The following is a 71,089-nucleotide window of genomic DNA, read 5'->3' as shown; positions in this document are numbered from 1 at the left end:
GCATAGTGTGAGTAGGCCCTAAGCTGCATCCAATGCTTTTTAATGCGCTCACCTAACCCCACCCCTAACCTTCACAGTGACGTCACTACCTCCATCTGAGTGCATTGTGTCTGACATTGCATCGCTGAGTGATGCAATCTCAGCTTGCTACATAAAGGCTGCATCCAGGTACTATTGGAAGTAGTAGGTCATCTGGGTACTTCTCGCCTACTGTTTTTCAAATACTAGGATTTCTGGCATACTACTGAGCTCACGTACCATATAGTAGGGAAGTATGCATCTGGATGCAGTTTGAGATGCAGATGAGACTGACGTGCAGCCTCTGGCCCTCTAAACTTCTTGCTTTTTCATGAGTCTATTCTACTGTGATTGGTCAGATGAACCTGCTGTGTTGTGATTGGTCTATTGGATCTTCACCACCACCACTCCCCTCCCCCTCAACCCCACCCCTAACCCTACCTTCTAGTACAGTGGTTCCCAACCTGGGGTCGGCGCCCCCCTAAGGGGGCCGCCAAAGTTCACAAGGGGGGCGCGGGAGAGGATAAGTGTAGAGGTAGAAAAAGGCAAAAAATGCTCCACAATTATATAGGGCTGTACAATTAATCGAAAATCCGATTTTGATTTCAAACGATTATAAAAAAGCATTAATCGAGATAAAGGATTATTGCATCATATACCGCCACCTTTCCAGTTGTACACGTGTTGCTCTAAAAAGCGCAAAGGAGCGCGTGCTTATGTGTGTGTGCAGCACGCACACTCAGTCAGAAGCATGCGGCCGGTCAGCATTCGCTCTCATTCGCACACTGAGACGAGCAGAGGAGCGCAGACATCTAAAGTCATTAACGTGAGCGCTTTAATGGTCAAATAGGTGTCAAAACGGGGTGTTTAGTGATTTTTTTATATTAAACCTCATTTGTGTAATAAACAAACGAGTTGAGGATCAAAAGACGTGAAAGAGAAACCAAAGAGACAGCGAGAAATATTCCTGCTGCCGCCTGTTTTTATGATTATTAATCAAACAACGAGAAAATCCCTCACTAGTCTTGACTAAAGGACTGCTGTAGCTAAAGTGTTTTTCTTACAGTGAAGATGCTTAAAGCACAGTTTGTTTAATATTTTTGTTCTATTGTATTTATTTCTCATCACTCGTAGAAGAAGTGCAAAAAAGGTGGAGCTCAAGCTTAAGCTCCCCCTCGCTGGAGCTCAGCTCTCCTCAAATGACTCTGCAGCGAGCACCACTTGGAATTATTAGCCCTCCTGAATATTTGCAACCCTTTTCCTCCCAATTTCTGTTTCATGGAAAGAAGTTTTTTTTTTTTTTACTTATTTCTGAACATAATAGTTTTAATATCTCATTTCTGATTACTGATTTCTTTTATCTTTGCTTTGATGACAGTACATAATATTTTACTAGATATTTTTCAAAATACAAGCATTCAGATTAAAGTGCAATTCAAAGGCTTAATTAGGGTAATTAGGCAAGTCATTGTATAACAGTAGTTTCTTCTACAGACAATCAAAAATATTTATTGCTTAAGGGGGCTAATAATATTGACCTTAAATTGGTTTCAAAATATTTAAACCTGCTTTTATTCTAGCTAAAATAAAACAAATAAGCCTAGAAGAAAAAATATTAAAGGAAATACTGTTAAAATTCCTTGTTCTGTTAAACATAATTTGGGAAATATTAAAAAAAAAACTCTCAGGAGCGCTAATAATATTGACTTTAACTGATAATCGTTTTGAATTATCGTGATTACAATTATGACAATTATGATGATTACAATTATATATATATGGGGGGGGCTCCAATGTTTGTATATGTTCTTTGGGGGTGGGGGGGTGGGGGGGGATGGGGGGGCCCTAAGAAAAAGGTTGGGTACCACTGTTCTAGTAAATGCATATGTCAGAGAGTGCATGTCTGAGCGTCCATGTGCAAGTCTCCAGCCAGACACTATTGTCAGCAACTGTACATACTTTAGGATAATGGCATTGTTATGTATCTGAATAATCATTATTACATTTTAGGTCTTAAAAGACCTGCAATAATGTTGCGAATTACAGAGGGTTTATGGGGGAATTGGATGTATGGGGGACAGCTTTTTGAAAGAGAGAAAAAGTTCTCTCTGATCTGTATTTTAAATAATAATGTTAATAATTAAAATAATAGATTTCATTTGACCACCCCTATAACGGCTCATACCACTGTGAATGCATAATTGCACTGATCAGTCTGAGAAGAAAAGTCATTCAGCATCATATAGCCTAAAAGTAAAGTCAAATTAGACGCAGAGTTTGTATAGTTTGACCCAAAGTAAGCCGAAAAAGCTAATCAAGTCAGAATACACCGAGGGCGTGGACACTTCCTAAATGGACTTTCTCTAAGGCCCCGTTTACACTAATATGTTTTCATTTTAAAACACATTTATTAAAGTTTTGCTATGGTTACGGCTTCCGTCTACACTACCCTGAAGTTTTTGAGCTCCGAAAACAAAATGTTTTGGAAACACTGAAGAGTATTAGTGTAAATGCGGCCTAAAAGTGAGGGGGGCTTATCTCTCCATCCCCCTGGCTGCTACGCCCCTGGAATACACTAAATAGCCTATCCAACAAAACACTGAAAACTTAAACACAATTATTTATTTAGAATTCATTATAATACATTCATTTATTAATACATTTGATGTTATTTATATTAATACATACATTTGATTGACTGAGGCATGTATTACACATTAACTAACTAAACACGTTAACAATAACTAAATCTGGACTTTTATTAGAACTATGTTAAGCTGCTTTGACACAATCAACATTGTGAAAAGTAAATAGCACCCCCAATTATCAATATATAATTCGCACACTGCACGTAACTTTACATCTTGGATGGGCTTCTGCCTACATAATTAAACTCTGCTGATATATGATTGTTTTTTTCTTCCAAAAGCCTAAAACAAAGCATATTCTGTTACAATTTTGGAACTTTGAAAGGAAGTTTATTTAGTACAGGGGCATTTATTTTAGCACATTGATAAATTCTGTTGGGCATTTTTTTAGCTTTTGTGTGTCACCTTTCTTTTTTTTCTTTCTCTAAAACTCATAGGAAGCCAACTAGTTTTTAATGATCATCATAAATATACATTTCTATTTGCAGTAAAGTTTATTTAATTGCCGTAACACTAAACATGTTGATTGCACAGTATGTTTACTAAACATGTTGTTCTCTCTTTTCCACTTCTCTCTCTCTCTCTCTCTCTCTCTCTCCTGGTTTCTCTCAGACTGCAGATGGTGTCTATCACATCTATGATGAAATGGTGATAGACAGTTCATCTGTAATATATTCCACTGTGCAGCACTGTGATCCTGCAGCTCAGGATGATGCAAACACTCTGTATTCACTCATCACTCCTCACACAGCATAAATGACAATTCTCTCTAAGAGGTCACTCTTGCAAGTTTCTAGTATTTTTTATGACCCGTGTGGTCAATGTGCAAAAACTGAGAAGAATGCCAGCTACCATCCTGCTGAGGACACGTGGGTCAAGTTGTGAAACAGCTGTTATTGTGTTAAATTAATTTTGCGCCTTTCTTTGTGTAAAATACAGCATGCTCTTTCTGTCACCATTCAACCATGCATCAAGGACATCAATTTAACCTTCTATAAACTCAAAGTTAAGACAAAAACTTTGCATCGCAATCTTCATCTGAACTCAACTTGCTTTATCGTTCAATAAACAACCCTGTTTTCTACTACCTGTCTGCTGTCTCACTTTCAGTTTATCAATGTAAAATAGTTTTTTTGTTTGACTTATTTCAAGATAGGATCCAATTTTATGACAAATTAGAAATCCATTTATCTTTCGTCACCTTAGAATTTTAAGGTTCTATCTGACATTTTAGTCTAAATTTAGTTATTGACATTTTCTGACAACTTGTTTACATCATAGCATCTTTTTTTAATAACTTGTTTACGTTTTAAGACTTTTTATTTAAAAAAAAATGTTACACACATACTGTTTGCTATGGAATGTAAAAACTTTGAAGCTCAGTATTTCAAAATCATTCAGAATGCAGATAGAACCTTACAGTTCCAAGGTGACGATTTGCTACATCTCTTTTCACTGATGGCGTTATAAAGTATACTTCATCCAAAAAAATATATATATAATTACTCACCCTCAAGTGGTTCCAAACTTTTATGAGTATTGTTATTCTGTTGAACAGTAGGAAACTAGTTGGGAAATAGGAAAATGTAATACTATGGAGATCATTATTACTGGTTTCTAAAATTTTCTAAATATCTTTTGTGTTCAGCAGAAAAAAAACAGCTCAAACAGGTTTGTGTGTCAAGTGAAGTTTGAGTAAATGATGACAGCACTTTCAGATTTGGATGAACTAACCTGTTAATGCAGTGCAAGCTTGTTTATTCTGAAATACCCACTTTTTTCTGAAAAACATGACCAAAACAAAACACAAGGACAGTTTTTTATTTATTTTTTTGCAGTTTGCAATAACATCGGACTGTGGTCAAGATCTGTGTGATAAAGTGTACTGATTTTGGGGACATGTCATCGGCTGGTATTGATCAACTTTATCAAGCCAATGTCAAGTCAAGTCAATGCAGCATGTACCAGGACATTTTAGAGAACCTAATGCTTTTGCTGACAAGCTTTTTTTTTTTTTTTTTTTTAGAAATGGGTAGTTCCTCTTGCAGCAGACGTCTTACCCACCCACAGCCCAAAATGATTCTAAATAGTTTTCTGACCATAATATCATTGTGCCTTATTGGCATAACCTGACCTAAACCCCATAGGGTATTTTTTTCTAGAGGATAAGAAACATCCAACCAAACAATACTGATGATCTGAAGGCCACTATCAAAGCATTATGTGCATCAATAACACTTAGCAGTGCCACAGGCTTATCAAAACTCCAAACTTTCAAATTATTCCGCTTTTTTTGCAATACTTGTTGAATTTAAAAAAGTTTTTAAAAGAAATATTTTTTGAGATGTGGCTATATTTTATTTCTTATGAAATAAATAGTTTCTATCATCTATAAAATATCTATTTCCATAAGTGTTTCTCATATTTTGTCATACTAAGTTTTTTTTTTTTCAGTTTTTCATTTATTCATTCATTTTCTTTTTGGCTTAGTCCTTTTATTAATCAGGGGTTGCCACAGTGGAATGAACTGCCAACTTGTCCAGCATATGTTTTACGCAGCAAATGCCCTTTCAGCCGCAACCCAACACTGGAAAACACCCATACACACTCATTCACACATATACACTACAGACAATTTAGCTTATTCAAGTCACCTACCGCAAGTCTTTGGACTGGTGGAAACCGGATCACCCGAATGAAACCCACGCAAACATGCAAACTCCACCCAGACAACTGCCAACAGTCCCAGCGATCTTCTTGCTGTGAGGAGATCATGCTACCCACTGCACCTGGTGTCACCTTGAGTTTTTTGTATTTAAAAACTCTTCTAAACTGTCATTAGTTTGTTTTTTGTTGGTAAAAATCTGGGGTCAACACGGCCGAATGAATCGCCAACTTATCCAGCATGATTTACACAGTGGATGCCCTTCCTACTGCAACCCATCACTTAACCTATAGCACATGTCTTTGGACTGTGTAGGAAACTGGAGCACCCGGAGAACACAAGGAGAACATGCAGACTCCACACAGAAATGCCAACTGACCCAGCTGAGGCTCGAACCAGCGACCTTCTTGTTGTGAGGCGACAGCACTACCAACTGCGCCACCGCGTCACCTATAATTACATCCTCAACCTAATAAAATATAAAATCATTGAGAAATAGGAAAAAAAGAACAAAAACAGACAATACCTCTCATATTAATTGTAGACATTACAGTTATAGACAGTGTAGATTATTAAAATAATGCAATTTAATTCAGGGCCGCAAGGTGGCTCAATGGTTTAGCCCTGTTGCCTCACTGCAAGAAGGCCACTGGTTTGAGTGCTGGCTGGGCCAGTTGCCGTTTCTGTGTGGAATTTGCAAGTTTGCAGGGGTTTCCTCTGGGTGCTCTGGTTTCCCAACATTCCAAAGACATGCGCTATAAGTCATTCATTCATTTATTTTCTTTTCGGCTTAGTCCCTTTAATAATAAGGGGTTGCCACTGCAGCGGAATAAACCGCCAACTTATTTAGCATATGCTTTATGCATAGGATGCCCATCCCCATTGGCCATAGTGTGTGAATGTAAGAGTGTGTTTGGGTGTTTCCCAATATTAGGTTGCGGCTGAAAGAACATCCGATGTGCAAAAAAAATACTGGAATAGTTGGCGGTTCATTCTGCTGTGGCAACCCCTGATAAATAAGGGACTAAGCCAAAGGCAATTAAATGAAATTAATTCAGTTAATGAATAATTTCTCATGGCGTGGATGGTGTACACATATTTTGCAGCTAGTCATGCCTTCCTCTGAGTATATTGTGAATTTTATCTGAGTCGTTTAGAATGAACTGGGGTACCACAGGGCTCTGTTCTTGGGCCACTTCTCTTCTCCATCTACACAACATCTTTAGGAGCAGTCATCCAGAAACATAGATTTTCCTACCACTGCTATGCTGATGATACCCAGCTATACCTCTCTTTTCACCCTGATGATCCCTCGGTTCTGGCTCGCATCGCAGCCTGCCTGTTGGATATTTCACACTGGATGAAAGATCATCATCTTCAGCTGAACCTCACGAAAACAGAAATGCTTGAAGTTTCTGCCAACCCGACTCTACATCATAACTTTTCAATCCAGATGGATGGGGCAAACATTACTGCATCCAAAATAGTGAAAAGCCTTGGAGTAACGATTGATGACCAGCTAAACTTTCACATTTCTAGAACTGCTCGATTATGCAGATTCGCACTCTACAACATCATAAAAGTCTGACCCTTCCTATCTGAACATGCAGCTCAACTCCTTGTTCAAGCTCTTGTTCTCTCTAGACTGGACTATTGCAACTCCCTACTAGCCGGCCTCCCAGCAAGCTCTATCAAACCTCTCCAGATGCTTCAGAATGCAACAGCACGAGTGGTCTTTAATGAACCTAAAAGAGCACATGTCACTCTGCTACTCACACGTTTGCACTGGCTGCCAGTTGCTGCTCGCGTCAAATTCAAAGCTCTGATGTTTGCTTACAAAGCGATTTCTGGCTGCGCCTCTTCTTATCTGCTCTCACTTCTACAGATTTATAGGCCCTCCAGAAACTTGCGTTCTGTGAATAAACGTCGCCTTGTGGTTCCATCCCAAAGAGGGAAGAAATCACTTTCCCAAACTCTCACGCTCAATCTGCCCAGTTGGTGGAATGAACTCCCTAACTGCATCAGAAAGGCAGAGTCACTCGCTGTCTTCAAAAAACGACTTAAAACTCAACTATTTAATCTCCACTTTCCAAACTAATCTACAATTCCCTCTCTGACTCGTCCACTAACTATAAAAAAAAAATATATATTACTGTTTTGCTTACACTTTCTTTGCATACCTGAAACTTGCCTACAGCACTTATTCATTGTTGCTCTTATTGTTGTGTAAATTGCTTCCTTGTCCTCGTTTGTAAGTCGCTTTGGATAAAACCGCCTGCTAAATGACTAAATGTAAATGAACCATTTAATTTAAATTGTGGCGGTAAATTCTATCGTTGTGGGATATTTGGGGCAGAAAAGAAGAAAGTTATACTCATATTTGATTCATGTCACAATGTACATAATCGATATTTGTTAAGATTTCAGGATTTTTTGTCTAAGTCGTGTTCACTTATATTTTCACTGATTAAAACTACTGTTTTATTGGTTAATTTGGCAGTGTTGTGGTTTTGTTATGTCCAAATAAAATCTAAGTTTGGTTCAGGGTCAAATTCAGTTATTTTTTTGTTATAGTAATACTTTAACACTTTGTGTCTTAATGTTGAGCTTGGTTTCCGTTTCCTTTAATTTCATTTCATTTCCCTTTTCTCTCTCTCTTTCTCTCTTACACACTCTTCCTCTCTCTCTCTCTTTAAAAATAGGTTATTTGTTTGGTCAAGTTTGTCTGCAAGAGTTTATTTTGCTATTCAGGGTGGGTGGATATGATAAAAACTCAAGAATGAAAACTCATCTAAAGATTCTACGCTTTTTCACAGGCAACATTATTATTATTATTATTTTACCATTTCTTTGCATTGTGCATGCGTTTCCATTTCAATTCATATTTGATAGACAGGCCACACCTGGATAGTATCATTTACATTTGTCAAACAATATATGAGTGTTCAATATTTAGACATATATACTGATAAACTACTATTACTCAAACATTTTATATTTTGTGTGTAGCTGTTTGATGATTTTGCAATTTACAGTATGTGTACTTGTATGTTTATTTTAACTTCCAATCTGTATTTACATTTTAATTATAAGAAACTGCTAGGTTAAATATATGGGTTAGATTCTTACATGAGTTAAAGTTTGAGGGTATAATGATAGTAACTTATGTTATGATGAGTCCAAATGTTTTATTAGCAAGCAGAACAGTACTGTTATATTATGTGCTAAAAACAATAAAAGGCTGAATGTAGTTTCTCTGTATGTTTCTGTTTAATCTGTTGTAATCTGACTAAAAGGATTTACTGTTGAGTATTGATGACGTCTGGAGAGGTTTATGTTGGCTGTCTAATTACTGTTCCTTCACTAAAGTGATTATGTGAAAGATTTGTCAGTTTAACACATACTGAGTTCATCAAAGTTTAACTGTGTTTTATTTCTAGTTTTGACTGAAGTGTTGATGAAGTCTGAAGGTGGAGAGGTGGAGATCAGATGTTCATTTTCAGATGAAAACATTTATAAACCTAAGTACCATATAAGTACTTCTGCCGTGAACCCTGTAAAAATGTTTTGATTAAAACTGAAAAAAAAAAAAGATCAGGTCTTCACAACTGGAAGATACTCTTTGTATAGTAGTGAGAATGGACGGCTCTTTACTGTAACCATCAGAAAGCTTAGACTCACAGACACTGGAGTTTCCCTTCGGTTGGGGAACTTCAGTGCTATTAAGTGGATTTGATCTTTGTGAAAATCCACGAAATGGGAGGATTCAGATCTGTCTGGAGAGTATTGAACGGGCCAATGAATGAAATGAATTGGCAGCGTAAGCTTGCGCAGGTGTGCTGCATCGCCAATTATCCCAGCATATAAGCACACCTGGAGCGAGCAAACGCCATCCTTTTCGCTTCAGATCCTTTCTGAGTGAGTCGATGAGGGCTCCTCTTGCTATTCAGCACTTCAAACCAAACGAGTGTCTCGCGGTCCAGAGTGGGTTTTAACGGCGGCAGACGATCGAGCTGGGTTTCTCCCTTGCCTGCGGTTCTTTGGGTCCGGCCTTTCAGAGTGGTGCGTATTGTTCCAACTTTCCTAAAAGAGCAACACAGTCGTGCAGCACGTCCTTTTCAGGATGGCGCTCGACTGTGCGTTTCTGGATGCGGGGGTTTCCTGGCTCCGGATGATGGACACGATCACTGCATTGCATGTTTGGGGGACCAGCATGTTAATGCGGTGCTCGCAGGCGGTTCATGTCGCGGCTAACTTTCGTAAGCGAGCGAGCCACCCCAGTTGCCTCCTGTTCTAAAAAAGCAGCGGGCGCTCGGGCAGATCTGAGGGTTCCAGTGGGAGATAATCCGCCGCCCACGGGCTCGCGGACCTCTCGCTCCTCACGGCGTTCCATCCAAGCTTCGTGCAGTGGGAGTGATCTGTCTAACCAAATGGTAGCTCTCACGCTCGCTGACACCGGAGATCAGATGTCCTCCGCGGCATCGGAGGGTGGGCTTTCACTGTCCGACAAAGATCCGGACCCGCTCGCCCCCTCCGGGCAGGTGAGCGCCATCAAATCGGATCCTGAAGCGGACATGTTAGCCGTGCTTTCCCGGGCTGCATCGGCCGTGGGGTTGGAGCTGGTTCATCCCCCAGCTCCGTGGCCGGACCGACTAGATGGGTGCTACGTAGAGGACCAGAAGGCGAAGCCTTCGAAGCCTCTCGTCCCCTTCTTCCCGGAAGTGCACAGTAGGCTCACGCAGTCTTGGAGGGCACCTTTCTCTGCCTATGCTGCGTGTCCCTCCGCCCTCACCGCCCTTGATGGTGGAGCTGCCAGGGGGTATGAGGCGATCCCGTCAGTGGAACGAGCTATTGTGGTTAATCTTTGTCCGTGTGGCGCCTCTACATGGCAGGGTTTGCCCCGCCTCCCATCCAAAGCCTGTAGGTTCCCTCGGAGCCAGAGCTTATAAGGCTGCAGGCCAGGCTGCTTCTGCTTTGCACGCGATGGCCACCTACCAGCGCTACCAAGCGCAGACGCTGGCCGAGCTGCACGAGGGCGGGTCTAAACCAGGCTTACTACATGAGCTGCGCACCGCGACCGACTATGCTCTTCGGACTACTAAGTCCGCCGCGTGTGCGCTGGGGAGGACGATGTCCACACTTGTGGTTCAGGAACGCCACCTCTGGCTAAACCTGGCCGATATGCGCGATGTTGACAAAGTTCGCTTTCTTAACTCGCCCATATCCCAGGCTGGCCTGTTCAGCGACATTGTCGGTGAATTCACCCAGGAATTCAAGGCGGTGAAAGAGCAGTCGGATGCGATGGGCAATGTCATCTATCGGCCCGGCCAAGCGGGCGCGGCATACACCTCGAAAGCAGGCAGCCCCCCCTGCCCAGGGCACCGTTAAGTTCGGTAAACGGACCGTGAAGCGTCCCTGAGAAAGGCCATCAGGAGAAGAGGAAACTTGCTCTTTCCCCGCTGGAGGGCGGGGCCCCAATTACAACGGTACTTTTCAGTGCCACCAAAACATCAATGAAAGAGCACTTTTCCCCTTCCCCGGATGTGACAGCATGAACTCTGCCTGTCCGTGACGCGCTGCCTTCCGGCTCGCAGATTCTCCATGCTTCGCCAGTGGCTCACGAGCGCTGGAGGGACGGTCTCCCTTCCCTCAGCCCTCCAGCCCCCTCTACGGAGTCAGGGTGCAGAGCCAGAGCTAATCACTCTCCTCCAGCTCTTCCGCAGGACCTTCGTGCTTCCCGGATCAGCACATCCACTCCGCGCTGCCCCACCGCTGGTATGTCAGCGATTGTAGCGATGACTCCATTAGCGAGGGCTCTGTCTGCCTGGTTAGCGCGGGCCAGCCCCTCGCGGTGGCTCATACGCACAATCAGACTCGGTTACGCGATTCAGTTCGCGAAACGGCCCCCCAAGTTCACGAGCATGTATTTCTCCAGGGTCAACCCCCTGTCCGGCCCTGTCTTGCGAGAGGAGATTGCTGCCCTCCTGGCGTAGGGTGCAATCGAGCCAGTTCCTCCAGCCGAGATGGAGAGTGGGTTTTACAGCCCATACTTCATCGTACCCAAAAAGAGCGGTGGGTCACGACCAATCCTAGATCTGCGCGCTTTGAACCGCTGTCTGCACAAGCTGTCGTTCAGAATGCTCACGCATAGGCGCATTCTCCAATGCGTTCTCGGGATTGGTTTGCAGCCATAGACCTGAAGGATGCTTATTTCCATGTCTCCATTCTTCCACGCCACCGCCAATTTCTGCGGTTTGCGTTCGAGGGTCGAGCGTGGCAGTACAAGGTCCTTCCCTTCGGGCTCTCTCTGTCTCCGCGGGTCTTTACCAAACTCATGGAGGGTGCCTTAGCGCCCCTTCAGCTTGCGGGCATCCGCATGCTAAATTATCTTGACGATTTTGATTTTAGCCCACTCGCAGGAGCAATTGATTATTCACAGGGACAAGGTGCTTCGGCATCTCCGCCTACTGGGGCTTCAGGTCAACCGAGAAAAGAGCAAACTTGCCCCTGTGCAGAGGATCTCTTTTCTCGGGATGGAGCTGGACTCGATTACCATGGTAGCGCACCTATCCGAGGAACCCGCTCGCCTGTTGCTGAACTGTCTGAGAGAGCTCGACAGCAAACTAGTGGTCCCACTGAAGTTCTTTCAGAGGCTCCTGGGGTATATGGCATCCGCAGCCGCCGTCACGCCGCTCGGATTGCTCCATATGAGACCACTGCAGCATTGGCTTCACGATCGGTTCCCAAGACGCGCATGGCATGCAGGCACGCACCGGGTCACTGTTACTGCGCTGTGTCGCCGCGCCCTCAGCCGTTGGAACGACCCCTCGTTCCTACAGGCTGGTGTGCCTCTAGGACAGGCGTCTAGCCATGTTATTGTTTCCACGGATGCTCCCAACACGGGTTGGGGGCCGTGTGTCGCGGGCATGCAGCTGCGGGCCAGTGGAAGGGTGCCCAGTTGCATTGGCATATCAATCACCTAGAGCTGTTGGCAGTGTTCCTCGCTCTCCACCGCTTTTTACCGGTGCTGGAGCGGCAACACGTGCTGGTCAGGACAGACAGTACGGTGGCGGCGGCGTATATCAACCGCATGGGGGTATGCGCTCTCGCCGCATGTCTCATGTCTGCTCCTCTGGAGTCACCCGCGGCTGAAATCGATGTGCTCCATTCACGTTCCAGGCACGCTCAATCGTGCAGCCGATGCGCTCTCACAACAGCTGTTAAGCCCAGATCGATCTGTTTGCTTCCCCCGAAAACGCTCATTGCCAGTTGTTTTTTTCCCTGACCGAGGGCTCTCTCGGCACGGATGCACTGGCCCACAGCTAGCCTCAGGGCATGCGCAAGTATCCGTTTCCCCCAGTGAGCCTGCTCACGCAGTTACTGTGCAAGGTCAGGAAGGACGAGGAACAGGTTCTGCTAGTTGCGTTTTGGGTATAGGTGCCTGCTATGCGTGATCCCCACTAGGCGATCCCATATGCTTATTCCGCCACGGTTAAGTCCCCCCCTGGGCGGACCCGTGTCTTCCCTCTCCGCTAACCACTCTTTTGCTATGCGTACTCCCCCTTTTTAGGGCTAGTCCATATGTAAATTCTGCCATCTATCCCCCCTTGGGTAACGGATGGCCTCCGCAGCGTCCTCCCTATCGGGATTGCACGCTTCCCAATGTACTGTCGTATTTTCCTAGAATTATCTAGATGCTCACGACTTCCCAAAAAAATATATCTAAATCCGTAAGACTTCTGTTGAAGTAGGATAAATCAGGGCCAGGGACATGTTGGAGGACCGCGCCTCCCATAATGTGGGTGCGTCACGCTTGCTAGACTATCCCCTCATCGGGGGCGTTGGTAAGGTGCAGTCATTATGGCGCTTTCCATAGTTCTCCCATTTCGTGGATTGTCACAAAGATCAAATCCACTTAATAGCACTGAAGTTCCCCAACCGAAGGGGAACGTTCAAGGTTACAGAAGTAACCCTTCGTTCCCCGAGGAGGGGAATGAAAGTGCTATACTCCGTTGCCATAATGACTGTCCCTTAGCTGTTTGAAAGTCTATTCAGCTTAAAAGGATGGCGTTTGCTCGCTCCAAGTGTGCTTATATGCTGGGATAATTGGCAATGCAGCACACCTGCGCAAGCTTACGCTGGCAATTCATTTCATTCATTGGCCTGTTCAATACTCTCCAGAAAAGCGGCTTCTGATTCGAATCCTCCCATTTCGTGGATTTTCAAAAAGATCAAATCCACTTAATAGCACTTCCGGTCCCCGAAGGGTTACTTCTGTAACCTCGAATGTTTATTACTGTGGAATTGATCAATGGTTCTCTGAAAAACTGATGAAAGTTCATCTGACTGTCACTCCAGGTGGGTAATTATGCAAACTGATGTTGAACATTGTATTTATTTTTATAGATTTTAAAACAATTTCTCCTGGTGTTGCTTTTTATTCATTGATGTAACCCTCTTCCTTTTGTTGTTTTCTTGTGGCAGTTCCGGTGAGCAGATCTTCACACACCACTGAAAACACACTTATACAACCTAACACTCAAACAACAACACGCACATCTGCAGAGTCCGTCCAGGACCTAAGAGGTACCTTTTACCCATCAAGACATTTTTTTGACATTTCATCTAAAACAACAACGAAATGTTTAATTAAACATAATGTTTATAAAATAAAATAAAAAGATTTTCTTAATAAATTTTATTTTTATTTTATTCTTTAACTTTTAATTTTTTACAAATAATTCTGTGATTTTATTTCTCTCAGATAATTGTCACATTTACAAATTGTTACCAACAACAGTCCAGTCGTCAGATTTCACTCCTCTAATTAATAGCTCTGGTAAATCATCTTTTTATACCTGTTGGTTTGTTCATTTTGCCTTCAGAGTACTTACAACAACAGCAAGTGGTAATTAAAATAATAAAAAACTATTTATTGTTTAAAATTGTCTTGACATTGGATTATTTGATCACACAAACATTTTTCAGAGTGGAGTACTTTACTACTACTGCTAATAATAATTGTTATTGTTTTCCAGCTGTTGTGGGTGTGGTTTGTGCTGGAGTTTTGTCTTTACTGGGCTGCTTATATGCTTAGCGACATGGTGGCTCAGTGGTTGGCACTGTTGCCTCACAGCAAGAAGGTCGCTGGTACGAGTCCCAGCTGGGCCAGATGGTATTTCGGTGTGGAGTTTGCAGGTTCTCCTCGTTTTGGTGTGTGTTTCCTCTGAGTCCTCCGGTCTTGTCATAGTGTAAGAGTGGATGTGTGAATGTGATAGTGTATGGGTGTTTCCCAGTACTGGGTTGTGGCTGGAAGGGCTTCCTCTGTGATCCCTTGGATGTTATTATTATTATTTTTTATTTATTGTGTGTTCACTGCCCATGGGAGTGGTTATGTTGTGTGGTTCTCTTCCACTTTTCCTATGTGTCTGCCTGCTTGCTAGATAGAGCTATGCTCTATGGTGCTTTGTGGTGCTCATCATTGTGTGCGTGCTGCAGTGACACGCTGCTACAAAAGAGCAGTGTGCCTTAACCCAAAGAGAAGTTCACTTTCTCCCTACTCCAGATTTGTGTTTGCTGCATACTTTTTGGGTATTGACCTGTTGTTTGATGTGAGAGGTTTATTGAGCTACTGGGTAAAATTTCACCTCTTTTCTTAGAAGAAACTTGTTGTTTGTCTTGTGTTGTGGAACTTACAGGCTGTGTGTTTGCTTTCTTAGTTGTATGATTTAAATATACTCTTTGTTTGGTATTTAAAAGGTAACTGTATTGTTTCTTTGTCAGATTTTTTGATTTACAAAAGGTAGCTGTAGGGAGAGGGTGCCATTTTATTCTATGTTTATTTATAGTAAGGGAGTAAAGGAAAGCCTTTGTTGTTTTACTTATTTTCTTTTACCTGAACTAGGTTATTTAGTACTCCTAAGCTAGTTACTGTTTTTTTTTTTTTTTTTTGTTGTTGTTGTTTCCGTTAATCCTTCTCCTGAAGACTTATGCTAAACTATATTGTTTATTTAATGAGAACAAAAGAAAAAAAGATTCATTTTTTTCTTGTGGTTGCTTCACATTTCTGAGGCAGAGGACTGAAGTGTTCCCTCAATTTAAATAAATGTTTATTTAACCTTTACATAACTCATTAATTTGTTCATATTTTACTTTCGATTCTAAATTTTAGTTAGTTTAGTTTACTTTGTTATTTTCTTTCCCCAACACTAGACAAAAAGGAGAAGGAACGTAACACAAAACATAGTTCTACGTGAAACATATGCCAGAATAGTTGGTGGTTCACTCTGCTGTGGCGACCCCTGCTAAAAAAGGGACAAAGAAAAATAAATGAATTTCTATGCTTTGTTTCCAAACCTATTTCTGTGATCATGCTTTGAACTACTCAGATTTTTATTCTTTAAGTTGTTCTGACATTTTAGTGATCCAATATAACTTGTATTATTAAAATTAATACATTGTTGTTGTGTTTTATTCACATGTTGATGCTTTAAACATTACACCACTCAAAATATAGATCCACCAGACTTCAAGGTATTGAAACTTCTTCTGTGTGTCATAAAGATAATTTATTTATACACACCAAATTAATCAGACCCACTCAAAAAATGCTTGGAAATTCTGAGCCAAATTTGGCTGAAATATGAACACAATATGGGGTTGAAATAATAACCCTGCATTTTTGGAGTGTATTTGTGTATGTTTGCTGTAAATCATCTTCTATCTTTGTCTTTTTTTCTGTCAGACTGTGGACGATTCCTGTTTCTTCTCTGAAGAAATGATAGTAGTAGTGTATAGTTTGGCTGATCCACCTAAAGGAGACTTTCCATTAAGTTACAGTACAGCTGTGCATTACTGTGAACAAACATCTCACGAACAGGTTCATTCTGGAATGTGAAACAATATTATGATGATGCAAATGCCAAATAGTGCAAATTTAGCCCCCCATTTGTCTGATAACCAAAATGTTGAACGTTAGCACCATTTTGAACACCATTTCCTACATGGCACATTAGTCACAATGTTCCACTCAGGTCTGAGACTGCTGCAGACAGTTTGCGGTGCATGTGGTCAAAGAATGGAACCTTTTGCAAAAGGCTCATTTCTTTCAGTTGCAACATAAATAAAGCAACTACCCATTTTCTATGGCATATAAATACCTGTATGGCCACTTTTAACCATATGTGTGACCAAAACTATATTAAACTACGAGGAGCTATATGTGCATGCTTATCAGATCAGTTTCAGATCCCTTTCCCAAATCATTTCAGTGATGACAATGGCACTTGTTCAGACTTCAATAAATGTTTTGAATAGCAACTCAAAGGTTCATTTAAATGCAGAAAATGAAATGTTTAAATATGAGTCGTGTGTTTTGGAGTTAAATATTACAGGTATGAAAATATGGAAGTAAGCAATAATAAATAGTGGCGTTGTATTACATAGAAGAACATAAGAAGTGTTATATCTTATTCAGCACACCCACTTTAAATGTAATATTTTATTTGTCCATCTAAAGGGAGTTGTAAGGTTCATGCAGTTTATTATCAATATTTGTAAACATTATTTTACTGGTGGCAGTCATTGCATGTAATTAATTTTAGTTGATACAGACTGGTGAGTAGCCATGGCTATGGTTGCTTTACATTTGTGATTAATACAGTATAAGTACTTCAACATTTTGCCTGGATCAAAGCCATTATGATAACACCAGATCCCTCACATAGAAGAAGTCATTGGTTTACCAACTGTGAAACTTGAGCTTGTCGTGATCAACTAAATGCTATTTTTTTAATTATATGTAGTTTACAGTGTTGTTGTTTTTTAGCAGTAATCTTTTGCTGTACTCCCTTAAATAGGATGCTGATTGGTTGCTTTACATGTCAGTCAGACGGCCTCCAAGGGGTCCTTGATTTGAAAAGCTGTGGAAGAAGGAGCCAAACTGACTACAAGCTTGATTTTGTGAGTCATTCGACTGTCAAAGAAAATCCTCTCATGTAGAAAATAGATGTATGGGTTGAGATGAAAGTTTACAGAAAGTGCAGAAGTCATGCTGTGAAATAAAATAAGAAAAACACAAATTTTCTCTTGTTGAAAGATAAGATGTGTGTGTAAAGAATTATGTAATGTATTTAAAATTAAATCACAACCCAAGTGAAAAATTCTGTCCTCTGTTTTAATTTGAACTTCATGAGATGAGGCATTTCAGGAGTATGCCTACACAACTGTTAAACTGTGTGTTTTTTGAGTCATGACTTTTCCCCCACTTGTTTTCAATGATTGTCATGTTTCTTTAAAATCCCATAAATGCAACAATGCACTAATCGAAGCTGGAATCTTTGAATGATAAAAAACCAACTAATTAACCATTAGACCACAACTGCCTACAAATATGTCTGCTTTCCAGTGTGTTGCTACCACAGGAACTGGGAACAGTGTTAGCTGTTTTTGGGGAACTTGTAACTAAATTGAAATAAGCATTGTGTTAAAACTCCTAGTGGCCGAAATTAGCTTTCAGGGGACCATCCTGGTAGCTATTAGGCATGGGACAATAACTGTTTTCAAGGTATACCGCTGTTCGAAAAAGTCAAGGTTTTAAAACGGCCAAAATTTTAATAATACTGTAATACTGTTCCTAAGGTATGTGCAAGATTTTTTCTGTTTTGTTGTTGTTTTGAGAACAACAGTATCTTTAGCAGAAAAGATATCCAAAGATGCAATTTTAAATTGTAAAGAATCTGTGTTTTTGAAACTAATGAAGACAGTAGAAGTCAATGATTCATTAGAATTATTTGGCCTAACATGTTTACTGATTCAAAGTATTTTAAATGCTTCTCAAAATAAGATATATAGTGTTCAAAGGTGGATAATGTTTTTGTTTTTTACCCAGACATTTACATATTTTAGAGCAGTGCTCAGAATATTGTCAAACCGTGATCTTTTTATCCAAGGTTATCATACCATCAGAATCTTATACCGGCCCATGCATGCCTAGTAGCTATTTCTTCCTATAACACCCAAGGGGCCCATTAACTGAAATACTTTTTTTTTAAATGTCACAAAAGCCCAATCTGACACCTGGATTTTCTTATGTAAGGCCTAATGATTTTATAAATGTTTTTTTAGATTTGATATTTGTACTGTGTGGAAACATTTTTATAAAAGCAATCTAGATTCTACTCAAGAACTCAAGTCATGCTACAGTATTGTGAGTAGCCTATTTAAAGCAAAGTGGCTGAATTCCCAATAAAGCACTGCATATAACAGTTAAGCTTCCTTGGTTGGAATACTTTTTTAAATATAAATTGTATTACTTTACAGTCTGTCTTAATTGTTATGAGAAACCAGTTTCCAAGCTTTTTTAAAACTAATTCATAGAGGCCGCATTCGCAGTGCAATGTGATAGTATGTAAAAAATGTTAATTAAATATTGTATAGCATGTTAAATATTATACAATCGCATGTCATAAATACCTGCAGCTTCTATCTCTTCATTGCTTTTGTGTCGCTTTAACCCATTCCTGACTGCGAGTGTGTCAGGCCACTGAGGCCAGCCTTCCAATCCGCGCGCACCAGTGACGTTTGCATCCGCGAGAGCGACCGGAGCGGCGCGATAGTAAAATCCTGCATGCTACTGAAGCCGCGGGATACGGGATACGGTAAGTTCACGAACCCCAAAACACCACAGTCTGATACGGTCTTTCACATTTAATAGTACTGTACCGAGAGTCCCGGTTTTTGGAATACAGTCGCTAAATAAATCCTCGCGTAACAAACATGCTAACTTGTTAGCATGAGCTACTGAGACGCAGGCCGCGAGAGTGAGGAGACAAAACCCGCACTGCAGCGCCGATTACCGGTGCAATTGTTAGGAAACACCGCTGCGTCTTCAGGCCGTGGTTTCTCCTGCAAGAAGAAAAACACACGCCTTCCCGCCTTGTTAACGGTGAAAAGAAATAATCTGTGGGTATTTAATTGCATTATTATGTGCTTTATAATATAGTGAACTCTCTGTGTGCATGTTTATACTGTGAATTGATGTACATACCACTTAGTATTGGATAACGTACAGCCTTGTTCGAGAAGTGAACAAAATGACATTACAACTGTTTTTGTATGGGAAAATTGCATGCATATTCTACTCTACAGCTATACATGAGAAACAGTATGTGTCATGTTACAAATACATGTCGTGTTGACATTATAACGTTTAAAACGTTATTAAATCTAGAAATGCTGAGTAGAGACGTTGGTCATTGAGTATTCTAACTGTATACTGATGCAGTTCTGTCTGTATCGTTTTATTATGTTTAATCCTTATGATTTTCATTTCTGAAGATTATGTTGTTTATGTCTTTTTATCATAATTAACGTTATTTCACACACAGCAAATGAGTGTTTTTAAAGATATTTTGATGCCTTTTGAATGTATTTCGAATAATTATTTATCTTTCTATAACTTTATAAATTAATTGAAAATGTAAGTCATTAAAATACCACTTTCTGTCATTTATGGTAGTCCATGCCGATTAGAATAACTGTATTTTAGGGTATAATAAAGAAAATGCGAATTGGAGATGGCTATTGAGAAGTTTTGATGTTTTGCTGCCAAGTTAAAGTCAACATAAAGCCTTGACATAGTTTTGGTAGAATTTTGCACTGTTTGTACAATGATCATCCATTCACATCATTTTTAAAATGTCTATTCTGCATGAAACTGAAGTTATGGTGATTTATCTTCCCCACTGTGATAAATAACTGACAAATGGCCTCTTAAATAAGTAAAAATTATAGATGTTATTGGTTTCTGTCTTTTGGAAATGGCTGAAATAACGTAGTCTGCTACTGGTCAGTCACATGTGAGTGACAGGTTCTCTTGCCCTCATGGCATCACATGTCTCATCAAAGAATAAATGCTGTTGTAAGAGAAAAAAGAAAGTTGTTGTGATTAAGAAAAAAGCTGAACATGAATAAAAGAAAATTAAATGCACAGATAAATAATTTTGGGCCAAATCCTGCAAAACTGTATGAAGAAAAAGAAAAGGCTGATCCAAGTCCTATTAGTTTTCATTTTTTAAAATAAATATTTCAATTATTTTGAAGAATTTTACTCTAACAAATTCAACATTTGATTCAGCATTCTGAAAAGGTGTTTTAAAAAACATGCCTTGCCAATCAGTTGTTTGAAAGGACAAAACCAAGTCCCTTTCTAATTTATTTATTTTTTGAAAACTCGATCACAATTTTCATTTCATCCCAACTGACTTTGCTCGCTGTTCAGAATGTCCTAGTTCAGCCTCTTTTTCTACATGTAATTGCTTCAGCCTGAATGAAACAGTGCATTAGCATACCCTCAGTTGTATCTGCATGCAGTAGATAAGCTGCTTGTTTGGCCATTTGGATGCATTTGCATCTTTGATCACAGTGGAATTTTAAATGAGTTCTAAATGTTTTCAGTAGCTCTGATAAACATTTACTGGGAATGTACACTGCTGTAGCTATGTAGTTATCAAACAGGGAGACCATGAGGATTAGGACAGTTTCAACTAGTTTGTAGCATTATAATCACCTGCAGACAATAATATGGCTTACTTTTTTTTAAATGTATGGCAAAAAATGAAAGTTCCAATAATTTTATCACTTTTGATGCATGTGAAAAGGCTTCATGAAAATTTAAAGAGTAAGAATTGATTTTGTACATGAAAAAATGGATCAATTGATCAGTAGTTTTAAGGGAGAATGAAAGATGCAATATATTTGATTAAAGAATAGTGGTGTTAAATCTCAAAAAACTATGGTAAATGATATATAATAAAATCATAAATGGACAAATCTACCACCATAAAAATAATAGAAAATGTTGACACAACATATTAAGAGCAGATTGAGGAAGATGGTGACTATGGTTTGACAGTAACAAACATGGAATGAAAGGTGGTAAAACATGGTTAACAGTTATTCTTCTGGGTCTATTAGTGTGCTAACCACGTCCTCTAAAAAACTATAAACCATTGATTGCTTCAAACTGGCATTTTACTGATGAATTATATGTGTGTGTGTGTGTGATGTAATCTTACAGGCCACCATGCGTGAATATAAGCTTGTGGTCTTGGGCTCTGGCGGCGTAGGAAAATCTGCACTGGTTAGTTAAATATTCAACATATTACCATTAGATACCATTTCTGTAATATTTTCTTCTCTGCTCATTAGCATTTATTTTGGACTGAATTAATTTTTTTTTTTCCATTTATCTTCTCTTACAGACGGTCCAGTTTGTACAGGGAATATTTGTTGAAAAATATGACCCCACAATAGAAGACTCATATAGAAAGGCAAGTAATCCCTTTTTAGTCAGACATTAATACTTAACATAGAAATAAACACAGTAATAACATCTTATTTTTTTTATAGCAAGTTGAGGTTGATGGGCAGCAATGTATGCTAGAGATCCTGGACACTGCAGGCACAGTGAGTCTAATATGATGCATGAACTCTTCCAGCCAATTACCTAATTAGTTTTGCATCTGAACTCAATAGATTATTGACTGCTTGTCTACAGGAGCAGTTCACGGCGATGAGGGACCTGTACATGAAGAATGGCCAGGGTTTTGCTCTGGTTTACTCCATCACAGCACAGTCCACCTTTAATGATCTGCAGGACCTGCGGGAGCAGATTCTGAGGGTGAAGGACACCGAGGATGTGAGTCCATTTGAATTGAGAAAAAAAAAATCATTATTGTTTTGCATGGTGATTGCTGAAACATATCTTTACTTTTTAAGTATAACAATCTGTAAGGTTATTTGGTATTCGGTCCACTATTTAATGAACTTCACCGCCCAGATAATGGCTGTTAATACCACCCGAAGGAAGAACTAATGAAGTAGGTTTTTTTTTTAGAAGTAGTCTTCCCACACCTAGTCTGTCTCTCACCTTGCTTCTTTACCAGATCACCCACATGTATGTGTATATTTTAAGCCCCTGCTCATCACAGGTTTTCCAGAAATCACAGTTGTCTATTTTCTATGCAAATCTGTATGAACATATTTAACTCAGTTCCTAGAAACACTACTCCAGTATCACTTGTGCTCCGCTCCTTTTTAATATAATTAAATAATAAGATAATAATCATAATGTAATGCAATTTTTATATGAGACTGTCCAAGCTAGTTAAAATAATTTGTCTTTTTTTTTTTACTTTTTTTTTGTGTTTTTTTATTTTAAATAATTTTTCCGGGTATACACTCTGAATTTCTCTCTGTCTCTCTCTCTTTCACTCGCTCTCTCTGTAGGTGCCAATGATTTTGGTTGGAAACAAGTGTGATTTAGAAGAAGAGAGGGTGGTTGGAAAAGAGCAGGGTCAGAATCTTGCCCGTCAGTGGAGTAATTGTGCCTTTCTAGAATCTTCTGCCAAATCAAAGATCAACGTCAATGAGGTGGGTTAAAGTTCATTTGGACTTTAAAACAAATGCATTTGCACCAGATATACAGTGACTAATACTATTCATTTGTGTGTGTGTCAGATCTTTTATGACCTGGTTAGACAGATAAACAGAAAGACACCGGTGGAGAAGAAGAGAGCAAAAAAGAAGTCAAACTGTGTCCTGCTGTAACACCACTGCATCACTGCAGCAGCTCTGAGCCAGGTAAACACTCACTGAATCAGCACGTCCATCATCAAGAACTCTCTTCATCCATTATCAATAATCCAGCAGTTAATTGTACATACCCCTTTTTTCCTACTAGGCTAATATTGTCTGACTAAAAATAATAATCTACAAAATTCTGCATTATTATGGTGTGATACCTATATTCATTTGTAGAAACTCATTGGATTTTATCTTTATCTTACTCACAATGTAAAGAGTATTAAATGTGATTTACTTTTTTTAAATTTTTGTTAAACACTTTAAATTGCTTTAAAGGGCCATGAAACCCCCTCGTTTCAGCAGGGTGTTTTCACACCTCTACTTTGGAAAAAGTCAGAAAAGTGGGCGTGTCCAGCTCTGTTTAGGGGGGAGTGTCGGAGGAACTAAAGTGGGATGGTGTGGGAGTGTCTATTTGGGCACGCGTGCGTTTCAGAGTCAAACTACACACACACACACACACACAGTAGAAAGTGATGGTGTTTAACCTACATGGACATCTGTAGTCGAATTATTTGCCAAATTATTAAATGTTGGTCTTTAACTGCAGTTTGGCTCTTTCATTCAGGGAATTCATTCATGCCCCTCGCGACAAACGCGATATTTGATTCGAGGATCTGCTCTAAGCGTGTATTTTTCATGCAATGTTTGATACCGCACGGCGAATGAGAGAAAAAAAACCTCCGCATTTCCCGGAAACATAGATGCACACGGCAGGTAGTGTCAGAAAGCCGCGTGTGTTATTCCGGTCACTAAATGCGGTGAAAACCCTACACGAGGTTAAAGTTTGGTTGTGGTGCTAACATGTTTACACTCTGTGCAATAGTTAACTTAGTTCGATACGAACAAACTGAATAAACAAAGAGCACTGGTCGCTCACTTACCAAATCTGTAGAGACTGGACAATCACCAGCAACTAGAGCCGCGTCTTTATTAAGAGAAGACTACAAGCAAATCTGGATCTCAGCGTTTGCAGATGAGAACAGCTCTCAGGTAAACAATAATCCTCCTTAGACACGCAAGTTATTGTTGTCGAGCGTCGCGTACACTGTTTATCCACGCGTGACTCCAGATGAGCTCTCACAGAGCTTGTCAGCTTGTCCCTTCATTTATCTGGGGTCGCCACAGTGGAATGAACCGCCAACTTATCCAGCATATGTATTATGCCGCGGATGCCCTTCCAGCTGCAACCCATTACTGGGAAACCAATATACATACTCATTCACACACATACACTACAGACAATTTTAGCTTACCCATTGACCTGTACCACATGTCTTTGGACTTGTGGGGGAAACTAGACCACCCAGAGTAAACCCACACCAACATGGGGAGAATGTGCAAACTCCACACAGAAATGCCAACTGACCCAGCTGGGGCTTAAACCAGCAACCTTCTTGCTGTGTGCGCCACCACGTCACCCTCATACCCAAATCTTTCTCTTTTTTTTCATTTATAATTATCAATACACAATCTCATATATAAATATTATACACAATCAAATCCACAGCCACAAAATACACACTATTTGACTTTCCTGGACCAAGGTTCTCAAGAAAATTAGCCCTAGAAATATTTATCCTAGTCTAGTGTTTGCATTTTATTTCTTCAAAGGGTTATTAGGTAAAAAACGTCTTTGTGCTCTTTTAAATTAGGATTGCATGCACTTGTCAACGCTGCCATCTATTGTTGTTGCCGTCTTGAGTAGTTGCTGTTGTTTCGTCACTGTTTCTTTTGCAACTGTGCACCTTGTGGACAAACTATGTAGTGCAAAAATACTCAAAACACACAACTGAACTGTTTGCCCATCATACATGTGTTTGTTGTTGTTGTTGTTAATAATTGTTGTTTCCTTCCTCTCTCTTATTCTTTTTTCAGATTGCCGAAATGAAGAACTGTTGCCCAGCTGGCCAACATTCCGGTTCCTCTCTACAGTTAATGGCCAAACAATCAATAAGGCAGAACACCACAGACTCCTCAAATATTACACAGACTTGACAGAAAATGAGAGATGCAGCCTCTGCCTTTTCTTCCAGAACAGTCTTGAAGGTTTTTTTCTTGGCCCTCTTTTTGATTCCTGTTGTTTTTCTGAAGGATCTGTGTCTGGAGAGCTGATTCTCCGTCTGTGACATGGAAAAAGGGGGTTAGACTTTCTGGAAGAGGGTTCGGGACTTTCTTAACGCCTACAGAGGGAACTGGGACACTATAAAACTTGCTCATTAATACTTTTTGTCATGTTTGGACCTTCAATAATCATTTGTAAAGAAGAAGCCGTGTTCATCATTCATCAAAGCATCTTTCCTGAGTGACTTTGAGCGCTCACTGCTTTCATATTCCCCATAATATGCTTAGACTCTTATTTGCTTTCATTTAAAGAAACTGTGATAAATTAAATAAAGAAAATGTCTTTTTTTTCCTTTAGGGTGGCAAGGTTAAAATTGAAATGACAAGAAATTTGGATCTGTCTATCTTGAGGATAAAGATATATTGTACTAAAGAACATGCTTTTTTTTCTCAATCAAAATGACTTTAATTTTCCAGCTTTTAAAGATAATTGAATTTTAGTATATTTTCTTTGTGTTGTTTTTTTTCTTGGTTGTATTTTGCGGTAGGCTGTTGCTCAGCCTGGGATCAACCGTTTTGTGCCTGAGCAGGAGAAGGATGAAATCAGATCTATAATCTAGAGATGACTTCTCCTCCGAGAACCGCTAAACCAATAATCAATAGTCAGGCCTTGACACTTCATTTGCCAAGTTAAGAACAGTCTCGGTGAGTCAGATGTTTTAGTTTTGTTGTTCTCCTCCATGGTTTAGTTGAGCATTTCAAACAAAGTGTCTGGCTGGCTTTTGATTTTGTTTTTAAAGTGATGTGTGCTTTATGGTTTTTTTTCGACATAGATTTAAATAAATGTATTTCATATTGATTTGATGTTGTATGTGCATTTTTAGATCATCCTTCCTCACCGCTTCTGTCCTGCAGATTCAGCACTAAAGAAACACAACTCTACCTCACTAATACTTTTACGCAATATGCCTTACAACTTGGGAATGAACCAAAATAGCTGCATATTAAATTGTGTTAAATAAAATTAAGCGAAACAATTAAGAAATTGATAAAGATTCGATATTTTCTTTATTTAAAAAACAGTGTCTTGCGTAACACTTTAAATAGGTATAGCAATTATTACATGACCCACACATACAACCAAAATATGAAGATGCTCATTAATCAGGCAGGTATTTGCATTTGTTCATTTTTGCATAGCAATCAAGAGTCATTGCATAGGTTTCTCCTAAACATAAAGCAAGTGTATGCATGCAAAGATTTTACCAAACAAGACATTTGTGCAAAAAAAAAAAAGAAACAGCACCAATCAGCATTTTTTTCTCATTGAGTGATCAACAGTAATCTCCTAAACTGATGGAAACCAGCATCAGCAGAAACTGTTCAGGTTCTCAAGAGACCTCACCGAAACAGTAGGTTTGGTTGTTAAACTCAAACTGAAAACACATTTCAGTTTTCTTTGTCATGCTTGTTTTAATCCAAAGAATTCTCTCTCTAACACAAATAAATAGATGCTTTTCCTGGTGTCTTTGGAATCAGTAGCTTCTGGAGTGTTGGACTTAAAATCTTTTATCTTTCAAGTTAAATAGTCAAAAAAGATATTCTCAGCAATGGCCAAGCGAAGTCGTAAGAAATGTTCAATTTTGTATGACATGTAGGTTGATGAGTTTTGGAAATAAGAGTTGTGTCAGTTTTGAAAAAAAAAAAGTATAATATAAATAATTTAATATCGTAGTTAATCTAAAAATCTAGATGTAGAGCAATAGGGCAAATGAGAATATTCTGTTTCTACAATTGATAGTTTTGTGTTTTGGTAAAACTGTTAATAAAGTCTTCTAAATTTAAAATAAAAATGTTATTTAAAGCATAAAATGACAATTGGTCAAAATAACTAAAAATAAAGTATCAAGGCTTTAATTTAGAAATGCTGTATTTGGTGGAAAAACCCAGAAATTCAATCCCAACAAATAGTTGCGTTTGTTATTTTGACCAATGATCATATGAGGTGAAAAAAAGTTTTTTTATTTGAAATTTGGAAGAAATATTATGAGTGAGTAGTTTTTATTCAATATGCTGTATTTCGCGATGTTGTTTCCAACCTGAATCCATTATTAATACCTGACTCAAATGTTTAACCTTTATGTAAATGTTTTGACAATTTGCATTTACAAACATTTTAATCCGAATGTCCACTAATTGCATGCCAATAACACTTAATCGCTTCCATTTAGAATTACACCCAAACAGCTGAGTTGTAATCAAACACAGGTGGATGCTTCTCCACAATCTCCACCCATCTGTCCATCAAACCCTCTGAACCCTGACAAGCCACACCCTCCTGCTGAATGGGCGTGGTTTTCTTCTTCATTCCTCTTGTTCTCCCCCAGAATGGCTTGCTGGCATCTGTTTTGGCCTTTCTGCATGTGACCTTTGGTTGTTTACATACATCCATCTCTTGGCTTTCTTGGTAGTGCTGTGGTCGAACGCGACGCAAAACCCGTTTGAAAATGCTAGCAGTTAGCGAGAGTTTCTTGGAGAGATGCTGGGAATGAGTGCTAGACGAGGACTCTGAATTTGAGTTTTTGAAGTTCGAGTTGTTCTCCTCCTCAATTGAATCCTGGCCTCCAACTTCTGGCAAATCCAACCAGTTTCCAACCAAATCTGCGAACACGTTGTCACCCAACACTAATGGCTGTCTGTTTCTGCTGTGGTTCATCAGTGAAGCAGTCCAATCGCTGGGGTCGTCAATGGCGTATGAGGAGGAATTGCTGTCGGTTGAGTCTTCCTGAGAGGAAAAAGATGAAGAAGTGCTTAAGCTACCTCTGTGAATCTTTCTGTGTCCATGTGTTCTAGGAATATGGCGAATTTCTGCTGGAGAACTTGTGAGGAACAAAGAAGGTTCCATGGTGAGGCGAGTGTTGAAGCATTGTTGTGCGAGAGCTTCTTCTGGATTGTGCGCTGCTCTTCTTGAGCTGTGGTTTCTCTGCTCAAGCATGGAGCTGGTGTTTGGATTGGCCTGGCTGGTTTGGTTGGAGATCTCCAGTTCATCCAGTGCCGTCTGGACCTGCAAGAGTTTGAGCTCCTGGAGAGCACCGATCACTGAATTCATCTGATCGTGGAGACCTTCATCTGACTGCCACAAGGAATTCTATAAGGGTATAGGCAGGACAGCAGGAGAGCAATTACTATATGACATGATGAAGCAATTATAAATGAATTCTGTTGTGAGTGATGAATAATGCTTATCTCACGCTGAACAGTAATTATCAAAAATCAATAGCACGCCAAACAGTCTGCAATTTCCACCCCCTGTGCCATCTGAGATGCCTGCCTCAGCATCTACTGAAGAGGATGCACCAGTAAATTGTGCTTACTGTGAGAGCAAAGGAATTATTTCTGTAAAGCTGCTTTGAAACTATTTTGATGAAACTATTTCTATGTGTGGGCACCAACTAAAAAAAAATTTGAATTGAGAATGATTTTCATGGTTTTATTCATTTATTTGTTTGTTTGTTTGTTTTCATGGCAACTTTGCTATACATGTTCCATGTAGGCTACACACTGACAGTAAACGTTTCTGAATTACTTGCAACTAACACTAAATCTAACTCTTATAACACCCTGTAAAAATTATATAACAAAAATCATAACTTTTTTTAAGTTATATTAAAAAGTTTATCAGGTTTTCACTATTTATATTTTCAGTAAAATTTACTATTTTAAGTTATACAAAGTTTAACCATAATGTTTCAATTTGTCTGATTTAAGTTGAGATCAAAATTTTATTTAATTGATAAACTAAAATATTTAAAGCAGCAAGAATTTTATGTTACAGTGTAACAACAACCCATAAAGTACATGTTCTTCATTAATATTGCTCAGTACTTAATTAAACTACCGGTTAAAAGTTTGGAGTCAGTTAAAAAAAAAAAACAATATTCTGTTCATCGAGGCGGCATTTATTAAATGTAATAAAGAATTGATCAATTGTTAAACACTTATTTATTAAATATTTGTTTATTACTTATTGTATGTAGTTTAGAATGAAATTATTGCTCCGGTTATTGTTGCTTTTATTACTATTACCGTTAATAATAATAATATTGTTAATAACATTAATAATTAATATTAGCGTGATTTCTGAAGGATCATGTGACTCCAAAGAGTAATGAAGCTTAAAATTCATCTTTAAAATCACTGGAATAAATGATTAAATTAAATTATAAACTATTTTTGAACAGTTATTTTTTAGTGTAATAACATTTACAATTTTACAATTTGTTCTGTATTTTGATTAAATAAATGCAGCCTTAGTGAGCAGGAGAAGCTTATTTAAAAACATTTAAAAATCCAACTGACCCCAAACTTTTGACCGGTAGTGTACACTGTAACAAGGACCCTAAAATAAAGTGTGAACTTTAAAGAAATGTACACTCGTATAGCACTAAAAGGATCAAAATTCACAGTACATTTACACTGTTATAAAAAAATCTATAATAAAATGTAGTTTTTTTCTTTTTCTTTTTTTATTCATTCATTCATTTTCTTTTGGCTTAGTCCCTTTATTATCTAGGGTCGCCACAGGGGAATGAACCGCCAACTTTCCAGCATAAATTTTACGCAGCGGATGCCCTTTCAGCTGCAACCCATCACTAGGAATGCATTCCAATATACTGCAAGTAATTATATTTTACAATATTATTACTTTCTATTTTTAAATTGTGCATATTTAATCAAATAAATTCAGGCTCAGTGAGCAAAAGAGATTTTTTTAAAACAACATAATCTTGTACAGTGCATGAGTGCTCCATTCAGACCAATGTATACACATGACTGGATAAAATATAACCATTTATTTTCTAAAATAGTAGATTCACTGAATCTTGACTCTGCATTTTTGTTGTTTCAATTAATTTATGGATTTTCTGTATATGTCTATACAGTGCTCAGCATTTATATAAATACACCCCCACAAATCTCATTTAAATCAATATTTTCTAGAAAGCTTTACAATATAATATTTTTGCGCATATACATTAGTTTAGTCAGTACTGAAGCCAAATCTGGAGCTTATCTAACAAAATAACATACAATAATGGTTCAAATATAAGAAGCCCAAATGTATATGTTAAAATAATATAAATGTATATGTTAATATTTAATGTTAATGTTAAAATAATAAATACTTTTTTCAAAAATAGCCAAAATCAAGAGAAACAAAACCACGTTTACAACTTTTTGAAATGTTGCAGGTTGTAATTTTTTTGTAATATTTAGCTTGTTCTGTGACTAGTATTATTATTTTTATAAATATATCTGTTTCATAAATCTTTTTGTTCAAATGCACCAAAATACACTGCCTATATTCACTGGGAAATGAATACAAATATTCGTTTTTAAAATGGGGTGTACTCAGTTATGAGCACCGTAGTTGTCTCATTACCAAATACACTTCATAGCATATTTTTGTTAAATACAAAAATCAACCATCAACCATTTATGCCTTTAAACATAATTTATTTCAAAATAAAAAGGTGCCACAAAATCCCACAACATACATTTACACTATTTCCCAGTTTGTTCAGTTGGATTTATTTGTATGACTAATTTAACACATGTAAACAAATTCCATTCACACCACACTACAAACAAATGCCTTAAAAAGCACCTTGTTTTTTTCTAGCAGCGAATAAAACCCCAGTCGTTTTACCTTCTTTCTTTCTCACTGCAGTCTTGCTTCTCTCGCCTCACTCCTCACCCTGTTTTCTGTTCCTTCTCTGCCTTACTAGTGTGATCGATCACCAGCCAGTCTGAGCACAGCAGCACTGGGGCTTTTCTACAGTAATACTGCGTCTCAAAGCATGATGGGAGATGTAGGAGCCAGAGGGCATGAGGCTGAAATGACTTGAATGTGAATCACAGATGAACAGTTGAGGCTTGTATTTTACTGTGTTCTGAGTCTTATCATTGTGTGATTTCACTTGTCTCCTGTGTGTCAGTTTCCTTACGGATTTGCCCAGACGGACAGCAACATTAATCTGACATCGGTTACCACATCAGCTAATGATGGATGTGTTGTGAGTAACATCCTTTTCGGCCGGTTTCCTCATCTAGCACCTACCAGTTTTACACAATAGTTAACATTCAAATACTACTGGACTATTTATGAATCTTTTACTAATATAACTTTTAATTTAATCTATTAAATATAATATAATATAATCACACTTTATTTTAGGATACAATTCTCACTATTAACAAACAATGAACTAATTTTTGCCACCAGATTTGCTGATTGTTATTACTTATTAAGATTATAGTTAGGGTAGGATTAGGGATGTGAAATAAAATCATGCTGAATAAACAGCCAATTTTTAAATAATGGGCTGGTAATAAGCCGTATATGTTACTGATACAATAATAAAACTGAAGTAACATGAACTAAAGTTGTATGCTTATTATCTTACATGCTTATGCTTATTGCCTACATGCGTATGCTTATTACCTACACATTTCTCATCCTTAAACATTATTAATTGGCCTGTCACAATAATCACTATATATCGCCCATCCATAAAAATAAAAATAAAACAATTCTAGCATGATTTTAGCTGATTTGGCAACCTCTCTATCTTTATTGGAGGAGTCAGTGTAAGTAGTTAAAAAAAAATTATTAAGTATTTTAATATAGTACAACAATACAACCAACTGAAAATAGATCTGGTAGAAGATATAACAGCCCCTGTTACTTTTTACCTTGCACTTTTTGTTTTTTTTTTTACATTTATTATTATTTATTTATTTAGGATATACGTGTTCACATTCTGATTCCAATGCCTCATTATTAAACTGGTAAAATGGCTATAATTATATGAAATTTGGAAGAGTGTACTTGCATTGTGATTATACTATATTGTCATTCTGGCATTATGTAATGAATGGTAAAGAAATGGTCTTAAAATGACAATAAAATAATTTATTGCAACGTGTTTTGGTGCAATATATTGTACAACAAAAAAAGAGATTGTGACAGGCCTAATTATTAATTAACGTGACAGGCCGAATTATTAATTAATACATCCAACTTAAGGTATGACACATATAGACAAAAGCATGTATTTTTATGCATCTGTCAATTTAGAGATTTGGGGATTTTCAGTGTTTTTACTACTTACTTTGTTATTACTTACATTATGGTTATTACTATTGTTATTATTTGTCTTTTTTGGCTTTTCACTGTAGGGCTAGGTGATTAATCGTAAAATAATCGGAATCGATGTCCAGAGCCTATAACGATCTAATTTTTCCAGGTAATTTTTTTCAATTACTTTCCCTACCATGTGTGGAGTCATGTGACCCCACTCTGTTATGGCTGATTTATACTTCTGCATTGAATGCACAGGTATGGTGTAGGCTGGCGCAGCCTTCACTTGGTCACATACCCGCACATCTCTCAAAAATTTAACTACATGCTACATCTTTGCATTCCATTGATGATGATTGGAAGCTGTGCCAGACATGCCTTGAGACGGCATATTTTTATTACAATAAAATGACCATTTACATTAAAATATTTGTTTACAGAAGGTTCAAGAAATGCACTGTTTACAATATTATTTACAGGATATAAAATTAGATTTTATTTAAAAGTAAAACTGCTTACTCTCAACTTTTTTTTAGCCATTGTGTGATTTAATTTCTTTTGTTCAACGTTGATGTTCAATAAATTATCATATATAGTCAGTAATGTGTGTTTTCCTTCAATTATTTTAAAATCAAGTAATGCAGCCTTCATTCAGAAATCTCTTGTAATATGTGAGCATATTTACTGTACAAAACTTGTCAGTGAATTATGAAGGCAAAAAATAAAGTGAACAAATAAAACAATCTTTTAGTAATTGTAATTGAGTTAAATGTTCAATTGGGCCAAATCGCCCAGCCCTAATTCACAGTATTGTCTGGATTATGGAGTGTTAAAAAGGAAACCCAAATTTTACTCAGTGAAAGCCTTTTATTCAAAAAATGTAAGAAAGAATTGTGAGGCTTTATTTACCATTCAAATTATTGTGCTGCAAAAGTATGCTAATAAGCACATATTTGATCAAACTGAACAATTTAGAAAATTTGCAATACAAAAATAATACAATTCATTATGTAATTACGTTAACCAGCGGGGCAGAGTGTGGTGATAATGAAGTGTTTTTACCCTATAACGTTAAAAAATACCCCTAAAGCATTTATTAATCCTAGTTAACATTAAAATATCTAAATATTATTAAATAAAAGTAAATATACAAACAGACATCAACGCAGATTAATAAATACCTTTTGTATAAGTTAGCTTACTTAATACTACCTACCATGTGTTCCCAAAATAAATCAACATTACATTAAAATGATCGGTTGTTGTGAAATATTAGTCAAGCACGTTTTTCTGGTGGTTTTTATCTCATATAGTTTTTGCTGTGTGATGGTCGCACGCAGACACTCAGAACTCAAATTTTAAAACATTACAGAAGACATAGTGCCAGCCAATCAGCGGCTTCCTTTCAAACAGCCGCTTCCAATCAGGTTGCACCTTTCTCACGCTGCACGCACCGGCACGCAGCCAACAGCTGGATGAACGTCAACAACTCACCGCAAACAAAACAGATAAGTGAAGAAGAACCGAGCCGGTGAAACGCGCACTAATTTGTTCATAACGCGAAGATACAATAATTACATACACGTACATATCAAAGAATACTGTTAACACAGAACCACACCTGTGCTGTGAAAGTAAGTGCCGATTAAGATCAAGAAAATCTCACCAGTTCATTTCTTAGACGATGAAGGTTGCTCTTCATGTCATCGATATCCGTTTTCCCTTCCTCCATGTTTGCCGACATAACGTTACAGAATGAAATTATTTTAATGCTACAAGCAGGTTGATTGATTTAAATCTCCATCCAATTTGATGTCGCTGCCGCTAAGATCTTTGGTTTCCTTCGCTTTAGTTTCAGGTCAGTGATGAAGTATAACCAGCGTTATGTTAATATAATATTCCTTCTCTAGCCTCTGACACTCTTCACATTACATATTCAGGAGACATCCGTGCCCCCGAGCAGAAGGAGGCACTGATGTGGTGTAAAAGAGCTGATGATTTGAGGGAAAGTCCCTGAATGGGATTAACTAACGGTTGTCCGTCAACAAAACAACTCTTGCTTTCGCTCCAGTGGTCAGTTCAGGAAGAATAGAGGGTTCGTGCATAACAATAGAGGGACAATCGTACAACTTTAACTGTGCTTTGATTGGATTTTAGACGGGGGGAAGAGCCTTAGTCCGTGTTAGGAAACTGTGATTTTGTTAAATATACATGTATATATATATATATATATATATATATATATATATATATATATATATATATATATATATATATATATATATATACCATACATTTACATATGTTTAAGATTAATTCATTAATTAATTATTTTAGAGATGGATTCTTTTTATAAAATGTGTATTATTGACAAAAGATCCTATAGACAATTTCAATGAGGTCATGTTATTGGCCCTGTGGATCATGAGCATTTCCTGCTTGTTATCGAACTAATTCAGAACTGTAACAAGAAGCAATTCAATCATAGCTTAATGTTAAAACAGCTATCATAACTTTATCAATATGTAACTTGTTTAGAATTCTTGGAAGCTGCATAAATAAAAAATGGTTGGACCATTGGACCAAATAAAAATGGTTGGGACCATTGTTTTTGATTACATCCCTTAATATGGTATTGAAACAGCTTATTCAAGGAATTACTCAGTTTAAATGAATTTTTTTTGGTATTCTGTTACAACATTGTTATTGCCATATGCATTCTTTACAAAAGATAGCCTTTGTAAACCTATTAGGTTTCCTGTATATAGGTTTCCTGTTAAGTTGTTTTCATATTTTTCAATATTATAATGTATTAATTTAGAAGAAGACACCCACTAAAATGTGTTATTTACCAAAAAAATGTTTGTCAGGTCAATTTAAAACAAAAATCATGTTGCATGAAACATATTAAAAGACTATTTCAGAATCACACAGTGCAGCCCCAAATAGTTTTGTTAGATGTCATATTAAATCTTTGTTTCAGTTACATCTGTGTTTTACCAATTCAGTAATTAATAAAGTAATTATATTACAATTTAGCACGGTCGCTTATTCATTTATATATTTAATTAAGAATACTACAGGTCACAATAATTACCGTTTTACAAATTCTATAAAGTTTTACAGTGCCCAGCATAATTGATTATTCCCCATCTTGAAACTGAATATTTTTCTCCATTTCTCAGTGAATATAAGTAATATATTTTGGTGCATTTGAACAAAACAGGTGTATTAAACAGAAATATTTAATAAAACTGTATTTTAGTCACCAAACATCTTTTGATATAGAAAGATAATACAATTACAGTTTTTCTCAGTGGCTTTGGCGCATTTCTCAAAACACTTTTTACATTTGCACAACAGTTAATGCGTTTCTCAAAACAATTAGTACAAACTGAAAAACCTGGTTGATAACCTGCAAAAGCGCGTCACATGCTCAAATAGATGTGTTTCAAATCATCAAATGGATAGCTCATTCCTCAAAAGCAAGTATTGATGTCAATGAAAGTGTCAGTGTCATCAAGATGAAGTCCTGACACCATTGTTTATGAACAAGATAGTCAAATGGCTTTGTCATGATTTCATTATGACAGTTTACTCTGTAACTGTTTTCCAAAGTCAGATTTTGGTGACACTGAAAATCCTCAAGAAAGCACTGCATTTGCACAGCCATTTGAAGACTACAGTAATCCATGCATTTAGTGAGGTATCTGAGTACAACACACTGAATATGCATGATTCACTTTTTTACTGCATGTGCTAATATCTAATTCTAACTCTATTTATTCAACGCATTGTGCAAAAGAATAAATACACTCTTATTCACAACAAACAAACTTTCTTTGGGTAGAGCTCTGAGCCTCTGCAAAACTGTAAACAATATTGCAGTACATATTGGTACTGAAGCTACAACATACATACTGTAAGTCTGTAAATCATTATTGAAATTGATCAATTTAGAAGACATTTTCAGGAAAAAAAAAAAGATTTAAAGATTTGAATAAAGTTTGCTTGACAGATTTTGACTAGTTCAATGTTCTTGTATGTAATGACACAAGTAATGAAATGAGTCTGTTATGGAATGACTATTCAGCATTCACAAGTTCAGTTTATTTTGACTGACATGACATAAGCAAATGATAATGATATAAACAGCAGAGAGTTGTATGAAAGCAATTGTAGCATGTCCAAAAGCTCTTGCAATTTGTTGGAAGGAATTAGAAACTGCTAATATCATGTGCACAAATCTCTAATTGTTTTTGAGAAACTCATTAACTGTTGTTCAATAGTGTAAATAGTGTTGTGAGAAATGCACCAAAGCCACTGAGAAAAACTGTGATTTCATCGCTGGTTTATGCCAATCATGAGTGTTTGTCGCCCTCTGCAGGACGTGGCTCGATATTCCAGGCAGCGGTTCTGTATGTGTGCGCAGGAGGGCGCAGTGATTCACAGCTCATGTCATTTATTCACCGTAGAAGAAACAGAACGTTGTCGCGATAGAAACATGGCGGCATCTGTGAAAGCAGCGCATGAGCTGCAATCGAGAACCCGGACGGATGATGTTTTGATTAGCGGCGGTGTCGAGTTCAGCTCTTTACTCCTCTCAAAACCCGTGCTTGAGGGTTTATCTGCTTCCGGTTTTCAGAGACCCTCTCCCATCCAGCTAAAGGCAATCCCGCTGGGAAGATGTGGACTCGGTATGAGATCCGAGAAAGCTCCAATCACTTGCAAAACAAGCCTACAACGACTTTGTTATTATTAGTCAGAAAGCTTAATCTGCTGTTCTTTGTCACATTAGTGTATTGACATTCAGAAAAGTAGTAATGCATTAATGACAGCGACAAACCTGTTATTTTGGCCACACTTTGATATATAATAATAATAATCATAATAATGCTGATAAATAATGTTTTCCTCTGTTTAGATCTAATTGTTCAAGCCAAATCTGGCACAGGAAAGACCTGTGTGTTCACCACCATCGCCTTGGACTCTCTTATATTGGAAAACGCAACTACACAGGTAGTTATTGTTACTTTACTATTGTATTACTAAGTAGTGTTCAGTCCTGTATTTCTTACCTTTATAAAGGTTTTACTTTTACATTGTAGCTCTAAATTCTTTGTCTTTGTTGGTAGTGGCCAATGATTCTATGTCTGTCTATCTATCTATCTTGTCTGCAATCATTTTCCACCAACAGTCTGTGTACACCTTTTTGACTGTCTATTTTTAATTATATATGTTTTTTCTTAGCGTATTTATCGTTTTTTACTTATTACTGTCAAGATTGCTAATGGTATATTGTTTTGTTTTTTTCTGGAGTATGTTGTATTTTTCACAGTATGGAGCCAGCACCTATCATATTACCTTTAATATTTACCTTTAAATTACAGCCCTATCTTATTTAATCACCTAAGATGTTAGTATATGTCTGTTTTATTATAATGCACCGTATCTGGTCCCATCAGGTGCTGGTTTTGGCCCCCACTCGGGAGATTGCAGTGCAGATTCACGCTGTTGTCATGGCGATAGGCAGTGCTATGGAGGGTTTGGAGTGCCATGTGTTCATTGGTGGTCGACCTATCAGTCAAGATAAACAGCACCTGAAGAAGTGCCACATTGCTATTGGGTCACCAGGTATGACCTAGTTGTTACAATATGATCTAGTCGAATATGTTGGTCAGAATACAATTATATCTTTAGAATTCTCACTTTTTAAACGTCGTTGATCATATTAAGGCCCCGTTTACACTAATGCGTTTTAGTTTGAAAACGCATAAGTTTTGCTACGGTTACGCCAACCGTCCACACTACGCCGGAGTTCTCGAGCGCCGAAAACGGATCGTTTCGAAAACGCTGGAGAGGCCGTTTTCATTCTAAAACGCTGCTGCTCCGTCTCAGTGTGGATGATGGAAAACGGAGAAATCTGAAAACGGAGGCGGGGCTGCAGACGTTCGCCTCTCTGATTGGGGCTTTTTCTGAATATTAAGTAGCCTAACACGCACAGTTCAGTCCTGCATCTTCTCCGTGTAAGTTCAGACTTTGCAAGTTTGATCAAGGCTGCATCTCTTCTTCTCAGTTTGATATAGAAAAGCAGACTATACCGAGGACACGGGTAAATCTTCAAAGGGAACAGTGTACTTTATAACTTCATTCACATCACCCTGGCTTCGTTGTTTCACTTTCTCAACAATAAAATGTAAACATGATATAAGGAACTGCCTATTTTCATTTTAATATTAGCAACTTAGACAGCAGAAATGTTGAGGCGTCGTGCTGCATAAGATGAGCGTCATCTTCACTGTGTGCATATTTATAACAAAACGGAGTTGATAACAACTGTCTCCTTTCAATTTCAGTGAAAATACGAAACACACCCTTTCTTTTGCTGAGTATCAGTTTTAAGAATCGATAATGGCCATTTAAAAAGTATAACATACAATAAGTTTATACATTATAGGAAATAAAGGCAAGAGATCAGTCAATATACAGAATAGGCTACGTGGTTACATTAATCATTAACTTATCTTTGCGCTCAGCCAAAACACATTACCTGAGAACAAGTAATAGATTCCAATGCCCAAAGTCAGGGAATATGTCGTTAGATAAAGACAACAAGATAAATGAAATATCCCGTTTAATAAATATAGTGAGATTAGATCCAGCGGGAGATGCTTGATGAGAAGTCCGACTAGCACAGCTCTCAACTGGGTAGATGGGCGCAGCGCTTGCCCGAGAGCGTCTGTGTGGTCACGTGATGTGCGTTTTCAGCGTTTTGGTGTGGACGGAGAGCAGTTCAGAAACGCTGGGTAAAACGCGAGTGTGGACGCGGATCGTTTTCATTCTAAAACGCCGTTTTAAAACTAAAACGTACTAGTGTAAACGGGGCCTAAGACTTGGCGAGATTCCATCTAATGCCGAGTTCAGACTGCATGACTTTCAAAGTAATCGTGTCACAGATGTTTTCACACTACATGACTATCTGGGCTAGTGTGTTGCTGCTTTGTTTACACTGCAAGATGAATCGGCGACAGAGGGTTTCACACTGACTTTACAATAGGAACAATCACTGACAACTTTGTCCAAACTATGTCTAACAACCAAAAACACGCAGTGTATCTTTTGTTATTAACTACATATCAAGAAAGAAGCCTTTAATGGGGTAGAAAATGTACATATTTGCTCAACTGGGTTTGAAGGGAAGTAGCAAGTTCTCCTTGACTTTTATTCTTTTTCGACTCGGTTGTGAGATTGCTCAGATGACATTTCAAACAGACAGGGTGCCGCTGCCAAATTTACACTAGTTTTTCCTCCATTTCTCCAAATAAACTGAAAATAAGCTTTTTTTCCCGCTGGCCTGCAGGTACCTATGATAATCAAGACTTTTAGAAAAAGCAAAAAAAAAAAAAAAATGTTTGAGACTGATAACGAGAGACAAAAGAGAGAGTCTTTCTTTTATTAGTTGAGAAAATAGGATTGTAAAAAATAAAGTTGTATCGTCCCATCCATTGCGCTCTAAGTTTACCCAACTATGGCGATGTCTGCTGCTGAGAAACCAGGAAAATGTGAAAAGGGCCCATTATTTGTCTAATAGTGAGCAGGTAATGTTAGTTTTTTTTTTTAAATTGAGGTTTTTATTAATTTATTAATCAATAAACAAAGTATTGAACGTTCAAATTTCCTTTAAAGTAAGTCATATCACTCCGCAACCATCTTTGAAACGCCTCTTGTCTGAATGGGGAAACATCAAATTCTCCAAAACTGTTTGCCAAGCTTAGGATTTCATAAATTATTTGGAACCACCAATGAAATTAAACAACAGTTGTCTCATAAGTTTCATTTCTAAACATTTAAATCAAACAAAATCTCCATATTTTGACGGTGCCCAAGGTAATGCGCATGCACACCAGAAAGGAAGATCATGACACCAACCTCATTTATGGCCGTTCTACACAGCATCATCATCTGAACAATGATCGTCTGATTGCACTGCTCTTCTGAAGTAATCCACAACTTGGTCTTGTTGGGAATCTCCTCCAGAAATGACAGCGACTCTTTGTTTACGAGTTTGTAGCGTTTGAGTAGTTGCTGTCATGTGATGTTCGTTTGACAGGACTAACTTTACCTTGCTTTAGTTTCATTTAAATGTAAAACCATTTAAATAAATGTAAATGGTTTATTTAAATGTAGAGATTTCAAGCTTTATTTGGATATAATTCTTATTTCTGTGAAGCAAGTATTCGCTGAGATTTCAGTGTGCTTGTTGACCACCAATCTGTCATAAAAGCACACGTCTGATCCAAGTTTTTCTCCAGGAGAACTGTCAGTCTATAGCGATGATTGGCTCCTGTACTAGTGACACGTCTTGTGTATTCTATAGTCTTCAAAACCATGCTCTCGCTAATGTTCTACAGTTTTGTGTGTGGTTATTCACAGTTAGTTAAACCTTTACACATTTTCAAATTAGATTTGTCACATACAGAGTCATACACAGTATAATATGCAATAAATGCTTACTCAGCCACTCTTGACCTTAAATAATAATAACAAAAATCTAAATTTTGGAGAAAAAGAAATGCAATAGAAAATAAAAGCAAAATATTTAAAGACTTTCGATATAGAGTATGTGGCTTTAGAAAAAAATTTCAAAGTTTAAAAATATAAAAGAGCTGTACACTAAACACTTAGGCTTCAGACTGCTAATAAAAGTCTTATGAAACTGATTGTTATTACATGGTTAGAAAATGTGAAAAGTTTAAAGGTAAATTTGAAGAAATAATATGGATTAGTTTGTAGTAGTAATTTAATATAGCATTCTCCAATTGAGTGTGTGTGCTTAGGATTTTTTTTGCCAGTATTGATGAAGTGGTGTTGTATTCACAGGTCGTATTAAGCAGCTAATTGAGATGGGAGCCCTGATGGTGTCCTCCATTCGCTTGTTTGTTTTGGATGAGGCTGATAAACTCCTGGAGGACGACAGCAGCAGCAGCTTTCAGGAGCAGATCAAGTGAGAGTTCAATTTAATTGAGAGACTCTTCGAGATTTGTATTTCAGCAGATATAAGTGAACTAATCTTTCTTGTTGTTGTTTTTGATGCTAGCTGGATCTACTCCTCTCTACCAGCAAATAAACAAATGTTGGCTCTTTCTGCCACCTACCCAGAGTCTTTAGCACAACAGTTGTCAAGATACATGAGAGAGCCCACGTTTGTGCGACTGAACCCAACTGACCCTGGACTCCTCGGTCAGTCTTTCTGATTGATTAATATGTGAATGCTTTTTTTTAATTCTGTCATTTTTTTGAATGTTAACGCCGTTTTGCTTTTGCTAAATTGTTTCCCTCAGGACTGAAGCAGTATTATAAGATTGTGCCATCTCATTCATTGCCTCATAAAGTTTTTGAGGAGAAGGTGCAGAGTCTTCTTGAACTCTTCAGTAAAATCCCATTTAACCAAGCGCTGGTGTTCTCGAATCTTCATACCAGGCAAGAGCTGCTTTCTCAAAACCTTTGAAAAATTACTTCTTTTTTCTAGCAGTGTTCATATGTTTCCCATAAGGATATAAAAAAGTCTGTTATAAGCCAGAAATGAGGTGACATTCATAAAATCCCAAAACTTGATTCATATTTTGGATAAAAATTTATAAAAACAATCAATAAACCAAAATTTCAGTAATAAATATTTAACTCTTTTAATGAGGGAAAGAACTAGACTCATGAAGCACTGAGAATGACACAAGTGGATTATAATTGACATTTCAAAGACATAACGTTTATCAGAAGTTTACACACATTACTTTTTTGAGAGTGTACAGGGACCCAATGATTGATTTCATAATTTGTCAGGCTTCATTGGAATAGGCAGAGTATTAACAGTTTTTTTTCGACCTAACAAAAATTTATACAATCAATTCTCAGAGGCCAAAAAAGGTTTATTAGTTATTGTAAAAAAAAAAAAGCAACGGGTACATATGGAGAAAATGAACAAGGGGTTTCTTCTGAAACTTAACTGTTGCCCTTTTTTAATAGAGAAACAAATACTGTTACACCACTGGTATTATTGTTCAGAGATTATACTTAATAAAAGAGTTGGGATCTGTATTAAAAGGAATTAAAGAATTGTGCTGTTGTTCTGCAGAGCTCAGCATCTGGCAGATATCCTCTCCTCTAAAGGTTTGCCTGCAGTCTGCATCTCAGGTGAGCATCACATTGAGTCTCTTTTCTGTTCTGAACATTCTTTTATCTGCAAGTGTAATATTTTTTCCCCATTGTGCTGGGAACGTTTTTGTTGCCCCCTTATCTTAAATTGGTTCGTTTTGAGGACATTTTTTTGTCACCCTGCATTAAAATCTTGAAATATATACCAACTAATAATGGATTTATGGTGTTTGTTTTATAGTTTAACTTCATAAGAAGTGAAGAATTGAAAAATTAACCTTTGTGTTATTCAATTTAATTCACGTTTATTTATATAGCAATTTTCACAATGTAGATTGTGTTAAAGCAGTTTAACATTGTTCTAGTGAAGTCCAGATTTCAGAGTTGAAATTCAGTTTTGTTTAGTTCAGTGTGGTTTAAATTTCACTGCTGAAAGTTTAAACACTGTAGAGAGAATCCATCGTTACACAAAATAAGTAGTACTAAATAATTAAAGACTACTCCATACAGTTTTAACAGAACATTTTGAGTTCAAAAAGTAAGATGAAGGACATCAGTGTGAATAATGTAGCTGTCAAGTTTTTTATTTATTAGTTGTACACCTTGCACTAGGACCCCTAAAGGGATAGTCTACCCAAAATGTGAAATTCTGTCAACATTTACTCAGCATTTGCTTGTCACAAGTCATTTTCTTTTTTCCTATTGAAAACAAAAAAAGTTATTTTAAAAAATGTTGGAAACTGGTAACCATTTGACTGTTTATATGACAATGGTTACCAGTTTAGAAAAAATAGAACTCTTATGGGTGAATAAATTAGAAAAACACAATAAGTCTACAGACACATTTTATGGGGTGTATGCAGAAGGACTTTTAATTTTGCAGTAACCTGAGTCAAGTGCTTCCGGTAAACTGTATGCCGTTACAAAATTGGCACATTTATGGTATGTCTCCTTTAAATTCAACAATATAAAAGGCTTGAATGATGAACGAGATTGGTCTTAGATTGTACAAGAAGCACTGCGTTAAATAATAATTTCCCCTGCCATGTCTTTAAAATATGAACATTTATTTTAACCCACCATTTTCAAAGGCGTTTCTACGCTCTCCTGCTGATCCTGACAAGAGCGTGCTTGTAAATGGCTTTTCATCTCGTTTTCACTTAAACAACTTAATGAATACTGAAGTCTATTTAACTGATTATATTTTAACTACATTACAACATCGATGCTGTAAAAAGAACTGTATAAAATGGAAACAAGTCACATCAACCGTTCAGAAGTTTATCAACATGGGAAGAAACACTAGTTGTGCTTATAACCTATTGTGTACACAATTTCTATGATATAATGTAGGCCTAAAATTCACATGCATTCAGAATTTAATAAAAATGAGAGTAATTATTTTATAACAGCGTTTCTGTACTCCTCACTGTAATAGTGAGTTTGGAATAGCCTTCTTTATGTAAGATGTATACAAAGATGGCTGAATTTTAAAAAGGACAGTGATTAGGTTGATCGTTTTGATGTTGTGTGTGTGTGTATGTTAAGTCTGTATTCTGCTCACAGTTTTGGAACAATATTATTCAGAATGTGGGCATGTAAATGAAGGTCTAAAATGTTTGATTCAAACCCCTTGATGATCATGTTTCATCTGTAGGTGGTTTAAGTCAGGATCAGAGGTTAGAGGCGATGTGGAAGCTGAAGCAGTATCAGTGTCGAGTTTTAATATCCACTGATTTGGTGAGCTTCTGAACCCATCATTACACCTACACTGGAAAATAACAGCGTTTAATACCCAACCGACATTAACTGTCTTCTAAATCTCTTGGTTTTACAGACGTCACGTGGAATTGATGCTGAGAAGGTGAACTTGGTGATTAATCTGGACGTTCCTCAGGACTGGGAGACCTACATGCACCGTATTGGTCGTGCTGGACGTTTTGGTGTGTCCAATTAGAAAACAATTAAGCATCAATATACGTGAAGCTTCTTCTCAGTGGTTTTAATTAACGCACATCTTGGGCATTTACACGAGAGTGCTTAATCAGAGATCAGCTGCTCTGAGACGGTCTGCCAGGGGTCAGAGTCTGAAAGGGCAAATACTGCAATCAGTGGCGTAATTGGCTGCTAAACACAAACTCATCAAGAGCTGTTTAATGACCGCAGCACTCCACAATCAGAATTCATAATTGAGACCTGGACGTGAGGATGTTGTGGATGTTCTTAATTTTCATCCTCATCAGAGTTTCAGAAATGGAGACGATCAGTGCCGTGTTTCCTCTGACCGTGACCTCTGATTATTGTGTTTCAGGTACTCTGGGGGTTGCCGTGACCTACTGTTGCCATGGGGAGGAGGAGAACAAGATGATGGCCATCGCTCAGAAGTGCTCTCTGGATCTCATGCATTTACCAGGTACCAGGAAACTCGTTCATTTACTAGGAAAGATTTAAAAGCCATCAGTTCAAGTGACACTCAGTGAACAGCATTTGTGACATAGATTTGATCATCACAAAATGTTTACTCACTTGACCTATCAGAAAAGTAATCCAAGCTTATAAAGCAGTTTTTTTACTCTACCGGATAAATGTATGTATAAATTTATAAGTATATGAAACCAAAATTTTTAATTTTAGGTATGTTATGGATTCAGAGTTTTCAAGACAATGGAAATGCTTGTTCTTTAATTAAAATAAGTAGTTGTTGAGCGGGTTAATTAAGTTTAAATGTGTTTTAGGGTTGCACGATATTAGAAAAAACTTTTAACTTTATTTGTCTGCAATGTCTATTAAATGAATGAATAATTTCAGCATGAATTTGGATGAAAATAGGATGATTTTGTAGTGGAGTACATCTGCAAAAAATTCTATGAACCAAATAACAAGCAATTGTTTATACAGTAAAATAAATTTACAAATTAAATGAATGCTTTATGGCTTTTTTAAGAGTCTTAACAGTTTTCATGTACACAAATTGAATAATTAAATGTAAAACAAATTAGACTGTATAATTGTCATTAATACTGTTGAAGTCAGAATTATTACCCTCCCTGTTTATTTTTTCCCCCTAATTTTTTTTAACAAAGAGAATATTTTTCCAACACATTTCTAAACATAATAGTTTTCTTCTATGAAGCTTAAAGTGACATTTAAAGGCTTAACTAGGTAATTAGGTTAACAAGGCAGGTTAGGGTAATTAGGCAAGTTATTGTATAACAATGGTTTGTTCTGTAGACTATCGAAAACAAATATAGCTGAAAAGGGCTAATAATTTTGACTTTAAAATGGCTTTTAAAAACTTAAAAAAGGCTTTTATTCTAGCCGAAATAATTCGACTTAAACTGTTTATACTTAATTATTCTTGAAATTACTTAACTTTAAACTGACTTTAGATGCTTACACAGTTACAGGCCTTAAAAAATATGCAAATGATTAATTTTTTTGCTAACTTTACGGTTAAACTTTGCAATTACACCACAATCATGTGTGTTTTAATGTCCTGCACAACTATAATCTAGACCTGACAATGCAGGTCCTCTGATCTGACAATTGCGGATATGCAGATGGCGAAATCGATGCTGGAACAATATATTGTTCAGCTCTGTGTTTACATTTTTTTTTGTGGTTTGACTTTTAAAAAATTATTTGAAGACATCTTAGTCTCCTGTAAACGTTTTCTAAGGCTCTCCAGTAGGCCCTGGCTCCGTATTTGAGAACAGTTTTGGTGACCCTTTGCAATTAGGTTCTATTTATTTGTTATATTAAACCTGATATAATGGTATGTCTTAGCTTGATTAAGTATGATTTTGCTCGGCTCAATTTGTATTTCCACTAAAGTTTAGTACAGCTTAAAGTGGGTGGGATTATTGCTATAATTGCGCTTCCTTTACTGCCTTGACTTAAACAAACATGTGGCACAAACCAGCCTATAATAAAGATGCAACTGATGTTTCTGTAGGTGAACAAACAATACAGGAGGGGCTGATGCTGACTGTTTAAATTAGCTGGTTTGGATTCTTGTAAATCCAATGACACTGCTAGCAACGACGTTCAGCAGTTGGTATACATCAGTGGTTCCCAACCTGGGGTCCGCGCCCCCCTAAGGGGGGCGCCAGAGTTCACAAGGGGGGCGCGGGAGAGGATAAGTGTAGAGGTAGAAAACGGCATAAAAATGCTCCACTATAATATAGGGCTGTACAATTAATCGAAAATCCGATTTTGATTTCAAACGATTATGAAAAAGCATTAATTGAGATAAAGGATTATTGCATCATATACCGCCATCTTTCCAGTTGTTCACGTGTTGCTCTTAAAAGCGCGAACGAGCGCGTGCCTATGTGTGTGTGCAGTACGCACACTCAGTCAGAACCATGCGGCCGGTCAGCATTCGCTCTCAATCGCACACTGAGACGAGCAGAGGAGCGCAGACATCTAAAGTCATTAACGTGAGCGCTTTAATGGCTTTAAATAAGTGTCAAAACGCGGTGTTTAGTGATTATTTATATTAACCCTAATTTGTGTAATAAACAAACGAGTTGAGAATCAAAAGACACGTGAAAGAGAAACCAAAGAGACAGCGAGAAATATTCCTGCTGCCGCCTGTTTTTAAGATTATTAATCAAACAACTAGAAAATCCCTCACTAGTCTTGACTGAAGGACTGCTGTAGCTAAAGTGTTTTTCTTACAGTGAAGATGCTTAAAGCACAGTTTGTTTAATATTTTTATTCTATTGTATTTATCCTTTGCAGGGTGGAAAATAACTGTATGTATACACTTGAAGTCAGAATTATTTGCCCTCCTGAATATTATCAACCCTTTTCCTCCCAATTTCTGTTTCATGGAAAGAAGTTTTTTTTATTATTATTATTTCTGAACATAATAGTTTTAATATATCATTTCTAATAACTGATTTTTTTATCTTTGCTATGATGACAGTACATAATATTTTACTAGATAGTTTTTAAAATACAAGCATTAAAGTGCAGTTCAAAGGCTCAATTAGGGTAATAAGGCAAGTCATTGTATAACAGTAGTTTCTTCTGCAGACAATCAAAAATATTTATTGCTTAAGGGGGTTAATAATATTATCCTTAAATTAAATATTTAAACCTGCTTTTATTCAAGCTAAAATAAAACAAATAAGCCTAGAAAAAAAAATATTATAGGAAATACTATATAGAATATATAGTAAAATATATAGAAATTCCTTGTTCTGTTAAACATAATTTGGGAAATATTTATATAAAAACATTCTCAGAAGAGCTAATAATTTTGACTTTAACTGATAATCGTTTTGAATAATTGTAATTACAATTATGACTAAAATAATCGTGATTATGATTTTTCCCAAAATTGAGCAGCCCTACTATTATATATGTATTTTTAAGTACCAAATATATATATGTATATATAAACACATACTATATATATATATATATATATATATATATATATATATATATATATATATATATATATATATATATATATATATATATATATATATATATATATATATATATAGTACATATGTGTGTGCGTGCGTGTGTATTTAAATGGTGGGGGGGCTCCAATGTTTGTATATGTTCCTGGGGGGGGCCCCTAAGAAAAAGGTTGGGAACCACTGGTATACATCATATTTTTGTTATGGTATGGCTCACTTGGAACCTTACCCAAGGTGGTAATAAAAAAGCATGTCGTACCTAGCATTGCTAATTTTACATATATTCAAAATGATATTAATTGAACAGCTCACCCAGAAATGAAAATACCTCCATGATTTATTTTCTCTCGAGCCATTCTAGATGTACATGCCATTTGTCTTTCAGATGAACAAAATGAGCGTTCTGTTAATACAGACCTTGTTCTTAACAGTTTTGTTATAGCAGTGAATTCCTTCAGGCACCAAGTTTATGGGTGTTTGTAAAATATCCCTATGACCAACCCTATAAATTATTATCTCTGGCTGCAGCATCTGTTGTTTGTAAGATTTAAGATTTTTGTTTTCTGAGAAAACAAGCCAGAGTTGCAAGATTTCCTTTAAACGTTTAAACTGTGGAAATAAGGAACTGTATTGTATAGAATGTATTGCATGATTCTGGAATTCTATACCTATACCGAGTATACCGATACTGATATAGGGCTATTGAGCATGTTCTTAAATAGTGCTGAATTGCCATTGGGCTCACATGCTCAACCGAAATGACTGTGATTGGCCGTGAAGCTCATCAGTTTACCAACCTCACTGCTGTTTACTGAGTGTAACCACAGATTGAGGGAGTGATTTAAAGCTGCGATTCAAACAGCGGATTGCTTGTATGTCAGCTTATAGACAAACCAGCTGATCAACGTGACTTTGAAAAGCTTTAGTGTTTCTGTATCTGTAGTTACACTGAGTAAACAGCGGTGAGTTCGGTGAACTGATGACCTTCACTGCCAATCACAGTCATTTCTGATGAGCATGAGAACACAATGGCAAATCAGCTGTGTTTAAGAACGCAGGAAATGGACGTTTCAAAAATTTCAGTATCAATTGGTACCGAATTCCAGTATCGTGACAACCCTACTATTTTGTTAACTGTATTGCCATGACAATGCAAAACTAAACTCTATTATCTCAATAAAATGCATTTAATTTATTTTATTTTTGTTTTGTTTTACAAATAATGAGTGATTAAGCAGTGTTTTGTGGCCTGGGGCATTTCCCACAAATGCTGTTAAGTGATTTATCATTTAATCAAAGCTGTCGTATTGTTTTAACTTTTAGTCAACTTTAAGACTTTATATTGTCTTATAGATCCAATACCTCCAGGCATCATGGAAGAAGCGTGTGACCATGATGTGATCATAGAAACTCTTTCAAAACCAAAGATTCCTGACAATTTCAAACCAGAGAAGAAGAAAAAGGCTAAATCAGAACAGATGAAGTCTAAACCCTCTAGAGAGTCTCACATCTCTGTGGTCATCACAGAAAGCGTGACCGGTGACAAATCATGCAGTCGAGCTGAAACCAAGACTAAAAATCATTCTTCCAAACCTGGGAGGCAAAAACAAATGGCGCCTGCTGCAAACCTCCAACATGACTCGACTATTACTCAGAAACAGCAGAATGACACCCTTCCCAAAATTCCTCCTTTGTCATCCTTTAAGTCGCACACAGGGAAGAGAATAACCTTCGACGATGCTTTGGTGGATTATGAGACCTTTATAAGAGAAGGTCCGGGAAGATCTGTTGAAATCATTCACCAGTATGATGGTTTCTACAGGAGTCAAGATAAAGTTAATGGTCTTCATGACGCCCATGATGAAGATGAGGCTTCTGAATCATACGTTCTAGAAGAATCACAGTCCCATCAAGATCTTCCACCAGCGCAGGAGGTTTCAGAGTTGTCCTCAGAGCAGAAGACATCTAGTGAATCCTCTTCTGAGTCTGAGATGGAAGTGGAGAGTGAATCAAGCTCTTCTGTGCCTAGCAAGTCTACACTTGAAGCACTTCCAGATAATAAAGTTTCGCTTGTACGTAATCATTCAGAATTAGCTGAATTAGCTTTACCTTCAACCAGAGTACCACAACAGGCCACCAGAAGCAAGAAAAGGCCATGTCAGCCTCAATCCCAGGACACCGCTCACCATCACAATCTTCCTCATAAACACCGAACAGCCTCCAAATCTAGCCGGAGGCCAACAGGACCAAAGCGGAGAACAAGAGAGACTGATGAGACTGAGGAGGAAGAGGCTGGACAGGATTATTGGAGCTCGTACAGGGCCTGGGCTGAATATTACAATTCATATTATCACCATTCGCCCTATAATTGGATGACTGCGTTTTATATGAATTCTGTGTACATAAAGGAAATGATGAAGCACTAGAAAAGTCAATCTTTGTAATGTTCCTAAATGTATTTTATACATATTCCTGTAGCTCCCCAATAAAGATGAGTTCCTAACATTTGTGCCATCAAATGATCATTTATAATATTTTGTTGTAGCTAGCTTCATGTACATTTTACATAAACCGCACATGGATATATAAAACTTTTCACATATTTTTAGTGCAATCAGAGACACTCTAGTCCAAATCTCATATTTGATGGTGCACTGATTAGCAGTGCTCTCCAAAATCAGCCGAAGACCTCCAGAATTAGCAGAAGGTTAAGGCATGAATGGGTAAATGACCTATCAAGACTTATTTGAGATGTTTAATGATTTATTTATGTTGGCTTGAGAAAGCCAACATACTGTTATACTACTCTGTCCTTGAAAACAAACATATCTCCTCCTAGGCCATTCGTGCCACAAGGCCCAAATGTGGTCAAAATGTGCCATCTACATTTAAGATTGTTGCTATATCTCCTCATGCCTATAAAACGTATTGTTTTTTTTTTTTTATAAAAAATGTTAAATATTAAATTTTTATAATCCGAGCATATAAAATAATTATACAAGCCCCAAATTTGGCCAAAAGCTGTATTTAGATGTGTTAGATTTTGTTGCTATATCTTTAAGGTTTATCAGACTTATAGTTTTCCAATAAATAATTTTTAAGCATTATTTTTCTCAAAATATGGCAAGCCATTTTTGACTTAAACTATATATTTTTTTACTGATATGGCAAGCCATTTTTGCATGTATCACTTTCACACTTATTATTTTCTTAATCAGGGGTCGTCACAACGGAATGAACCGCCAACTTATCCAGCATTTGTTTTACACAGCGAATGCCCTTCCAGCCGCAACCCAACACCAGGAATACATAATGTTCAAGTCCAGTTTTTGAGACTCATAAAGACTGTCATAGAAACATCGGGGTTGATTAAGATCACTCATATTGCCAAGCAGCTTTGTTGTATCATCACTAACCTGTCAAATGTCCCCATAGCAATAAAACAGTATAACCTAGCAACTATTTAAAAATAGCAATATCTCTACATCAGAACATCGTAGGGACCTGGGCATTGGCTTGTTTGACTCATGCTAGCAAATGGGACTTCCTGTGTACTATGCATGGTAACAATGATAATGGAAGCCAAGTGCTAATAACGATTAGCTACATGCTATGAATGATTATCTAAATGCAATAACATATGCTAGAAATGCCTACTAAGTATTAGCATTTGATCAAACATGTACACGAGCATTGCCATTTAGCAACTGCTTAGCAACCACCTAAAAATGCCATAATTGTTTTAGCAACTGCCTAGCAACCACTTAGCAACCGCCGCCGTGCTTCCTGCCAACTGCCATTCCCAGTCCTAGCGCAGTCACGTTGGCTTTCTCAAGCCAACATCAAAGTTTATCAATAAACTTTAGGTTTTAGTTTTAGTATGCATCGCAATTACTTAATCCTGATTGGACAATTGCAGTAGTCAAACAGTTCTATACATATTTTGATATATGTATATTTGATATATATATATATATATATATATATATATATATATATTTTAAAAATGCTCAACATCGTTTGATCTGTTTCTAGTATTGGATCTTGGATACCGTTCTAGTATTGCCATGTAGATTCAACAAGGTGCTAAAATTATAATACTTGATGCACCAGCGATTATTATTATTATTTTTTATTTAATTGTTTTTTTTATTGTTTAATTAATTTTTTAAATTATTTTTATTTATTTTTTATAATTTTTTAATTGTGCTTTTATTTATTTTTTCAATCTGCCTATTTTAACCAACATTTCATAATATCCTAAATAGAAACACAATAGGAATGCCAAGATGTGCATAAATTTAGAAAATGTGCATACACTTATGCGAACAACAACTGATTAGGATAAAGCAGAATGACGCCCTTGTCAAAATTCTTCCACTTTCCTCCTTTAAGTCGCACACATGAAAGAGAACGACCTTTGATGATGCTTTGGCAGATTATGGGACCATCATAAGAGAAGGTCCTGGAAAATCTTTCAATTCATCCACCAGTATGAGGTTTTAACAGGAGTCAAGATGAAGTTCTTGGTTTGCATGACGCCCAAGATGAAGATGAGGCTTCTGAACCATACGTTCAAGAAGAATCACAGTCCCATTAAGATCTTACTCCAGTGCAAGAGGTTTTAGAGTTGTCTTTGGAGCAGAAGACATCTAGTGAAAGTTTTTGTTTGATGAGAAAAAAAATGTTCATAAACCACAATGAAAATCTCATGTGATTTTGTTTTAACAGATGAAGTGAAGATAAAAATGCACATGATGGCATGGCATTAATGGGCAAACCTGTGGATGGACCACCATTGTAAAATATCTGTTATGTTGTTCTGGTTATTTTAAAATCCCTTAGTCAATGTTTATCATCAAAGTGTTTCAGTATTATTACCTTCCTGAATTGAGTTTAGAGGCTGCGTTCCCAAAGAGTTGTCTCGCATTTCCAAAAGCCAAAACACCTTCATTGCATTTCATCATCTGGCCTGCAAGAAATGTATAATATATACAAAGAGGCCCACAGTAGAGTCTCGTAAGCCAATTCCATTTTTCTATTTGATATTTGGTGCCGGTTTTTCAGGAAAAGTTTAATTTGCATTTTTGGATATAAAGATAGTTATGTTATTTGGGTTATCAGCATTTAAATTTTTCCTATATTATATTCCCACTGTTTTCTCTTTTACAGACCATTCTTTCAAAACCCAAACAGGCTCATTTGTCAGTATAGTGGCTTGTTCAAACATTTCTGATGCTCTGTTTGACTTTTAGCAGATATTCCTGATCATGTCTACATGCATGAATTCACAAGGTAAGTAAAATGTCATTAACCAATTAGACATTTATATAAACAAGCTGTTGAACATATATTAACTTAATGAAGTGGTAGGTGAGTGTATTGTAATAAACATGCTATAAATAATAATACAAATGCCAGGATAGATTTTATTGGAAGAAGAATGCCTCTCACAAGGGATTGACCAATTGTTCTGTCTCAGTCTCTAAAGTAGTTTAAAGATTCAATACTGATGTCAGATATATTTGTTTTCCGTGTATAATGTACACTCTGCCACATCATTATTGGGAAAACAAACCTCCTCATATGGCTCATAATTGCTTACTTATGCTCTTGTGCAAATTGCTGCTTTATTTGAAATAATTGTCAGTCTACTTGAAAATAAGTTCATTCGGATGAGATGGAGATCAAATAGTAGTCTCTGAAGGGTCTTAAACAAATTCAATCCTCAAACTACACCTGTGTTAAACATGCAGGGTAGTCAGACATGTAATATTGAACCACACGCAAGTTAAAGGGATAGTTCACTCAAAAATATCATTACAGAAATCCACAAGGGTCATATGCAGAACCTTTGTCATTTATGTGATTTTTGCAGTGTGGGGTTTGTTTTTGCTTGCGATAATCATTCACAATTTATGTATTTTTGGGTGAGCAGTTTAAACCTTACTTTAAACGACTCCTCTCTAAATGGGACCAGGTGGACCCATGTTTGTGTGTTTTGACAAACCAAACAATCAATTATTTTTTCTAATTAAATTTAAATGACACTTTTTGACTGTTGAGTTTGTCCACATTTGACCCAACATAGGGTTAAACAACATAAGTTTTACACAGTGGCCAAAAATATTTTGAGCCATTACAAAATATTGACCAGGTCACAAACTGATGCTGGTGGAGAAAAACGTTTCCTGACTCGCTCCTCCTAAACGGATCAATATTATTTAAATCTGATGGCTGTGTAGGCCCAACACAATCTCACGGCAATTCGTAACTTTTTTATTTAGTGGCTAATTCGTATGAATTCGTACGGTCTAATTCGTACAATTTAGTACGATTTGATTATCCCCCAATAACGGTTGGGGTTAGGGGTGGGGTCAGGTGCTACGCCTCCTTTTTAAAATCGTACCATTTCGTACGACTGAACTCGTACGAATTCGTACGAATTAGCCACTAAACTGGCAAAACGTAAAATACTTAGGTTTTCTCGTGAGATCAGGCTGGTAGGCCATGGGAGATGTGCAACTTCACTTCATATTCATCAAACCCTTCCGTCAGTTTTGCTGCATATTTTGGTGCATTATCATCCTGATAAAGGGCGCCATCTTCAGGATTCAATGATTGAACCATTGAGTGCACATTTGGTATTTGGTATTTTGGATTTGGTAGTCCTTGTCAGTGAAGCGCCCATCTACCACAAGTATTGGGACTTGGGAATGCCATGGTATTGCAGCCAAAACCATCACTGATTCACACCCCATTATTCACTCTATGCTTGCAAGTCTGGGTGGTACACTTCTTTGGGGCTTTTCTACAACATAACTGTCCCGGATGTGGGAAAGACAGTGAAGGTGGACTCATCAGAGATTTCCCAAAAGCAAGGAAATTTTCACAGTATGTCTGATAAGATTTTTTTCTTCTGGAGAAAGTCTTAGTTGTTTTTTTCCACTAGAATTAAAGCAGTTTAAAAAATGGTAAACACCATTTTAAGGTCAAAATTATTATCTTCATTGAGGTATGTTATTTCAATAGTCTACAAAACATACAATTGTCATACAATAACCTGCCTTATTACCCTAATCTTTGTAGATAACAAAATTAATCTTGTCAGGCCTTTAAATGTCACTTTAAGCTGTATAGAAGTGTCTTGAAAAATATCTAATAAAATATTATGTACTGTCATCATGGTAAAGTTAAAATAAATCAGTTATTAGAATTGAGTTATTAAAACTATTATGTTTGGAAATGCGCTGAAAAAAAATATCTCTCTTTAAACCGAAATTGGGGGGAAAAAATTAATAGGGGGCTTTTAATTCTGACTTCAACTGTATATTAAACCTGTGGAGTCCCTATCGAACAGCTTTGCTGCAAACAGCAGAGTTGAGGTGCACCTTTAATTCTACAGAGAGTTGGGCAACAGTGGTTTTATGTTTTTTTTTTTTTTTTTTAATATAATCCGGATTAGCACCTAACATGCCTTTCAGACAGCTTCCCCTTGCATCCACAGTTACTCTTGTTGGATGTGTTTTTTTTCTTCTTGGTGGTATGCTGACATTACTCTGGATACTGTAGCTTTTGATACACCAACATTTTTCCTCTTTTGAACTCTTATGCCACCCGTTATGTTGTGTACATTGCAATATTTGAAGCAAAACTGCCATCACTCTGCTAATTAAACCTTCTCTCTGCTCTTACTAGTGGAATGTGCTGGCCAAATGTAACCATGAAACCTCCAAAACTAAATTGGCCTGTGTTTTAGTTCATTGTCCAACCATTGTGTGTGTGTTTTGTTGAATAGTTTCAGGTTTGTTTTGTCATTGTTTTATTGTCATGTTTTCTGTAAACTTTGTTTTGGTGACCCCGTCATACAATTGTAAAGTGATTTAGACAATTATTGCACTATATAAACGTGCATTACTTATTGTTAAAAAAAATTTGATAGCTGGGGGGTGCGGTGGTACAGTGGGTATTGCTGTCGCCTCACAGCAAGAAGGTCGCTGGTTTGAGCCTCGGCTGGGTCAGTTGGTGTTTCTGTGTAGAGTTTGAATGAATGAAAATTTGATAGCTGCAAGCAGATCCCCGTCTAGTCTAACCCACCACAACTAAAATAGACAAACTAACTTAAATTTACAACTAATATCTAAAAATAAACATCTAAAACCACTTCAAATATTATAACATGACTCCATAATTATACTGAATCATTTCTTAAATTAGTTATTTCTTTATTTTTTTATTTGTAACCTTTTCATGTAAATTGAGCTGCATGGTTTGTGTTTGTCACTCTTGCTGCTGTTTGAGCTGGATGGTTGTGACGTGTGTGTTCTTGCAGCAATGGAGCCACTCATTTCAACGATTCTCCACAGACAGCTGCGCTCATAATTCTTCAAACTACTGCCCAGCACACTTATGAATATCAAGTGACTGAAGGACTGGAGCAATTAAAGCCAGACTTGATTGGCAAAATTTATTTTGGCTGAAGTCTCCCTTTAAGGTATCTGGTTTGTAAGTCATGTCAGCTTTTAAAACACGAGCATGTTAAAGTAGTGTAAATACATATAACAATGAAATCTACGGTGAATCTAACTGTATTGTTAATCAGTATATCAAATTAATTGAAAGTGTTTTTTTTTCCTTCATAAATAATTAGGACCCACTTTATATTAAGTGTCCTTAACTACTATGTACTTGCATTAAAAAAATAATTACAATGTACTTACCGTGTTAAAAATCTATTGCAGAACACTTCTGTTGCTTTTGAGTTGGGATACAGGTCAGGTTATGGACAGGATTGATGGTATTGGTAGATTTAAGGGAGGGCTGAGGTATAAGGGTTGGTCAACAATATAATTACAAATGCAATTACAGAAATTAATTACAGATGTAATTACACACAGGTATTTAATTACGCATAAATACAATGTAAAAACATGTATTTACACAATAAGTACATTGTAACGAATTATTAAGGTCAGTGTAAGTACATATTAATTAAGGCTACTTAATATAAAGTGGGACCAATAATTGTAAAATTAACATAAAATGTAAAATTCAATCTGGACACTTTAAATTGTGCTCAAAACAGTAATCTTTTAAATTATGAAAGATCTCCTATTTGCTAATCTGTTTTGGCTGCTCGGAAAAAGCCCAGAGCAGGATTTTTGCTTCTATTTTTGTTGATAAGTCATATCTGTTTTTTTTCACCTCCATTTTTATGATCTTACTCACAGGTATAAACGGAATAAACAGCAGATGGATTTGTGGCAGATATAATTCATTTATCAGGCGTTTCACAACTGTGACACAAGACAAGATCATAAATAATATTTAACATCTGACAGTGAACAGGAATCTGCGGAAACAACATGACTATCTCAAAGAAACCGAAGCGAAGAGAGTAAAAGAGTTAAACAAGCACAGACACACAGAGGAAGAAAGAAGACCCTCGACAGGTATGTAGATGTGCACATACAGATCTCCACTTGGTAATATATTCAAAAAACAACCAGTTGAGTCATCTGAAGGGACCGCACGAATGAACGATTACAAAGCTGATGGGATTTGGAGATTGACTTCGGTTACATTGATGGTTCTGTAGTGTCCCCTGCTGGGCTGGAGGAATGGACAAAGTAAACAGGAAAAAAAAAAAGAAAACATTACTGCTCGCCTGTGACCACAGGTGATCCAACACTCAACATTTATTATCGTCAAATTTAGGATATATTGGCCACACCTTCCTTTCGGAATAGCTAAACAATAGATCTCTCCCATATACTATATACACTTTTGAAAAATCAGTAAATCACATAGGAACCATTTTGGACCATAAAAGAGGATCGTTATGGATTGTATGTACAACAGAGGAGGATAATCATCATATGAACACATATGGGCAATCAAGGTATATTGTCGTTTATATCATATATAAGAATGGGCCGGATACCCTGATATTCCTAAATATCACATATGTGCTTTTCCCTGTAATACTGAAGTCCTGTCCGACATATGTTGTCATATTTGTGTAACTGGACATCCACTTCGGCTTTAAAGTTCAAGTATAGGTTATTTATCTGTTAAGTAATGTGTATTTTATTTCTGAAAAATATGGCTTATTCTATCTAAAAAGGGTCAAAGTAAAATTGAATGTATCATTGTGAGGTGTTTTTAATAGCAGTGAACACTAAAACTCGGTGGCCCTGGAGTTTTATCGTCCTGAGGGGAACGGGGTCACTTATTATGTCTGCTGGTGTAAGAGGCACAAGTGAGTGGGGTTTGAAGGGGTGGGTGGGGTGTTGTCTTGGGATAGGGGTTTAATGGTACAAAAACGTGGAACTCATGCGGTTGAATGCTGGCAGTTTTGAGAACAGGATTGTAAACGACACAACACAGACAAAACGGGGACTTTCCACTACGACTTACAAATTTAATAAGCTTTCTCACTGGCAATGTCTTTCAAGGGTTCGTTCACCCTGAAAAATAAATTTGGTCGTTATCGTTTTTGAAAAAATGTTAAGGAACACAAATGACAGTATTTTTCATCACATCTGGGAGATATCTGTACATCCTCTGGAAATCTGTTCACCCAAAGCTCTGATGATTTAAATGATTGTATGGAGATCAAAAATAAATCCTTTTGAATTTGATTTGAATTGGTTTAATCCCAGTGTTTTAAAGACATTGTCACTTTGTATGATGAACAGGTTTAATATAAGAGTTCATTCACATAAATTTTGATGATAAAGTTTACAGCATTCAGATTTGGTCATGGACAAGTACGACTAATCAAGTATGATTAGTTGATGAACAAGAACCAATGAATTACAATATTGTGTGTGAAATGGCATGTTTTAACAAGGACCAGTGAGGCCATAAAAACTATTTTGTCTTTTCAAATGACTTGAAAAAAACAGTTTTATTAATATGGGCTTATTTTTTGATTACTTAACAAACGATTTGAAGAATCAAAGAGTTTTGGGTGAACATAATTTTAATTCATTTGAAAAAGTACCTTCATTTGTGCATGCATCCACATCCTTATTTTTTTTTTACCATACAACACATATTTACATATTCATTGATATGCGAGTTGTGATAGGAAAAAAAATTCAGGGATGCACAATCGTTCACCATATTGGTATCAGGTGATATATCGTTATTTTTAACATAACAGTTATTGGTATAATGAGGAAAAATCTAGTCCTGATAAATTAAAGCTACATTTGTAAATATTTTAGCAAAAAGAAGGACCTGGAGGTCTCTTCGCAGTTGCCTAATTTTCTGCTTTTAAGGTTTTAAAATTAATTCAGTTAAAATTGTATCAAGATTTCTATTTATCATCATAAATCTGCAATTGGTTTGAATATATGTAAGGGATAAAGTACATCCAGGTGGTTGTTATCGCAGAATAAAGCCAGAGAGGCTTACCAGCAGCCTGACGCAAATCATAGCTTAATAATAAAACTTATTACATGGCCGCTTGTTACAAATGTAAAAATTTGTTCTGAGCCATAGTAGTTTGTCAATTTTTAATTAAACTCAGAACTGACTGGGACGAAAACAGTTGAATGGCGCACACAATCACAAGATGGCACCAACCAATTAAAAACCGAGGCATGACATACAATCAATCTAATGTAGATGTGAAAGTATTCGCTGACAGTAAAGGCTGATTCATACTTCTGTCGCATAGCCCTCGTTATGGCTGACGCCGACGCTGACGCTGACATGCACCTCTCAAAAAAATTTAACTACATGTTGTAACTACGCGTAGTGCAAACTCTGCAAGCTCTGGCTTGGTAGCAGTGACGAACGTGGGTGGGAAGCTGAGAGCTGTGGGCCCGATGAAGTAATTGTTTATGACTGTCGAGTCCCGTGGAGGAGCTCCAAATGGAAACTTTTGTCTTGTGTTTACCTTATGGTTGTTGCACCTTCACCTGTTTAGGCCTCAGAATGAGAGAGTTTGAGATACTTGTAGCGTTAATAAAAAACAGAACGCCTCTGAATAAACAACACAAAGGAACATAAAAACCTACTGCCAGCTAGCGTTTTGGAAGTTTTATTGCAGAGCTACACAAATAGCATGCAGAAGTATAAATGCACCACTACGCGCAAGGCAGGTGCTGTGTGTCACGCCGATCACTCAATGCAGAAATATAAATCAGCCTTAAAGATGATTCGAAGTACCCGAATGAGACTGTGTAATTATTTTTAGTGGTTGATATCTGCAATAACATACCCTGGAATGTCATGACTGACCAATCAAAATCAAGTATTCCAGACAGCCAAGTAATAATAGGTGTTATCACATTTTTCATCCCTAACCCTACCCCTTAAAGATGACAGAATTTTAATTTTGGAGTGAACCAACTCTTTAACATGGCTGACAAAAAAAAAAAGACAGACAAAAAAGGACGGAGTTTAGAGGGAGAGAAGAGAGGTGGCAAATATCTCTAATTGGTTCAAACAGTCAACAGTTTCTCCTCTAACAGCAACGCATGACTGAAAATCTAGAGTTAACGAAAACATTCACTGTTAATGAAAAAACACAAACACCAAAAGTTTCCTACCCATGTAGTTTTTACGCAAACTAGACACATTTTTTAATACCCATTGAGCGATAATGACAATAACACTTAGATCAGAACAACTACAGGAAGCAGGCCAGCAGTGGACAGAGGAAAGGGGCGGGGCAGACATAAAGGGGCGGGCTGGACGAAAAAGGGGGCGGGGTAGGCAGCTGCTCTGGTTTCGCCAAACGATGGCTAAATATTACAAAATATTCTATCAACAATATTCACAGTTAAACCAAGGCTTGATACACATTGTAGTCACAAAATCTCAGCAACGCCTTGTGCTTGTAGTCACAGAGTTTTAAAAACACTTTCATGTTTCTTTCTCTATCTTTTTTTTTTCTTTTTCAATTTTTTTGGTTCTATATTACATAGTAATGTTTGATAGGTCACAACTAACGTTACAAAGTCGGCTCAACGTTTTGGACTCAGGGAGAGACAGTGGCTTAAAGAAGAAGGAAACTCTCCTCCCCCTGAGAGGCACGAACTGTGTGAGAGGCTGAGAGTTTGAGGGGCAAATTCAGTAACTCGCACGCACACACACTCACTTGGGGCAGAAACATTCAAGTTAGACGCAACTCTTGACCTCATATTCCAAAAATAAAAACTTAGCACGATCTAAGAAACACTCGTACAGTCTCCCCCAGACTCTAAAGCAGATTTTCCCCTCTTATCCTTTGAGAATTACTTTAGATCAAAACATAACATAATTGGGATAAAGTAAGCCGAGGCTTTGAGAGGCTGTCTGTGATGTTGGAACAGATTAACGGACGGATAAAAAAACAAAACAAGACTCTCTGATGAAAACAAAAGCTTGACCTCTTGCCTTCATCTGTAGTTAAAACATTAATCTTTTCCACGATTTATAAACAGTATGACCCACCAGAAAACTAGTAAGGGAAAAGGAGGAGGAATGTTCTATGCACAGTGACACTGCAATGACACCCTCATCTTTATCAGTCCTGATGGAGAGTGATTGAATACTCATGGTCGTCTCTCTCATTTACACAGTCGCATCCTTTGATATTCTTCTTCTATTTCGAGAGTCTGAGTCAGTGCACCTCCTCTCCCACTAGGGGGCAGGCTACTCTTCGGTTTCTCTTCCTGAGTTCTGTTTGCTCCTACAGCGCAGAGATTTTGACCACATCAGTGCTGCTGGGGTTCAGAAGAGGTGGGGCTTCTGGGTTGGGAGGGGACGGGGCGTCGGGACTGGCTCGAGAGTTGTTTGAGGGAGGAGTCGGGATACTGATGATGGCCGTTGTAACCAGTCCACTGCTCTTGCAGTTCAGACTCCCTGATTCATCCGACATCAGATTGAGACTGGAACGACTGAGAGAAAGAGACATGTCTTAGAGACTATGGTTACATTAATGTGTCATCAAATATTCATTCGAATATGTATTTTGCAAATAACAAAGTATTCTTCAAAACATTTTTTTTTTTTTGCAGAAGAAAATGTCATTAAAAGGTATTGGGCAGGGGTCACCAATCTCGTTCCTGGAGTTCCAGTGCCCTGCAGGGTTTAGCTCCAACTTGCCTCAACACACCTGCCTGGGTGTTTCAAGTATACTTAAGACTTTGATTAGCTTGTTCAGGTGTGTTTGATTAGGATTGGGGCTAAAATCTGTAGGACACCGGACCACCAGGAACAAGTTTGGTGATCCCTGGTGTAGGGGATAGCGGGGCACAAAATGACACTTTTTGGTTTTGGCCAAATAATGAACAAAGTAATGGGGTTAGACAAATTATATATATTTTTTAACAACAACATACAAGCCTTTCCTACAAATAAGAACTGGTTGTATGATCGCCGGACCTATGGTTTTTGTGCAGTATTGCCAAAAGTGCCAGGAGTAAAAATGTTACTCTTTACCCAACCTACGGGGCAAGTTCAACAGACAGAGGGTTAGTTGTAACATGCTTATGAAGTCAGATTTCACAAAATTCATTTCAAATCAGTTTACTTTGAATAGTATATTTCCTCAGTTCCATAACTTTTTTTTTTTAAATTCTACATAGCACAGCATTGTTTTTATTGGATAAACACTTTTGGATTTTTTTGCATTATCCATATTATAAAATGAACTTATTTGCATTATTAGCAAGAAAATATTTTTTTATCTAAAAAAATGTTCTATTAAAAAACATCTTTACTTTAAAAAGTTCTCAACATTACACTCAAAATTCAACAACTATTTTGTTAGTTTAATTGGTGTCTAACAGTGAGTGGCTTATTTGTAAGTTTCCCTGTTACATCTAATCCTACTGTGTCATGTTTTCCTCAAAACTGGCTAGCACTCACTGTGTTTTTTTACATCTTTCAAAATCGTTCCATCTTTGGGATAATTAGGTAAAAATAAATGCATATTATAAGACAATGAAAGTGCTTTTGACCTTGCATGCTTATCTGCCTGTTGTTGAAAAAAACTAAAATATAATCTTTTTTACTGCATAATAGTGGCTCTTTAACTATCATGTAAACATACCCTATATATAGGGCCAGATGGAATCTGCGGACGTTTTTTGCTATTTCTGCCGAACATTTTGGTAAAAGTCTTGCTGAATTATTTTAGGAGTATCATAAGTAAAACCTTAATATGTGAAATAAAAAATGTTTATCTTTTTAACTTTTATTTAATGTTTAAATTGCAAATCCAATCGGATTCACTTTATTTGGTAAACAAAGCCATTCTCTCATATAATATATCTACTAAAAGACAGAAAATATTACTGCACAATTTGAATCAGATGAACATTTTTATATAATTCAATAATATTACTGTACTTAATTTAAAAAGTGAATAAATATAGATTTACACACATTTACTCAAGTAAACAAACAGAATTAATGATGGGCTAAAAATCTGCGGAATTCTGCACACGCAAATTCCGTGTGGGCCTATATATGTGTGCTTTGTAATGGTCAGTAAATAATGAACTAGAAACCTTGCATATTTACCTGAGAGAATGTTCCAAAACAAATTTACAAAAAATAAGGCTGACACAGAAAATGATTAAGCGATGGTTTCATTTTTAAGACAGCTGCAACATGATCACCACAGCCTATAAAAATTGTGCAAGTCTATTAGTTCCAATAAAAAAATCAACCTCTGCATGGGTGTTTTTATGGGGAAAGAGAGCTAACCTGGTGTTCAGTGGTTGCTGCTCCCCACACTGGATGTGCAATGCGCTGAGCTCCTGCAGATTGTGTGTGTGTGAGTGCGTGTGTGTGGCATTGAGAGGCTGAATGTTCTTCTTGGGTCTTCGAGAGCAGCAGGTGCCTGTGATGCCCTCTTCACTGGAGAGAGACGGGCTCTGCGACGGGAAGTTCTGCAGTGCTGTCTGCAAATAGCCCTGTTCATACAGACGCTCGTCCACAAACTCATGATTCTGTTCACACAAACAAAGAGAGCAATGGTTTGTAATGATACAATTACTGTCACAAGCCTTTTTTTTCTTTACTTTAAAGCCCTTACATGCACGCTAATATTTGCATATTAAAGGGAATATGAAACAACGATGCATTTTAACATCTGTAATGGGACAAATGATAATAAATTGAATGCACGTTTCTTTTCATGACAGAAATACATTTGATTATGGCAATAATTAAATACACATGTAAATATATGTAAAAGCAAATATATAATTTTTTTTTATATAATAGAACTTGAATGGAGTAACAGTATTTTGTAAAAAAAGAAAGGGTACTGCAGAGGACAAAAATATTATAAGCAATATTAGGGGAGAGTCAGGCCAGTTACAACACTTTTTGCATTTCCTTCACTTTCTCTGACACTTTTTGAGGATACCCAAAATTCTAATATAAATAACTTGCATCTTTCAGACATTGTTTTTAATATTTGTACATATGATAATATAAGCAAATTTAAACTTGAACAAACAAAGTTAAATATTGCAATTAAATTAACTGTTAAAAAATATTGCCCAATTAAAATGTATTGATAAAACAATTCTAAAACATCAGGTTGAATTTTATTTAGTTACCTATTAAAGACTATTAAAAAAACAAAAACAAGCAACAACCATGTTTTGGCCAATTATCAGGCCTATAAAAAAGCCTGAGCAAAAATTTGTACTGATCAATCAAGACTAAACCTTTTTAAACTACTTCTTTGAACTTTAACGTGAATTAATCAAATAAACATTAAAACTGTAATAAAATTGTAAATTGTTAATATAACAAGCATTTAAATGAATTTGGTAATTGGCGATAGTTGCAACATGCTGCGCTGTTAACCTTGATTAAACTTCCTGTGCTAGGTAGATACATTAGCTTTAACACTCGATAGCTATACCCATTTAAAGCTAAGAAAACAAGGATTTAAATGATATGGATGAATAATGTTTCACAAAAACAGATTAGACAGCATGTGAAATTATCTGATTATTAAAAAAAAGTATACAGTTTTATAGGCTACTAAAGGAATGGTCACATATGGCTGATTTTTCTCTGATTGAAGGAGGGTCTAACAGAGAATATGTAATATAGATATAACTCTAGCTCATTCCTGAATGGAGCAATAAGTCTTGTCGCAACTCTCCCCACTCTCCCCTACTTGGCTTAATCTAAGTTAATAATCAAATATAGAAAATAAGGCAATAATTAAATATATATTTTAAAAGCGAATACAGTATTGTTTGTTTAGGAAAGGACTTGAATGGGTTAAGATTATTTTGTGAAGAAAATTAGATTGTAACTAAATCTAAGTGCAAAATGACAGACAGAAAGACAGACAGGTACATAAGTCCCGCCCACAACGAACGAAATAGTCCAATGGCTTTTTGCCATGTGATTGACTGCTTTAGGAAGTTTATATGGAATCAGTTTACAATTACGATACGACAAATCACTCAAGCTCAACAAGAGAACGCTAAAAGGGATACTGAATGGAGAATAATCGCAAATAGGACGAAAAATGAAGGTATGTGGGCCTACTTTTCGCATGTTTGTGTTCATAGCAGAGTTTGGTTTGGTTGTATTCGGTTTGGTGTTTGTTCATTTCATTGCTTGCTCCTAAAGGCCTGTGCCGTCCTCAGAAATGTTACCTCATAAAATCACTTATGTGCAGATATATCAAACAGCGGAAGCGAACAGGATGTGTTTTGAGCGACCGAATGCGGAAATGTAAACTTTTCAAAACATGCAATCAATTGAATCAGTTCGATCGCCAAATGATTCACTGTTTCGAAGCACTCGAACATCATTACGCAGCGGCACCTGCTGGTAAAAGCGGAGCAGGCATCCATGGTGCAAACAACTCTTTAATCTTTTAACTGCCTGCTCTACCAAATGGTTGACCATACTTTTTAAATAATAGTTTAAACTACACTGCATTTCAATTTTACAAAAAAATCAAACAAATATAATCTGTATTTTAATACAAACATTTATTATTTTGATTATTTTTACACTTCATATTTTTAGATTTTTCGTAGTATATGTTTTAATTCAGTTACTTTTTGCCATAAACCAACATATAGGAGAGGTTAATATTTTAGAAATTATGGGATGTGTTGGAAAAAAAATGCATTGAGTGTGTTAAGTAGCGACATTAGGAGAATGCAATCCAAACATTTTTTTTTCTTGTTGGGCCAGTTAAAGGGTTAAAATGTTTCCATTACTTTTTTTAAAATAAATAAATAATTATGTAAAAAATATATATTTTATTATTGTGTGTGCTTTCCATTTTTGTCATTAAGGCATGGCAAACAATTAAGAGCAAACAGAAACATTTAACTGTCTTTCTTTTTTTGCATTCAGCAAATTCATAAATATTGAAATACATTAAAGTAACAAAACCCCATTATAAAACTAACTTAAGATCAGTTAGCCATGTAGAGTGAACCTTCTGAACAGCAACTTTTAGAATAGGCCAACTATTAAACTATGTAGTAAAAGAAAAAACAGCATGTGAGCCATTGTATTTCAGATACCCATAGTATTAATAAAACAGCAGGTGAAAAGTACTCTTGTGACCTACTTCCAGCTAGATTGTAAGTGTGCATTCACTGGACAATCTACTATCCCATGAGACCGTGTAAAAGGATTTATGACAGACAAAACTGATGTTGTAGGTCACATGACAGTGGCAGCAAGTATAGTACATCTGAATTTAATTTGTTCTACACACATTCATACTATATTAATCATAAATTTTAACAGTTTTAACCTAATTTTCAAACCAAACTTAGTGTCTACTAGTATGCATATGCAATTTTAGACAGTGCAAGGTTTCATAGTATGACCATAACTAATGAGAGCTTTGCAAAAGTTTCTAACCTCAAAGGGATAATTAAGGCAAAATTTTTTACATTTTTATGTTAATTTATTCACACTCTCATAAAACTGAGGTCTTACAAAGTCCAATGAGAGTTGAAAAGAGTTGAGAAATGTAATATTATTTATTATTTTATTATTTATTATTTTATTATTTTTAGCCCATGGCCTTCGTAAACGCAATAATGATTAAAAATTATAACACAAGAACGCAGTGTCCTAACTACATCTTTTCCATGTTAAAAGGAATTTTAGTTCTAACCACCTGCATGTTAAGTCGTGACGTATGGAGTACTGTTGTCGGGTCCAAGCTGCTGCTCATTTAAATTGAGAAAATATTAGTTTCTGGACACTTTTTAGTCCAATCACACATAAAGTGAATTTTATATAAAATCAGTGTACACAACAGTCTGGACTCGCTGCATCACAAATACCAAAATTTTAACAATTTATATATAAATGAATCACTTTCTGACTATCTGATATTAGGCATGGATGTATATATTGCAATTGTGATTTTTGAAATTATTACATGGCTTTGTAAATGTTTATTATTACCATTTGTTAAGGCTTCCCATAGAGCTTGATAGAGCACTTGGACCCGGAAGCTGCTTTGCGTGACGTCACACTTAACAAGCGACATGCAAAATTTCTGTTCTTTATTTCATATTACGGATTTGCAGGTGAACAACAGCATAAACTACTATGACAATCATCACCTGGTGCTTATTATATGCTGTATTCAGTGTTTAATGCTACTAATGTTTGAATTTCATCTTGCATGGCATTTGTTGCCATACTAAATATTTATATCAGATCTTGAAAATAAAACAACAAACATACAGTTTAAAAATGAACGTCTGAACTGTGGCTCCATGCAGACCAACAACATCAGTCACTCAGCATGTACTTTTAATAATGTTAAAGAGGTTTAATACCATTATCATATTAATGAAAGGGAATCTGTCTATTCTCTGCTTCTGAATGACTCTGGTATCTAAATATTTCTGTCATGTCACATCTGGTGCGGACCAACAAATTGCTTGTCTCTGGAATCTTTGCAGCATCAAATGTTTTTAGGACACTAACAATGAGGACATTTACATGGACACCAATAGTCTGATTTTAATGCAATTAAGACAATACTCTGATTAAGAGTCTACCATGTTAATAGATTTTTTTTCTTTTTTTATTATTATTTTTTGATTAATTTAGTATGATTAAGGTTATAATTGAGCTAAACAGAAATTAAATTAAGACGTGCAGTATGCCGATTTTAGTCACATTATTAAAGTGCAGTACAGACATGTAAACACCACAATCAAACTATTACCGTTGTGTAGGACTTTCACTGTATTTTGAGACAGGATAGTTTGTTGTTTTTTTTTTTCTTACCATACAGCGTGCAATATCAAATTCCATTAAAACTACACTCCTCCAGCAGTTCATACTCCCATCCAAATATCTTGTTTGTCATAGGAGGAGATGCATAAAATGCTCCAGAATGAAAGTGAAAGTGCCAAACTGCAGTTACAGTCAACAAGTTAAAAACGAAACACCCAAAATTACATGAAACTCCAGAGAAAATGTGGATAGCGCAGTGATGCAATGACATTATTTGAATTATGTGCTATAACATGTAAAACGAGATCCTGTAAGGATTATTTCAAATAATTCGATTACTGATGTCCATGTAAATGTAGTCCATGTGTGCTAGTAAAATAAACATTGTACATTTTAGTGTAAATTAACAGAAAAGTTAATAACAAAAAGCAATGATTCCTTAAATTGAGTAGTGTTTGAAAAAGCCCCCATCATGACTTGGAGGTAACTGACCGTGGTTTTCTCTAGGCAGTGCAGAAGATGGTGATGCTGACTCTCCAACAGAGATGTGGTCTTTTTCAGTTGCTGGTCCTCTTCTAAGGATCCCTGCACAAACACACACAGACATTCCCATTATATTTAGGGAATTACCATGTTTCATGCATGAATAATGAAGTGGAGAGAGGGACGGAGTGTGTGTTGTTTGGCTCAGTACCTGTGGTGAAAGTTTCATCTTGTAATAGGGGAGCTGCTGTTGTGTAAGAGTGGGAGGGAGAGACATGGAGAGTGGTTTACTGCTTTTGGAAGGAACTTCATCCAATAACAGAGCAGCACAATATATCATCCATAAATTTAAATAAACAAAACCTGAGAGAGAGAGAGATGAAGGACAAGGGGCCTTTAGAGGCCAGTGAGCGATTTCGCTTTTCTGTTTCACCAATCTATTGGTACAGTTGCGTTAACTCCTCATATCTGTGTTTTTTATTCTATCGTATTGGAGATTGTTTTCCAACATTGGGCCTTACGGTTGACTACAGTACCCTGCTCCACATTTTCGCCATTTCCTCAACGTCTTAACACGACGCAAGCACCAAAATAACATGAGTGAGTCAGTGAGTGATGTGTGGGAGGAGAGAGAGAGAAGGAAGAAGAACGGTATTGTTAGAAATGAAGAGAGAGAGCAAAATTAGGCGCTTTACAGTAACAAACCTTGAGGACTCTTATTTTGAGCAGACTGCGATGTTTGGTGTTTATGAACTATTCAGATGGGCTAATCTAAAACCAGCTTCTTCAGCTTGATCTCAAGTCACAGCGTTCTCGGGCGAATCGCATTAAGAAACCTCAAATTAACCCTGAAATCAAAGGACTGCTTATTATAAGAATATTTTGCATAAAGAAAATGAATCCTATTTTTGGGCCGTTACAAATTTTCCCATTGTGACATTATTTACATCATAGTTAAACACATTTTCCACTATTTTCAGTGTGATTCACCCTCCTAGATATTTTTTTGGAGAGGTGTTTTTTTACCCCTCCTCTGTGCATTGATATTGATGGTACCATTTTAATACTTGGAGTCCTAGAAATTCCAATGATGTATGGGTAAAACATCAGTAGGCTGATATTGGTGATAATAATCTATTTGTTTAGCACAAAGCAGACATGCACTTTTAAGAAAGGTTGTTTGTATCCATGGCATGCTATGTTAAATCCATTATAATGTTGTTTGGGATCAGTTGGACCCCAGAAAAATAATGTAGAAAAGTAAAATATATTGTTTGTTAATGTTTTAATTTGAATTGGCTGTAGTGTATCTGCACATTGTTTACACTGATCTTGTTCTGAATGTCTTTGTGTGATTATAAAAATTTGTAAAATGAATAGGAATTTGGAGGTACTACATCTTCACTCACTTGTCACTTTATTAGGTACACCTTTCTAGTACTGGGTTTTACCCCCCTTTGCCTTCAGAACTGCCTTAATCTTTTGTGGCATAGATTCAAAAAGGTACTGGAAATACCTTCACACAATTGCTGCAGATTTGTTGGCACATCCATCATGCAAATCTCCAGTTCAACCACATCCCAAAGGTGCTCTATTGGATTGAGAACTGGTGACTGTGGAGGCCATTTGAGTACAGTGATCTCATTGTCATGTTCAAGAAACCAGTCTGAGATGATTAGCGCTTTATTACATGGTGCATTATCCTGCTGGAAGTAGCCATCAGAAGATCCGTACATTGTGGTCATAAAGGGATGGACATGGTCAGCAGCAGTACTGGGGTAGACTGTGGCATTGACACAATGCTCAGGTGGTACTACTGCGCTCAAGGGCTGCCAAGAAAATGTCCCCCACACCACCACTAGCCTGAACTGTTGATACAAAGTAGGATGAATCCATGCTTTTTCAACCTTGTTGTTGATGGCAAATTCTGACCCTACCTTTAGAATGTCACAGCGGAAATCGAGACTCATCAGACCAGGCCACGTTTTCCCAATCTTCTATTGTCCAAGTTTGGTGACCCTTAATTGTTGTATTGTAGCCACAGTTTCCTGGTCTTAGCTGACAGGATTGGCACCCAGTGTGGTCTTCTGCTGCTTTAGTCCATCCGCCTTAAGGTTCAACGTATTGTGCATTCAGAGATGCCCTTCTGCATACCTCAGTTGTAGCGAATGGTTGTTTGAGTTACTGTTGGCTTTCTATTAGCTCAAACTAATCTGGCTATTCTCTTCTGACCTCTGGCTCAGAAGTCACTGGATATTTTCACTGGATATTTTCTCTTTTTATGACCATTATCTGTAAACCCTAGAGATGGTTGTGCATAAAAATCCCAGTAGATCAGCAGTTTCTGAAATACTCAAACCAGCCCATCTGGCACCAACAACCATGCCACATTCAAAGTCACTTATTTTATTTATTTATTTTTTACAATTTCTGTAATGTAATGTAATGTAATGTGTATCTGTATAACGCATTTATCATGTATACTCATACACCCAAAGAGCTTCACAACCGTGAGGAGGGTCTCTCCACACCATCACCAGTGTGCAGAATCCTCTTGCACCAAATTAGTTTTGCAACTTTTATATTTGATCTTTTGCATTTAGTTATGCTTGTAATT

At 36.9% G+C, this 71,089-nt stretch overlaps 5 protein-coding genes and 4 long non-coding RNA genes across 28 annotated transcripts in view; 6 read left to right on the top strand and 3 right to left on the bottom strand.

The window, feature by feature from the left end:
• LOC141375644 (uncharacterized) overlaps positions 1-3,750 on the top strand; it is a 7,158-nt gene extending 3,408 nt beyond the window's left edge. For all 8 annotated transcript variants that reach the window (XR_015498024.1, XR_015498023.1, XM_087264840.1 and 5 more), the window contains one exon: positions 3,279-3,750. Coding sequence is in view for 6 of the 8 variants with exons in the window: in XM_087264840.1 (XP_087120966.1) it covers positions 3,279-3,422 (144 nt within the window). In the remaining 2 variants the exon portion in view is untranslated. The remainder of the gene's footprint in view (positions 1-3,278) is intronic.
• The window catches only part of LOC141375645 (uncharacterized), a 9,213-nt gene extending 3,779 nt beyond the window's left edge, over positions 1-5,434 (bottom strand). Inside the window, exons 1-3 of one of the 2 annotated variants that reach the window (XR_015498057.1) lie at positions 5,325-5,434; positions 4,401-4,447; positions 4,177-4,231 (exon numbers count right to left, since the gene is read on the bottom strand). This is a non-coding gene — a long non-coding RNA (uncharacterized LOC141375645). The remainder of the gene's footprint in view (positions 1-4,176; positions 4,232-4,400; positions 4,448-5,324) is intronic. The other variant, XR_015498058.1, reaches the window with a different exon arrangement.
• A 13,476-nt stretch (positions 5,435-18,910) lies between these two features.
• On the top strand, positions 18,911-25,897 carry rap1aa (RAP1A, member of RAS oncogene family a). Of its 2 annotated transcripts, none has more exons than XM_087263096.1 (8): positions 18,911-18,989; positions 21,410-21,472; positions 21,594-21,662; positions 21,742-21,798; positions 21,890-22,030; positions 22,621-22,764; positions 22,852-22,974; positions 24,853-25,897. In XM_087263096.1, exons 2-7 carry the CDS (start codon positions 21,416-21,418, stop codon positions 22,939-22,941), a joined length of 558 nt encoding a protein of 185 aa, XP_087119222.1. In that variant the 5' UTR covers positions 18,911-18,989; positions 21,410-21,415; the 3' UTR covers positions 22,942-22,974; positions 24,853-25,897.
• Positions 25,898-26,083: 186 nt separating this feature from the next.
• Positions 26,084-34,201, bottom strand: inka2 (inka box actin regulator 2). 3 transcript variants are annotated; one of them, XM_087264838.1, is made up of 3 exons: positions 33,385-33,528; positions 30,749-31,155; positions 26,084-28,186 (listed from the first exon to the last, which is right to left on the bottom strand). In XM_087264838.1, exon 3 carries the CDS (start codon positions 28,145-28,147, stop codon positions 27,272-27,274), a length of 876 nt encoding a protein of 291 aa, XP_087120964.1. In that variant the 5' UTR covers positions 28,148-28,186; positions 30,749-31,155; positions 33,385-33,528; the 3' UTR covers positions 26,084-27,271. The 3 variants fall into 3 exon arrangements, with proteins under 3 accessions (XP_087120964.1, XP_087120963.1, XP_087120962.1); XM_087264837.1 differs by having other exon boundaries at positions 33,399-33,528; XM_087264836.1 differs by lacking the exons at positions 30,749-31,155; positions 33,385-33,528 and adding an exon at positions 33,849-34,201.
• On the top strand, positions 33,626-50,280 carry ddx20 (DEAD (Asp-Glu-Ala-Asp) box polypeptide 20). Of its 4 annotated transcripts, none has more exons than NM_001442077.1 (12): positions 33,626-33,816; positions 36,570-36,879; positions 37,107-37,201; positions 37,648-37,816; positions 41,063-41,186; positions 41,280-41,422; positions 41,524-41,662; positions 42,315-42,373; positions 43,992-44,074; positions 44,172-44,277; positions 44,646-44,747; positions 49,129-50,280. In NM_001442077.1, exons 2-12 carry the CDS (start codon positions 36,603-36,605, stop codon positions 50,199-50,201), a joined length of 2,370 nt encoding a protein of 789 aa, NP_001429006.1. In that variant the 5' UTR covers positions 33,626-33,816; positions 36,570-36,602; the 3' UTR covers positions 50,202-50,280. The 4 variants fall into 4 exon arrangements, with proteins under 4 accessions (NP_001429006.1, NP_001116795.2, NP_001429007.1 ...); NM_001123323.2 differs by having other exon boundaries at positions 33,626-34,040; NM_001442078.1 differs by lacking the exon at positions 36,570-36,879.
• Positions 50,281-52,506: 2,226 nt separating this feature from the next.
• On the top strand, positions 52,507-57,849 carry LOC147835659 (uncharacterized). The gene is made up of 2 exons (XR_015498053.1): positions 52,507-56,269; positions 57,006-57,849. It is a non-coding gene; the product is annotated as an uncharacterized LOC147835659 (long non-coding RNA).
• Positions 57,033-71,089, bottom strand: part of kcnd3 (potassium voltage-gated channel, Shal-related subfamily, member 3) — a 170,705-nt gene continuing 156,648 nt past the window's right edge. Inside the window, exons 5-8 of one of the 3 annotated variants that reach the window (XM_087262805.1) lie at positions 68,684-68,719; positions 68,482-68,574; positions 63,490-63,734; positions 57,033-61,673 (exon numbers count right to left, since the gene is read on the bottom strand). In XM_087262805.1, coding sequence (XP_087118931.1) covers positions 61,466-61,673; positions 63,490-63,734; positions 68,482-68,574; positions 68,684-68,719 — 582 coding nt within the window. In that variant the 3' untranslated portion in view covers positions 57,033-61,465. 3 annotated transcript variants of the gene reach the window in all.
• LOC141375642 (uncharacterized) overlaps positions 65,210-71,089 on the top strand; it is a 217,842-nt gene continuing 211,962 nt past the window's right edge. For all 4 annotated transcript variants that reach the window (XR_015498048.1, XR_015498049.1, XR_015498050.1 and 1 more), the window contains exon 1: positions 65,210-65,290. This is a non-coding gene — a long non-coding RNA (uncharacterized LOC141375642). The remainder of the gene's footprint in view (positions 65,291-71,089) is intronic.
• LOC147835658 (uncharacterized) overlaps positions 67,850-71,089 on the top strand; it is a 6,983-nt gene continuing 3,743 nt past the window's right edge. The window contains exons 1-2 of the long non-coding RNA XR_015498054.1: positions 67,850-70,950; positions 71,041-71,089. The exon at positions 71,041-71,089 is cut by the window's right edge and continues 1,786 nt beyond it. This is a non-coding gene — a long non-coding RNA (uncharacterized LOC147835658). The remainder of the gene's footprint in view (positions 70,951-71,040) is intronic.

The sequence above is a fragment of the Danio rerio genome, chromosome 8, assembly GCF_052040795.2.
Source record: "Danio rerio strain M-AB ecotype USA chromosome 8, GRCz13ab, whole genome shotgun sequence".
In the NCBI taxonomy this organism is placed as follows: Eukaryota; Metazoa; Chordata; class Actinopteri; order Cypriniformes; family Danionidae; genus Danio; species Danio rerio.
This window is presented reverse-complemented; position numbering and strand designations above follow the sequence as displayed.

Bases quoted from the DNA above. Each gene is read 5' to 3' on its own strand.
- rap1aa (XM_087263096.1), top strand. From the start codon at position 21,416: ATGCGTGAATATAAGCTTGTGGTCTTGGGCTCTGGCGGCGTAGGAAAA. The intron at 21,473-21,593 runs GTTAGTTAAATA...CTTCTCTTACAG, and splicing joins GCGTAGGAAAATCTGCACTG to ACGGTCCAGTTTGTACAGGG. The intron at 21,663-21,741 runs GCAAGTAATCCC...TTTTTTTTATAG, and splicing joins TAGAAGACTCATATAGAAAG to CAAGTTGAGGTTGATGGGCA.
- inka2 (XM_087264836.1), bottom strand. From the start codon at position 33,926: ATGTCGGCAAACATGGAGGAAGGGAAAACGGATATCGATGACATGAAG. The intron at 28,187-33,848 runs GTGAGATTTTCT...ATACCCTTATAG, and splicing joins ATCGTCTAAGAAATGAACTG to AATTCCTTGTGGCAGTCAGA.
- ddx20 (NM_001442077.1), top strand. From the start codon at position 36,603: ATGTGTGCGCAGGAGGGCGCAGTGATTCACAGCTCATGTCATTTATTC. The intron at 44,075-44,171 runs GTGAGCTTCTGA...TTGGTTTTACAG, and splicing joins TTTTAATATCCACTGATTTG to ACGTCACGTGGAATTGATGC. The intron at 44,278-44,645 runs GTGTGTCCAATT...ATTGTGTTTCAG, and splicing joins TGGTCGTGCTGGACGTTTTG to GTACTCTGGGGGTTGCCGTG.